This window comes from Arachis ipaensis, chromosome B3, assembly GCF_059453495.1.
Source record: "Arachis ipaensis isolate K30076 ecotype BB chromosome B3, ASM5945349v1, whole genome shotgun sequence".
NCBI lineage: Eukaryota > Viridiplantae > Streptophyta > Magnoliopsida > Fabales > Fabaceae > Arachis > Arachis ipaensis.
This window is the reverse complement of record NC_142438.1, coordinates 25,625,853-25,697,941: the sequence shown is the minus strand read 5'-3', so window position 1 is coordinate 25,697,941 and position 72,089 is coordinate 25,625,853. Positions and strand designations below refer to the sequence as shown.

The 72,089-nt window shown below is 39.9% G+C and overlaps 3 non-coding genes across 3 annotated transcripts; all 3 read right to left on the bottom strand.

The window, feature by feature from the left end:
• Window positions 1-632: 632 nt before the first annotated feature.
• LOC148570105 (small nucleolar RNA R71) lies at window positions 633-736 on the bottom strand. Its single transcript, XR_015908390.1, has one exon. It is a non-coding gene; the product is annotated as a small nucleolar RNA R71 (small nucleolar RNA).
• Window positions 737-32,786: 32,050 nt separating this feature from the next.
• On the bottom strand, window positions 32,787-32,894 carry LOC148570104 (small nucleolar RNA R71). The gene has a single exon (XR_015908983.1). It is a non-coding gene; the product is annotated as a small nucleolar RNA R71 (small nucleolar RNA).
• Window positions 32,895-54,743: 21,849 nt separating this feature from the next.
• Window positions 54,744-54,851, bottom strand: LOC148570103 (small nucleolar RNA R71). The gene has a single exon (XR_015907997.1). It is a non-coding gene; the product is annotated as a small nucleolar RNA R71 (small nucleolar RNA).
• Window positions 54,852-72,089: the final 17,238 nt, after the last annotated feature.

The window sequence follows — 72,089 nt, the reverse complement described above, 5'->3', positions numbered from 1 at the left end:
GATTCTCCTTCTTCTATTCATATCTTCTTCCACTCACATAAAGGAATCTCTATACTATGACATAGAGGATTCCATATTTTCTATTTTCTTCTTTTTCATATGAGCAGGAACAAGGACAAGAACATTCTTGTTGAAGCTGATCCTAAACCTGAAAGAACTCTAAAGAGGAAGCTGAGGGAAGCTAAAGCACAACTCTCTGGAGAAAATCTGACAGGAATTTTTGAAAAAGAAGGAGACATGGCCGAAAATAACAACAATGCGAGGAAGATGCTTGGTGACTTTACTGCACCTAATTCCAATTTACATAGAAGAAGCATCTCAATCCCTGCCATTGGAGCAAACAATTTTGAGCTGAAACCTCAATTAGTTTCTCTGATGCAACAGAAAATTACAAGTTTTATGGACTTCCATCCGAAGATCCTTTTCAGTTCTTAACTGAATTCTTGCAGATCTGTGATACTGCTAAGACCAATGGGGTTGATCCCGAGGTCTACAGACTTATGCTTTTCCCGTTTGCTGTAAGAGACAGAGCTAGAATATGGTTAGACTCTCAACCTAAGGATAGCCTGAACTCTTGGGATAAGCTGGTCACGGCTTTCTTAGCCAAGTTTTTTCCTCCTCAAAAGCTTAGTAAGCTTAGAGTGAATGTTCAAACCTTCAGATAAAAAGAAGGTGAATCCCTCTATGAAGCTTGGGAGAGATACAAGGAACTGACCAAAAAGTGTCCTTCTGACATGTTTTCAGAATGGACCATCCTGGATATATTCTATGATGGTCTGTCTGAATTATCTAAAATGTCATTGGACCATTCTATAGGTGGATCCATTCACCTAAAGAAAATGCCTGTAGAAGCTCAGGAACTCATTGACATGGTTGCAAATAACCAGTTCATGTACACTTCTGAAAGGAATCCTGTGAGTAATGGGACGCCTCAGAGGAAGGGAGTTCTTGAAATTGATACTCTGAATGCCATATTGGCTCAGAATAAAATATTGACTCAGCAAGTCAATATGATCTCTCAGAGTCTGAATGGATTGAAGGAATCATCCAACAGTACTAAAGAGGCATCTTCTGAAGAAGAAGCTTATGATCCTGAGAACCCTGCAATAGCAGAGGTGAATTACATGGGTGAACTCTATGGAAACACCTATAATCCCTCATGGAAAAATCATCCAAATTTCTCATGGAAGGATCAACAAAAGCCTCAACAAGGCTTTAATAATGGTGGAAGAAATAGGTTTAGCAATAGCAAACCTTTTCCATCATCCACTCAACAACAGACAGAGAATTCTGAGCAGAACCCATCTAGCTTAGCAAATATAGTCTCTGATCTATCTAAGGCCACTGTGAGTTTCATGAATGAAATAAGGTCCTCCATTAGAAATTTGGAGGCACAAATGGGCCAGTTGAGTAAAAGGGTCACTGAAACTCCTCCTAGTACTTTCCCAAGCAATACAGAAGAAAATCTAAAGAGAGAGTGCAAGGCCATTGATTTGACCATCATGGCCAAACCTACAAGGGAGGAGGAGGACGTGAATCCTAGTGAGGAACACCTCCTGGGACGTTCAGTGACCAATAAGGAGTTTCTCTTTGAGGAACCAAAGGAATCTGAGGCTCAATTAGAGACCATAGAGATTCCATTGAACCTCCTTCTGCCCTTCATGAGCTCTAATGAGTATTCTTCCTCTGAAGAGGATGAAGACATTACTGAAGAGCAAGTTGCTAAATACCTTTGTGCAATCATGAAGCTGAATGCCAAATTATTTGCTAATGAGACTTGGGAAGATGAACCTCCCTTGCTCACCAATGAACTGAATGCATTGGATAGGCAGAAATTACCTCAAAAGAAATAGGATCCTGGCAAATTCTTAATACCCTGTACCATAGGCACCATGACCTTTGAGAAGGCTCTGTATGACCTGGGGTCAGGAATAAACTTAATGCCACTCTCTGTAATGGAGAAACTTGGGATCTTGGAGGTGCAAGCTGCCAGAATCTCATTAGAGATGGCAGACAACTCAAGAAAACAGGCTTATAGACAAGTAGAGGATGTATTAGTAAAGGTTGAAGGCCTTTACATCCCTGCTGATTTCATAATCCTGGACACTAGGAAGGAAGAGGATGAATCCATCATCCTTGGAAGACCCTTCCTAGCCACAGCAAGAGCTGTGATTGATGTGGACAGAGGAGAGTTGATCCTTCAACTGAAAGAGGACAACCTTGTGTTTAAAACTCAAGGATCTCCTTTTGTAACCATGGAGAGGAAGCATGAAAAGCTTCTCTCACTGCAGAGTCAACTAAAGTCCCCACAGTCAAACTCTAAGTTTGGTGTTGAACCCCCACATTCAAACTCTAAGTTTGGTGTTGGGAGGTTCCAACCTTGCTCTGATTATCTGTGAGGCTCCATGAAAGCTCATTGTCAAGCTATTGACATTAAAGAAGTGCTTGTTGGGAGGCAACCCAATGTTATTTAATCATATCTATTTTATTTTCTTTTTGTTATTTCATGTTTTATTAGGTTGATGATCATGTGAAGTCACAAAAACTACTAAAAAATCAAAAACAGAATGAAAAACAGCATTAAAAATAGCACACCCTGGAGGAGAGCAGTCTGGCGTTTAAACGCCAGAAACAAGCATCTGTCTGGCGTTTAACGCCAGAAATAGGCACCAAGCTGGCGTTTAACGCTAGAAACAAGCATCTGCCTGGCGTTAAACGCCAGAAACAAGCTACATTTGGCCGTTTAACACCAGAAACAGGCAGCAGTCTGGCGTTAAACGCCAGGATTACACAGCAAGGGCGTTTTACACGCCTAATTAGAGCAGGGATGTTAAGTCCTTGATCCCACTTGATCTGTGGACCCCATAGGATCCCCACATCTTCTTTTCTCCTCTTCACACCTTTTCATAACTCTTCCCCAAATACCCTTCACCAATCATCTCAATCACTCTTTCCCATCACTTCTTCACCACTCACATCCATCCTCTCTTCCCCATAAACCCCACCTACCTTCAAAATTCAAACTAATTTACCTCCCAAACCCAACCCTAATGGCCAAACCCTACACCCTCCCTTACTCCTATATATACCCCTCACTCCTTCTTCATTTTCACAACACAACCCTCTCTTCTTCTCCTTGACCGAATACATCTTCTTCCCCCATCTCCTCCATTTTCTTCTTCTTCTACTATCTTCTTTCTTCTTTTGCTCAGGAACGAGCAAACATTTTAAGTTTGGTGTGGTAAAAGCATAGCTTTTTGTTTTTTCATAACCATTTATGGCACCGAAGGCCAGAGAAACCTCTAGAAAGAAGAAAGGGAAGGCAATTACTTCCACCTCTGAGTCATGGGAGATGGAGAGATTCATCTCAAAGGTCCATCAAGACCACTTCTATGAAGTTGTGGCCAAGAAGAAAGTGATCCCTGAGGTTCCTTTCAAGCTAAAAAAGAATGAGTATCCGGAGATCCGACTTGAGATCCAAAGAAGAGGTTGGAAAGTTCTCACCAACCCCATTCAACAAGTCGGGATCCTAATGGTTCAAGAGTTCTATGCAAATGCATGGATCACTAGGAACCATGATCAAAGTGTGAACCCGAATCCAAAGCATTGGCTTACCATGGTTCGGGGGAAATACTTAGATTTCAGTCCGAAAAATGTAAGGCTGGCGTTCAACTTGCCAATGATGGAAGAGAATGCACGCCCCTACACAAGAAGGGTCAACTTTGATCAAAGGTTGGACCAAGTCCTCATAGACATATGTGAGGAAGGAGCTCAATGGAAAATTGACTCAAGAGGCAAGCTGGTTCAACTAAGAAGGCATGACCTCAAACCAGTGGCTAGGGGATGGCTAGAGTTCATTCAACGCTCAATCATTCCTACTAGTAACTGGTCTAAAGTTATTATAGACTGGGCCATCATGATCCATAGTATCATGATTGGAGAGGAGGTGGAAGTTCATGAAATTATACTTCAAGAACTTTACAAGGTGGCTGACAAGTCCTCCACTTGGGCAAGGTTAGCTTTTTCTCACCTCATATGCCACCTCTGCAATTCGGCTGGAATTGACATAGAGGGAGACATCTTCATTGAAGAGGACAAGCCCATCACTAAGAAAAGGATGGAGCAAATAAGAGATCATGGACCTCAACATGAGCATGAGGAAATTCCTCACCATGAAATCCCTGAGATGCCTCAAGGGATGCACTTTCCTCCACAGAATTATTGGGAGCAAATCAATACTTTCCTAGGAGAATTAAATTCCAACATGGGACAACTAAGGGTGGAGCACCAAGAGCACTCCATCATCCTCCATAAGATTAGAGAAGATCAAAGAGCCATGAGGGAGGAGCAACAAAGGCAAGGAAGAGACATAGAGGAGCTCAAAAGCACCATTGGTTCTTCAAGAAGAGGAAGACGTCACCCTCACTAAGGTGGACTCATTCCTTAATCTCCTTGTCTATTTATTTTACTATTTTTTCGATTTTTGAGCTTTATGTTTTATTTATGTTTGTGTCTTTACTATATGATCACTAGTGTCTAAGTGTCTATGCCTTAAAGTTATGAATGTCCTATGAATACATCACCTTTCTTAAATGAAAAATGTTTTAATTACAAAAGAACAAGAAGTACATGATTTCGAATTCATCCTTGAAACTAGTTTAATTATTTTGATGTGGTGACAATACTTTTTGTTTTCTGAATGAATGCTTGAATAGTGCATATGTCTTTTGAATTTGATGTTTATGAATTTTAAATATGTTAGCTCTTGAAGAACAAGGAAAAAGGAGAAATGTTATTTGATAATCTGAAAAATCATAAAAATGATTCTTGAAGCAAGAAAAAGCAGTGAATACAAAAGCTTGCAAAAAAAAGAAAATATATATATATATATAGCGAAAAAAAAAGAGAAAGAGAAAGAAAAAGCAAGCAGAAAAAGCCAAAAGCTCTTTAAACCAAAAGGCAAGAGCAAAAAGCCAATAGCCCTTAAAACCAAAAGGCAAGGGTAAATAAAAAGGATCCAAGGCTTTGAGCATCAGTGGATAGGAGGGCCTAAAGGAATAAAATCCTGGCCTAAGCGGTTAAACCAAGCTGTCCCTAACCATGTGCTTGTGGTGTAAAGGTGTCAAGTGAAAACTTGAGACTGAGCGGTTAAGGTCAAGGTCCAAAGAAAAAAAAGAGTGTGCTTAAGAATCCTGGGCACCTCTAATTGGGGACTTTAGCAAAGCTGAGTCACAATCTGAAAAGGTTCACCCAGTTATGTGTCTGTGGCATTTATGTATCCAGTGGTAATACTGGAAAACAAAGTGCTTAGGGCCACGGCCAAGACTCATAAAGTAGCTGTGTTCAAGAATCAACATACTGAACTAGGAAAATCAATAACACCATCTGAACTCTGAGTTCCTATAGATGCCAATCATTATGAACTTCAATGGATAAAGTGAGATGCCAAAACTATTCAAGAGGCAAAAAGCTACAAGTCCCGCTCATCTGATTGGAACTAAGTTTCATTGATATTTTGGAATTTATAGTATATTCTCTTTTTTATATTCTATTTGATTTTCAGTTGCTTGGGGACAAGCAACAATTTAAGTTCGGTGTTGTGATGAGCGAATAATTTATACGCTTTTTGGCATTGTTTTTACATAGTTTTCAGTATAATTCAGTTAGTTTTTAGTATATTTTTATTAGTTTTTAAATAAAAATAACATTTCTGGATTTTACTATGAGTTTGTATGTTTTTCTGTGATTTCAGGTATTTTCTGGCTGAAATTGAGGGACTTGAGCAAAAATCAGATTCAGAGGTTGAAGAAGGACTGCAGATGCTGTTGGATTCTGACCTCCCTGCACTCAAAGTAGATTTTCTGGAGGTACAGAACTCCAAATGGCGCGCTCTCAATTGCGTTGGAAGGTAGACTGACGTTAGGATTTTTGCTAGTAAAGAATGTCATAAAAATAGTCGCGTTGCAGATATAGTCTCTAAACCAACAAAAATCCCTTCGTGCAAACGTTTTTGGTTGTCACAAGTAACAAACCCCTTTGAAATTGATAACCGAGTATTCAAACCTCGGGTCGTCTTCTCAAGGAATTGCAGGGAGGTATGTTCTTATTATTGGTTATGGAGATTGTAAATTTGGGGGTTTGAGAAATTTGGAGCTTGGGCAATGTGCATAGGTATATTTAAATGACAAGTAAAATAAATTAACAATAATAAAATCTCTTGGCAAGGTATGGAGAACTGGAGGTCCTATCCTAGTTATCCTTATCAATTGTGATGAGAATTGGATTCTTCCCCCACCTTATTAACCTCTAACTATGAAGGTAAGTTAAGTGGACAAATTAATTCCAATTTTCAATCAACAATGAGTTTGATAACTCAAGAGTTACCAAGGTCTCAACCAAAGCCAAAAGAGAAAATGTGTAAGTTAAATTGAAAGCACTTATAAATAAAGCAAAGCAAAATTAAATCTAAAATTACCTCGAATTGCATTAATAATAGAAGATCAATCTAAATATAAAGAGTTCATAAATTAAATTGAGAAAAGAAATAAAAATAAAGAACCTGGGATTGAGAGTCACTCCTAAAACTAAGAGAAATCCTAAATCCTAATACTAAGAGAGAGGAGAGAACCTCTCTCTCTAAAAACTAAATCTACTCCTAAAATTGTGAATGTGAGAGCCTCCTTCTGAATGGATGCAATCCCCCACTTTATAGCCTCTAATCTGTGTTTTCTGGGCCGCAAACTGGGTCAAAAACAGTCCAGAATTCGCTGGTTTCGAATTCAACTGCGCTGATTTTCGTCACTGCGACGCGGCCGCATGGATCACGCGGTCGCGTTGCCTAGCATCAGGGGAACTATAGCATATTATATACCAAATCAAAGTCCCGGACGTTAGCTTTCCAACGCAACTGAAACTGCGTCGTTTGGACCTCTGTAGCTAAAGTTATAGCCGTTTGAGTGCGAAGAGGTCAGGCTGGACAGCTTAGCAATTTCTCCAACTTCTTGTATTCCTTCCACTTTTGCATGCTTCTTTTCCATTCTCCAAGCCATTCCTGCCCTGTAATCTCTGAAATCACTCAACACACATATCAAGGCATCTAATGGTGATAAGAGAGGATTAATAATAAGCAAAGATAAGATCAAAGAAGCATGTTTTCAATCAAAGCACATAATTAGGAAGGTAAATGTAAAACCATGCAAATAGTATGAATAAGTGGGTAAAGAGTAGATAAAAACCACTCAATTGAGCACAAGATAAACCATGAAATAGTGGTTTATCATAGACATCCAGGGCTTTCCAGAAATATATAATAGTTCATACTTTGCTCGAGTTTAGATGACGCAAACTGGCATTCAACGCCAGTTCCATGCTGCATTCTGGAGTTAAACGCCAGAAACAGGTTGCAAAGTGGAGTTAAACGCCAGAAATAGGTTACAAACTGGCGTTCAACTCCAAGATAAGCCTCTACACGTGTAAAGTTCAATGCTCAGCTCAAGCACACACTAAGTGGGCCCCGGAAGTGGATTTCTGCATCATTTACTTATCTCTGTAAACCCTAGTAACTAGTTTAGCATAAATAAGACTTTTTACTATTGTATTTACATCTTTGGATCATCTTTAGTTTCATCTTTAGATCATGTTTGGGGCTGGCCTCTTGGCCATGCCTGGACCTTCATCACTTATGTATTTTCAATGGTAGAGTTTCTACACACCATAGATTAAGGTGTGGAGCTCTGCTGTTCCTCATGAATTAATACAAAGTAATATTGTTTTTCTATTCAATTCAAGCTTATTCCAATTCTAAGATATTCATTCGCACCTCAATATGAATGTGATGATCGTGACAGTCATCATCATTCCCAACTATGAACGCGTGCCTGACAACCACTTCCGTTCTACCTTAGATTGAATGAGTATCTCTGGAATTCCTTAATCAGAATCTTCGTGGTATAAGTTAGAATCCATGGACGGCCATTCTTGAGATCTGGAAAGTCTAAACCTTGTCTGTGGTATTCCGAGTAGGATCTGGGAAGGGATGGCTGCGACGAGCTTCAAACTCGCGAGTGCTGGGCGCAGTGACAGACGCAAAAGGATCAATGGATCCTATTCCAGTATGATCGAGAACTGACAGATGATTAGCCATGCAATGACAGCGCATTGGACCATTTTCACTAAGAGGGCAGAATGTAGCCATTGACAACGATGATGCCTAACATACAGCTTGTTGATGGGAAATTTTGTGGAAAAACGAATTTTCCAAAACACCCAAATCTAACCGGCAAGTATACTGGGTCGCATCAAGTAATAAAACTCACGGGAGTGAGGTCGATCCCACAGGGATTGATGGATCAAGCAACTTTAGTGGGTGATTAGTTTAGTCAAGCTAACATTTAAGTGAGATTGGGTGAAATTGTAGCCAACAGAAAGTAAATGACAATGAATTTAAAGTTGCAGAATGTAAATTGGCAAGTAACTTAAAGAGCAAGGAATGTAAATTGCAAGAATCTTAAATTGCAAGAAAAGTAAATTGCATTAAATGTAAAGAGGAGTGGGAGCAGGGAAATTAAATGAAAGCAGTAGATCAAAGCTTAGAACAATTGCAAGGAAATTAAAATTGCATGAAAAGTAAATTCAGATCACAGTGGCTCAAATGTAAAGTGCAGAGGAACACACGTGCAGGAAAGTAAATTGAGAGCAATATGAGCAGAAAGTAAAAATTGCAGAGAAGGAAATTGTAGCAGAAAAGGAAATCAGCAAGAAGACTTAAATCAATTTTGAAATCTCAAAGAGCACTCAACAATTTCAATGAAACAGTAAAAAAACACAGCAAAGCAAAATTGCTTGAGAAAGCTAAACAGAGATAAAATTCAGCTTAATTGCAAAATAAAATTGAAGATCTCAGGGAATCAAAGAGACTAGAAAATAAATCTAGATCTCAAGCCCTTCCTTGATTCAACAGCAGACAGATTGAAGAAGAAATGAAGATGAAAGCAGTGAGAGAACTTTGATTCAAATTGCAATTCACTAAAGTTATGCAGCAAGGCAAACAAAGGGAAATCTCAGAGGGAGAATGAAACAGAACTCCTTCAATTCTCCACCCAAGATTCAAAAACAAAGAAAAGAAAACTAAAGAAAGAGAGCTCTCTAATGCAAATGCTCCCTAGTGGAGCCAACCTCTCTTCTAATCGAGCTCCCTTAATAAAATGAAACAGATGCCTATTTATAGGCATTTTTACAAAATGAAAATGAAATTCAAAACAAATTACAACTAAAATGAAATTTCTATTCTAACTATCTCTTGTGCCTTTGAGTGGTATCAATTGGGCCCTTGCTCTTGATGGAATTGGGTTGACAAAAGCCTCTGTTGATTGCTCTTGGAGTTGGAAAGAAACCCACTTGTGAACCGGGCCATGAACCATTAAAGCTTGAGTAAAAGTTTGAGGCAAACTTTTGCTCAAGCTTTTTATACCAGCCACCCCCTTTTGCTGCTATCCACGTTTGAGCTAAAGTTTGAGGTCAAACTTTAAGCCAAACGTGGATCACCTTGTATGCCTCTTGGGGTGCTACTTTGTCTGCTTGTCAACGTTACAAATTTCATGCCCACTATAGACTATTATATATGGTTGGAAATCTCTGAATGTCAGCTTTCTAACCCAATTGAAATCACCTCAATTGGACATCTACAACTCAAGTTATGCCCCTTTGAAGAGGACAGGGTCGCTGGCTTTGGTGTGCAGTGTTTGAGGTAAAGTTTGCCTCAAATGTGGTCGAAAATGCCAGTTCTGGAGGCTCAAACGTATTGTCCACCCCATACTATTATATATTGTTGGAAAGCCCTGAATGTCTACTTTCCAATGCCGTTTGAATCACATCATTTGGAGCTCTACAGCTTGAGTTATACTCCGTCGAAGGTGCAGAGGTCATTTGGCCTCACTGCAGATTGCCACCATGTTCATTTATGCTCATTGCGGGGCAGTTTTCTCCCTCAATTTTAGTGTCCATCATGCAGTGCCATATATGCTTGGAAAGCTCTCGATTCCTACTTTCCATTGCTTTTTGAATCACCTCATTTGGAGCTCTGTAGCTCAAGTTATTCTTGTTGGAAGTATACCCCTTCAGGCTGTTGTGGTGTGTGGCGCCAACGTTTGCCAAAAAGCTTGAGGCAAATGTTGGCGCAAACTTTTCTTCTCCAGGGTGTGCAAGTGTGGTGCCAACATTTGCTAAAAAGTTTGAGGCAAACGTTGGCGCAAGCTTTTCTCCTCCAGGGTGTTGATTTTGTGATGCCAACGTTTGCCAAAAAGTTTGAGGCAAACGTTGGCTCAAGCTTTTCTCCCAAAAGTTTGAGCTAAAGTTTGAGGCAAACTTTTGCTCAAGCTTTTTTTTCTTTGGAGTGTTTTCAATTCTTCCAAAAGTTTGAGCTAAAGTTTGAGGCAAACTTTGGCTCAAACTTTTTGTTCTCTCTTGCTCCTAGCCATTCCTTCTTCCTTCAACCTTCTTCAAACTCTTTTCACCTATCATCAATCAATCAAAACAATCAAAGCTATGCCCTAAATCATATGATTGTGTTTCTTTCATAATATATGACAATTATAGCACAAAATCTCATGAAAGTGCATTAATTCATCCATGGTTGATTGAATCAAAGGAAACATGAAAATCTACCCAATTGGCTTGCTTATGGCTTAAGAAAGTGCATAAAACCTATTGAAAACAAAGGAAAAAGAATAGAAAAACATGACATGGTGACATGTCATCACAACACCAAACTTAAACCTTGCTTGTCCCCAAGCAAGAAAAGAATCATGCAATAGAGATTGACAATCCAAGGTAAGAAGAATAGCAACTCAATGTTCATGGCAAGCTAGTTTTCTATGCATGCTACAATTACAAAAGAGATGTTAATGATTGATGCTTCTCTCTAGCTCAATTTATGAAATCTTTCTTTTATATTTCTTCCTTGAAACAAGCTTTTGATTTTCTTATTTAGCTTCTCCTTTTGGGTGCTTTGCCCCATGAGTTGATAACAAAGCTACGACTTCTAAATGCTTTGTTTTCAAGTATTACCACTTGATACATAAGCACCACAAGCATTTGATTAGAGGACTTCATTAATCTCATTTTTTTTCTTTTCTTGACTCTCTAATCATTGATGCTCAGAGCCTTGAGCTTTGAGGGAGTGCTTTTGCACTTTGAGCCTAACCTTGACTTCTAAGTGTTTTATTTTCAAGCATTTGGCTTGATACATAAACACCACAAGTACTTAACAAATAAATTGCCATTGGTACTCAGAGCTTTCAGCTTTCTCATTCTTTCCCTTTTTCTTTTCTTGCTTTAATTGTATTTGCTTCTTCAAGGTTTTCATGATTTTCAAAAGATTTCACAAAATGTACTAGATGAAAACTTCAATTAAATAAAATCCAATGCAATTGAGCAACAATTAATCATACTAGCTTTCCAATACTTGTATGCACATGCTAAACTCTTCTTTAATTCCTTGTTTGTTTATGATCATGATGCTTTACTGCTTTTGAATTCACAAAAGTCAAGTTGGTAATCATAATGGCACAGCACCATGTTGCAATTTAGAAATCAAACTATGCCTTTTCATACACACATGCATACAGAGAAGGTAAAGACAATCATGCAGTTTATAGTGCTTGAAACAAATGAGGAGAAAAGGAACTCTACAACCTTGTAGTTCATCTTCATTATTGTTGTCATTTTCCTCCCATTCTCCTCCTTCCCTTGCCAAACTTAGAATGCTTGCTCATCCTCAAGCAACAATTAGAACAATGGCTATGGGGCTAAGATGGATCATGAGTGTCTTATACAATGAAATGTTAGTAGCACATGTGTTTTAAGCAAGAAAAATGACAGATAACATCAAGGCACAAGAGTCAGAGACATTATGATTGCATAGATAAGAAGGTGTGCACAATACATTGCATAAAAGATAAGTGGCACACCAAACTTAGTGTGACACTTTCACTTGGAATCAATGCAAGTATCCAGTAAAGATTGGAAGTAAATTTTGTTGCATAGAAACACCAAACTTAGAATGCAATCCTATGTCCATTTTATTTAAAACAAAACTAAATGAAACTGTTGTATGTTAAATACAATCACCAAGCTAAGAATCTGTCATGAATAAAGCTCTCTTGGTAATGTATTAACAAACACAGTAAATAAAAGAAAGCATTTAAAACAAGGAAATGACTAAAAATAAAGAGAAAACTAAAATTGTCTAACTAAAAGAAAGATAATAGTGCAAAGAACATTATGATTATGCAAACAAGTGGTGTTGCTGAATGATTTGCATAGAAAAATAAGTGGCACACCAAACTTAGAATCTTGGTGTGTCACTTTCATTTTTTTTGATTTGATGCAATCATACAAAAAGATTGAAAACTATTTGTTGCAAGGCAACACCAAACTTAGAATGTAACCATATGCTAATTTATTGAATTTAAACAAAGCAAAGAAAAAGAAAACAAAGCAGAGAAGAAATGTTACCTATGGTTGGGTTACCTCCCAACAAGTGCTCTTTTAGTGTCATTAGCTTGACATGTTGTTCTTCACTTTCTTCCTCTTCTTCCAGTTTGTTAAGAGGAATGACCTCAAAGGAGGGAAAGATTCAGCTAGTGTCCCTTGTCTTGGTCTTTCCTCAGCAAGCTTCCTTTTGCAAATGGCTTGATTGATCTTGCTTGCTGGATTAGGGACATAATTGGTGTTCTTGCTAGTTGCCTTCACTTCTTTGGATTCAAGACTTGGTTGCTGTGTGATTATTGGAGTTTTGTATTCATCCAGAGCCTTTTGAATTGGTGGTTCCATGTACTTCTCTGCTTCACTTGAGTTCGAAATTCTTTGGTTGTCTTTCTCACTTTCTTGCTCTTCCACTTCCTCCCTTTCACTCAACATTTGACTTAATAGCTTTTTCATTGAGGAGGTTTGTTGATCTTCCCAACATTTCTTCATCTCCTCTTTATATTTTTCAATCACAGATTCAATTGTTGAGAGTTTTTGGGTCAGGGACGTTTGTGAGAGTTGTGAGTCTTTATGTTCTCTTGTCATCTCTAGTGCAGTTTCATTTTCAACCACCTCATTCTTTATTGAAAGTTCACTTGATGCAGTAGCCTCCTCATCTTACTCTTCCACTTTATCCTTCACATCCATCAATTGGTCTTCATCCTTACTGTTTGATGGTTCTAAGTTCCCCCTTGTTTGTTCTAAGGGCCCATTCATCTTCTTGAAGACGATTTCTTTCCAGGATGGGGATTTTGTGTATCTTTCCACTAGTTTTCTATGTATTTCAATGGCTTGAAGGTAATCCTCATCTGTTGGTTCAAGAGATGAAGGTTGAGAATAATTTTGGTGACATGGATGTATTGTGGTGAAGTTGTGTTGAGGGGTGTGGAATGAGTTGTGTGATTGATGGGATGACTTGTATGGATTTTGGGGGAAACTTTGTGTTGAGGCATAATCAAGTGATGAAGATCTTTCAAATGAGAAACTGGGACGTGAGGGTGGATGCTCTTCCATTCTTTGGTGATGCTTCCATCCACCATGAGGATAATGATATGAATCATTTTGTGGTGGTGGTTGGTATCCCATATGATTTTCTTGCTCATCTTGTGTCTCTGAAGCAAATCTCCATGAATTGGAGTGCTCAGAATGTGTATTCTCTTGGTGATATTCCCAGCCACCATTAGAGATTGGTGATGGTGGGTAATATCTCATAAAATTTGTTTGATCATAAGATGAGTTGAACTCCATTTGAATTTTGTAAAACACAACACCAAGGAAAATTGAAATTCATATCTCAGAGATGAATTTCTTAGTGAGGCAATAACTCAAACACCTTGGTTTCAGCTTAGAACAGAGAACAAAAATAAAGAAAATGCTTGATCTAGACTTCTCACCCACTTAATCATTGTTGATCTAAATCAATCCCTGGCAACGGCGCCAAAAACTTGATGGGAAATTTTGAGGAAAAACGAATTTTCCAAAACACCCAAATCTAACCGGCAAGTATACCGGGTCGCATCAAGTAATAAAACTCACGGGAGTGAGGTCGATCCCACAGGGATTGATGGATCAAGCAACTTTAGTGGGTGATTAGTTTAGTCAAGCTAACATTTAAGTGAGATTGGGTGAAATTGTAGCCAACAGAAAGTAAATGACAATGAATTTAAAGTTGCAGAATGTAAATTGGCAAGTAACTTAAAGAGCAAGGAATGTAAATTGCAAGAATCTTAAATTGCAAGAAAAGTAAATTGCATTAAATGTAAAGAGGAGTGGGAGCAGGGAAATTAAATGAAAGCAGTAGATCAAAGCTTAGAACAATTGCAAGGAAATTAAAATTGCATGAAAAGTAAATTCAGATCACAGTGGCTCAAATGTAAAGTGCAGAGGAACACACGTGCAGGAAAGTAAATTGAGAGCAATATGAGCAGAAAGTAAAAATTGCAGAGAAGGAAATTGTAGCAGAAAAGGAAATCAGCAAGAAGACTTAAATCAATTTTGAAATCTCAAAGAGCACTCAACAATTTCAATGAAACAGTAAAAAAACACAGCAAAGCAAAATTGCTTGAGAAAGCTAAACAGAGATAAAATTCAGCTTAATTGCAAAATAAAATTGAAGATCTCAGGGAATCAAAGAGACTAGAAAATAAATCTAGATCTCAAGCCCTTCCTTGATTCAACAGCAGACAGATTGAAGAAGAAATGAAGATGAAAGCAGTGAGAGAACTTTGATTCAAATTGCAATTCACTAAAGTTATGCAGCAAGGCAAACAAAGGGAAATCTCAGAGGGAGAATGAAACAGAACTCCTTCAATTCTCCACCCAAGATTCAAAAACAAAGAAAAGAAAACTAAAGAAAGAGAGCTCTCTAATGCAAATGCTCCCTAGTGGAGCCAACCTCTCTTCTAATCGAGCTCCCTTAATAAAATGAAACAGATGCCTATTTATAGGCATTTTTACAAAATGAAAATGAAATTCAAAACAAATTACAACTAAAATGAAATTTCTATTCTAACTATCTCTTGTGCCTTTGAGTGGTATCAATTGGGCCCTTGCTCTTGATGGAATTGGGTTGACAAAAGCCTCTGTTGATTGCTCTTGGAGTTGGAAAGAAACCCACTTGTGAACCGGGCCATGAACCATTAAAGCTTGAGTAAAAGTTTGAGGCAAACTTTTGCTCAAGCTTTTTATACCAGCCACCCCCTTTTGCTGCTATCCACGTTTGAGCTAAAGTTTGAGGTCAAACTTTAAGCCAAACGTGGATCACCTTGTATGCCTCTTGGGGTGCTACTTTGTCTGCTTGTCAACGTTACAAATTTCATGCCCACTATAGACTATTATATATGGTTGGAAAGCTCTGAATGTCAGCTTTCTAATCCAATTGGAATAATCTCAATTGGACATCTACAACTCAAGTTATGCTCCTTTGAAGAGGACAGGGTGGGGTCGCTGGCTTTGGTGTGCAGCGTTTGAGGTAAAGTTTGCCTCAAACGTGGTCGAAAACGCCAGTTCTGGAGGCTCAAACGTATTGTCCACCCCATACTATTATATATTGTTAGAAAGCCCTGAATGTCTACTTTCCAATGCCGTTGGAAGCACATCATTTGAAGCTCTACAGCTTGAGTTATACTCCGTCGAAGGTGCAGAGGTCATTTGGCCTCACTGCAGGTTGCCACCATGTTCATTTATGCTCATTGCGGGGCAGTTTTCTCCCTTAATTTTAGTGTCCACCATGCAGTGCCATATATGCTTGGAAAGCTCTCGATTCTTACTTTCCATTGCTTTTTAAATTACCTCATTTGGAGCTCTGTAGCTCAAGTTATTCTTGTTGGAAGTATACCCCTTCAGGCTGTTGTGGTGTGTGGCGCCAACGTTTGCCAAAAGGCTTGAGGCAAACGTTGGCGTAAACTTTTCTTCTCCAGGGTGTGCAAGTGTGGCGCTAACGTTTGCCAAAAAGTTTGAGGCAAACGTTAGTGCAAGCTTTTCTCCTCCAGGGTGTTGATTTTGTGATGCCAACGTTTGCCAAAAAGTTTGAGCTAAAGTTTGAGGCAAACTTTTGCTCAAGCTTTTTTTTCTCTGGAGTGTTTTCAATTCTTCCAAAAGTTTGAGCTAAAGTTTGAGGCAAACTTTGGCTCAAACTTTTTGTTCTCTCTTGCTCCTAGCCATTCCTTCTTCCTTCAACCTTCTTCAAAACTCTTTTCAACTATCATCAATCAATCAAAACAATCAAAGCTATGCCCCAAATCATAAGATTGTGTTTCTTTCATAATATATGAAAATTATAGCACAAAATCTCATGAAAGTGCATTAATTCATCCATGGTTGATTGAATCAAAGGAAACATGGAAATCTACCCAATTGGCTTGCTTATGGCTTAAGAAAATGCATAAAACCTATTGAAAACAAAGGAAAAAGCATAGAAAAACATGACATGGCGACATGTCATCACTTGTCATAGAAGGGAGTATGAATGATTGGATGAAGATAATAGGAAAGCAGAGGTTCAGGAGGAACGATCGCATCTCTATACGCTTAGCTGAAATTCTCACCAATGAATTACATAAGTATCACTATCTTTATTTTATATTTATCTTTTAATTATTAAATCTCTATAATCAATTGAATCCGCCTGACTGAGATTTACAAGGTGACCATAGCTTCCTTCAAGCCGACAATCTCCGTGGGATCGACCCTTACTCACGTAAGGCTTATTACTTGGACGACCCAGTGCACTTGCTGGTTAGTTGTGCGAAGTTGTGACAAAGAACTAAGATTATGAACGTGCGTATTGAGTTTTTAGCGCCGTTACCAAGGAATGGAACCGTCACAATTTCTGCGCACCAACCGACTACACTGATCTCAACAAAGCCTGCCCAAAAGATCCCTATCCACTCCCAAGTATCGACGCTCTTGCAGATGCCTCCTCCGGATATAAATACGTCTCGTTTATGGACGCATATTCGGGATACAATCAAATTCCAATGTATCCACCCGACCAAGAAAAAACTGCATTCTTAACCCCAAAAGCAAACTACTGCTATATCGTCATGCCTTTTGGCCTTAAAAATGCGGGAGTCTATGTGGACGACATGTTAATAAAGACACAAAGTGAAGAGACGTTATTGTTCGATCTGACCCAAGTATTCGACACTATAAGAAGGCATGGCATGCGTCTCAACCCTGCCAAATGCACCTTCGCAGTAGAAGCTGGAAAATTCTTGGGTTTTATGCTCACACAAAGAGGAATCAAGGCAAATTCGGATAAATGCCGGGCCATACTCGACATGAAGAGCCCAACTTGTGTCAAAGAGGTACAACAACTCAACGGAAGGTTGGCAGCCTTGTCCAAATTTCTAGCTGGATCGGCAATAAGATCTCTCCCCTTCTACGCCACTCTAAGGAAGGGAAAGAGGTTTGAATGGACAACAGAGTGCGAGCAGGCCTTCCAAGATTTCAAAAGATTCCTAGGACAGCCACCTATCCTAACTCGGCCACGGGAGGGGGAACCACTCATATTGTACTTCGCGGTAGGAAGTCGGGGAGTAGCCTCAGCACTAGTTCGAGAAGACGATAGTAGGCAACAACCCGTATACTTCATCAGTAAAGCATTACAAGGATCCGAGCTGAACTACCAAAAAATAGAAAAATTTGCCTATGCTCTCATACTAACATCTCGACGACTTCGTCCATACCTCCAAGCTCACACCATTAGGGTTCGGACCGACCAGCCCATAAAAGAGATTTTGTAGAAAACAGACCTAGCAGGCAGAATCTTGCAATGGGCAGTCGAGTTGTCCGAATTCGACCTTCAGTACGAAGCTCGAACATCCATCAAATCGCAATATCTGGTCGACTTCATTTCAGAATTTACAAGACACCCCGAAAATCCCCACATAATGGAATCTCTATGTGGACGGTTCCTCAAATAAAACTGGAAGCGGTGCGGGTGTGATAATTGAAAGCGACCAAGGAACCCAAATCGAACTCTCCCTCAAATTCGGGTTCTCTGCCTCAAACAACCAAGCTGAATATGAGGCACTACTAGCTGGTTTAAAGCTGGCTAGGGAGGTTGGAGCTCAAAAGCTTATCATCTTCAGCGACTCACAAGTAGTCACTTCACAAATAGCAGGGAGCTACCAAGCCAAAGATCCCACCATGAAAAAGTACTCGGACAAAACCAGGGAACAGCTCAGACAAATCGGAGAATATGAGGTCAGTCACATACCCCGAGAACAAAATGCCCGAGCTGATGCACTCTCAAAACTAGTCAGCACCAAACCAGGGGGCAACAATAGAAGCCTCATCCAAGAAATGCTGCAGAACCCGTCAATCCCGGAAAAGAAAAAGTCTTAGCCATAACAGGTCAGGATCAAGGATGGATGACTCCCATAATTAACTACCTCAAAACAAAAACACTCCCCACAGATGAAAAGGAGGCAAAGAGGTTAAAACGAGAGGCACAATACTACACCATCATAAACAACACTCTATACAAAAGAGGGATTTCAATACCATTATTAAAATGCGTACCGACTTCCAACACAAAGGAAGTTTTAGAGGAAGTACACAGCGGCATCTGTGGCAATCATCTCGGAGCACAGACACTTACCAAAAAGGTACTCCGGGCAGGATTTTATTGGCCAACTCTACAAAAGGAAGCCATAGAATTCGTAAAGACATGTCTACCATGCCAAAAATATGCCAACTTTCACATTGCCCCACCAGAGGAACTCATCAGCGTAACCTCACCTTGGCCATTCGCAAAGTGGGGACTCGACCTTCTCGGACCTTTCCCTCAGGGATCGGGACAAGTCAAATTCCTCATAGTAGGGGTAGACTATTTCACAAAGTGGATCGAGGCAGAACCCCTAGCTAACACCACTGCTCAAAGAAGTCGAAAATTTCTATATAGAAACATTGTCACAAGGTTTGGGTTTCCATACTCCATCACCACGGACAATGGCACTCAATTTACAGATACAGGCTTCAGAAAATTGGTGGCTGACCTAAACATAAAACACCAATTTACATCCGTAGAACACCCCCAGGCCAACGGACAAGCGGAAGCTGCTAACAAAGTCATATTGGCTGAGCTAAAATGGAAATTACAGGACGCAAAGAGAGCCTGGGATGAAGAGCTCCCACAAGTCCTATGGGCATATCGAACAACGCCACATTCCACCACAAAGGAATCACCCTTCCGATTAGCGTACGGAATGGAGGCAATGATCCCAGTGGAGATTGAAGAAGGGTCGCCTAGAGTGATCCACTATAATAAAGAAGCCAACTCCTAACTTCAAAGGGAAGAACTCGACCTACTTCCAGAAGTCCAAGAAAGAGCTCAGATCAGGAAAGAGGCATTAAAACGTCGAATGGCTTCGAGATACAATCAAAAGGTAGTGCTGCGAGGTTTTGTTGAGAACGACCTCATCCTAATCTGAAATGATATCGGAACAACCTGACCTAGAGAAGGAAAGCTGGCAGCGAACTGGAAAAGACCCTACCGAGTCATAGAAATACTTGGAAATGGCTACTACAGACTGTCCGAACTCGATGGGCGAGAGCTTCCTAGGTCATGGCGCGCCTGCAACCTAAGAAGGTATTATAGTTAGGGGTGATAAAGGATCTTAGGACAAGGCACACTCTTTTTTCTGAAAAGGTTTTTTAATGAGGTGCCAAACCAAGGATCTACAAGTTGCCCGACTTAGAGGGATAAAACCCCAACATGTATATGTCTGCATTTTCTCTTGAATAAAGTTTTTTAGATTTCCTACAAATTATCAAGACGCATTAATCTGAAACACTAAAAATTCATCGCCCGATTATAAAGCTACAGATCGGCAAAAAGTGAAAATTAAATTTACTGCACGATCACGACAAAGACCAGCAAAGATGAAAACCAAATTCATCAAAGGTCAACCAAACGAGGATTAAGCGCAATCGCTACAAAAACGGCAAGATAGAAAACAAAATAATAAAAGAAGTTATCGAAAGTGATCCATAGAAAGGACCTAATGAGGTCTTAAATAAATGGATTGCTAAAAAAATAACTTAAAGACTGGCCGATGTAAAAAGTCGGATCAGTCACAAAACCAAAGTTGTAAAAGTAAATCCCTGGAAAGAGGTCTGGCCAACCCTATAAAAGAGGATTGCTATAACTTAGAAGGGCCCGACATGATGAAGTCGGCCCAAAGCATAAAGGTTATAGAAGTAATCCCTGAAAGAGACCTGAACAAGGTCCAAGAAAGAAGATTACAAAAATAACTTAGAAGGGCTCGACATGATGAAGTCGGCCCAAAAACATAAAAGTTATAGAAGTAATCCTGAAAGAGACCTGAACAAGGTCCAAGAAAGAGGATTACAAAAATAACTTAGAAGGGCTCAACATGATGAAGTCGGCCCAAAAATATAAAAGTTATAGAAGTAATCCCTGAAAGAGACCTGAACAAGGTCCAAGAAAGAGGATTACAAAAATAACTTAGAAGGGCCCGACATGATGAAGTCGGCCCAAAAACATAAAAGTTATAGAAGTAATCCTTGAAAGAAACCTGAACAAGGTCCAAGAAAGATGATTACAAAAATAACTTAGAAGGGCCCGACATGATGAAGTCGGCCCAAAACATAAAAGTTATAAAAGTAATCCCTGAAAGAGACCTGAACAAGGTCCAAGAAAGAGGATTACTAACAACAATCCGGACGAAACCGACATGACGAAATTGGCCTCTCAAAAACCTTAACGTTATGTAAAGTAATTCTTAATAGAGACCTGAACAAGGTCCAAACAAAACGAATTACTAGAAATAACTTCAGGCCAAGGCTCAAAGGAATCAAGCCACAAGTATGAAATACAAAGGCAATCCAAAGAGGTCGAGCAACAAGGCCCCAACACTACCAAAAAACCTAAAAAAGGTACCAAGACAGATGAAAACAGATATGATATGAAAAACATAAAGTTATAATAATAACAAGCTCAAGAAGGCTACCAAAACCAGCCCCAAAAGCTTGGAAACCATTTGTTTTTCAAAATTAAGTTGCTAAACAAGCAAATAAGAAAGTGTCAAGGGCCAATAACCACCATTTACAAAATAAAGAGTTCAAAAGCCCACAAGCTGGGCTATTTACACAAACATTCAGAAAATTCATTTAAGATCCGAAGGCTTCTCGGCAGCATCAGCACGGGGTGAAGGAGGACGAGTCTGAATAGGCACTGCATCCACTGTCCCGTCATCCCTGTTTAAGATCTGGCAATCAGGTTCCGATTCGGGATGACCAACCTCAGATGAAGAAGCTGAAGAAGTCGGCACAATAGAAGCTTTGGCGGCAGGCACAGAAGGGGGGCGCAACATCATCCTCATCAAGGTCATCAGGGACAATCTGGCCATCCTTTACAACATTGTCCAGGCTGAAGAGAGTAAGGTTAAGCTCGGGGGCAAGAACCCAAACCTGCTCCTTCAGGTTCTCATAAGCAGCAGTAATGCTGTCTACAAGGTGACCTTAGAGCTCGAGAAAATCAGCTCGGGCAGACTCCAACTCCTCCCTAAGACGCATCACTTCCCTGTAGGTCGTGACGTAGCTATCCTTGTGCCTCAACGCCGTGTCTTCAGCCAACCTCACAGAAGCCGCCAAGGCAATAGAGCTAGCCTTTTCGCCCTCCAACTCCTTCTCCAGCTTAGTCACTTTCACTTGGAGCTCCTCCTTCAAACCCTTCATTCTGTCGAACTCCCGCTTAGCCTCCTCTATAAAGGCCTTGGTAGCATGAAGGGGAAGATCCTGGGTAGTTCGGTACATGGCAGCTCCCATATGCGCCATCTTGATGCTGCTCCGAGTAATAAAGTCCAAATGGCGAAGGAGAGAGACATCGTCAGTAGGGATAGTACCATAAGGTCCAATTTGCTGATCGACAAACTCAACCGCGTCAAAGTCAGGGGCGTCAAGGTTAAAAGGCTCAGTTGTCTTTTGTTTTTTGTTTGGAGGAGCGCCAGAAGTAGCAACAGAAGCTTGCGAAGGATCAACCAAACGAACCCGGGGAGTAGGGATTATCCTCCTCGCCCCCGGTGAGCTCGGTACGGCCGGCTTCGACTGAACCTGAGACGACCCCTCCCCAGCCACCTTGGCCGAGACGTTTTGAGCTGCAGTAGCCTTTCTTGCCCTTTTAAAGGCCTTCATGGATTCATTATTTTTAATTATCTTTGAAAACAAACATCACAGTGGGAAACCAAGTTATAAATCAAGAAAAGATCTTATAAGAGATAAACTCGACCAAATAAGCAAAAAAGAAAAGAGAAATCGACCACTACCCAGCTCAGCTTGGAGGAGAGAGGGATTTCCAAGAAATTTCTTTGTATCAAGATGGGGAGGCTGCCCCCAATTTTCTTCCAGCACAGTAAAAAAGGCTTGTTCAGCCTCTTCCAACATTTCCCACGTGTATTTAGACACCATTACATTCTTTTGCCATTCCAAAGGAAAGGCGGGCTCATCATTCTCATCCAGAAAAAGAGCCGAGCTCCTTCAACAGCTCGGACCCTGAAAAAGTAATTTTTGAATTTGCGGAAAGATTCATCAAACATGGAGAAAACCTTTTTCCCCTAGGAAGCTTGGAAAGAAACCCAACCGCTTCTTTTTAACCACCCCAGGCTTTGTCAAAACAAAGAGATAAAAGAAGAGGGATTGTGAAGCAGGGATACCCAGTTCATGACACAACAACTGAAAGATTTTTATAAAACCCTAGGAATTAGGGTGAAGTTGGGATGGAGCTACATTATAAGACCACAATAGGTTGGTCTCAAAAGGGGTAAAAGGAAGAGTAATATTCATTTGACTAAAAAAGAAGTCATATGCATAGAAAAAGGGGTGCTCTCCAGCAATTCGAGTAGAAAAACAAACCATTTCCTCAGAATTTGGAGATACAAGCTCAGAGTTCTTTTCATCACTACCATTACCACAAATCCTATGAAATTGTCTAAGTTGCTGACAAAACTTAGAGTCAACCAATGAAACACACAGAAGAACCATAGAATCCACCCAATCAGCCATGCCCTCAGGAACTTGGGAAGATGTCTCAACAGTATTTTTGCGAGAAGACATGAGGTCAACTAGTCCTACAACAAGAAAAGAAGAGTGGATTACTAAAAAACATCTCGGACGAAAGCAAAACAACTCAGCCAACATAATCCAGCGCAGTACAAGCAACAAAAGGAAACCCTAGGACCCACACCAAAAATCCAGGGGCATCCTTTGGAGGCAGTCATAGAACAAGGACTCAGGAAAACCTACAAGTCTACACCTCAATAACGACCCCTATCAACTATAACGACACTCTGAATAGAAAGCCACGAGCCACAGGTGAAACCATCAAAATAACCACCCTCCAGACCCACAGTCTCAGTTTAATCAACAAACGAAGCAACCAAATAACAAAACAGCTCAAGAAGAAGTCACCAAAGACACAACCTTTTTCAGAGAAATAAAAAATATAAGTTACAAAATTCATCAGCAAAGAAAACTATCAACACGACGAAAGACATCAAAGGAGCAATCTTTCGAGAAAGCAAGTGGGTTCATGCAGATCGCAAAAGAAGAAAAATAAACGACATAAACCCTAGAGTACAGAAGGTCCATTTCAAAAGCAAGAAATACCCCCACAGCAATAAACAAGAAGATGCACGGCAATACAAAAGGTTCAAACTTTCTTCAAAATAGCATAATGCAAGCAACGAAGAAAGTAAGAAAGAACCAACCTAGAAAAAGGGAGAAAACTCTGGAGAAAGCTGAAAGCTGAAGCAACAAGGATCAGAACCACCCTTCGAGCAAAAAAGCGTCACAGAGAAAAAAATGCAAACTTCAGGCAAACGGAAAGGAAGAGAGAAAAAAGGGGGAAGTTATGGAGAAGAAGAAACCATTTTTTCTGAGTGCCAAATTCAAAATTAAGAGGCAAGGGAAACGGGGCATTAAAAACAATTAATGAGGGCATTAAACCCTCGTGCATTCCCAAGACCAGAGCACTAATGCAAAGCGCGCGCTTTTCAGAATAAAGAAAAGGTTCTACATTCAAAAGAAGACTTTACAAAGGGGAAATCGACAGATGCTCGAGTTTGGCTTTTACCAGAAAAGGATCGAAGTCCTAAAAATTAAGACCCGACCTCAAAAAAGAAAGAATGAGCTCGAGCAGGGGCACTGTTCATACCCTGGGTCGAGCTGTACGACCCGAGATGTTTAGCGACAAAGCGACCGACCTCTTCAGGTCATACTATCCGACCTCTTCTCAAAGAAGTCGGCCAAATTATTAGGAAAGCCCAATAAAGGGCCCAAATAGAGGAACACGACCCAAATCCAAAGGCCGCCCAGGCCTACAGAGAGAAGGGCGGTTCCCTTGAAAATAAGCTGACCTCACCCAAAGATAAGATAAGATAAGATAACTAACTTATCTTATCTAAAAAGGTCACTTCTCACCATTATAAATATACTGGAGCACCCAGGTATAACTCATACTCTGATTCTACAAAAAACCTGCTTAATACCCTTGCTAACTTAAGCATCGGAGTCCCTTGCAGGTACCACCACCCTCCGGTGACCAAGGATTGGCGGCACTGTCAGCCCAACAAGTCAGACGCGGCAGCTCCGGCCACCACCTACACGCCAGATATGTCATCTCCGACCAGCACAGAAGATCTCGTCCGAGATCGACCTACAGTTTCAGGCAACCCTCGGAACAGAGTTGTTTTCGAATGTAATAGTCCTATCTTACTGCACACTCGTCGATTAGGTTCTTTGTCTGAGTTGAAAAGCATAATATTGATGAGTTTTGGTGCTAATGGGACAACAAAGGTTGGAAGAGTTGGGTATACATTGTTAGTACCAATGAAAAATAGAGTATTTCGGTTTCATATTTTTTGGTTGGAGGGCGATGAGCATGTGCACTTGATGTTTGATGTCCACGGAAGAATCATGACCCAACAAGTTATGGAGTTTTTTTGCAAAGGTAGGTGATTTAGATGGTGGTGGTTCTGGACACTCGAATTTTGTCCAGGATGACCCACCTCTTGCTCCACCACCTTTGTATTGTGCTAGTCCAGTGGATCACATAGAGGTGGATAATGAGGAGTTGGGTGAAGAATATGTCGCTAACTGGTGCACGAAACTGTGATCATCAACAATGGCGCCAAAGACATGGAGCTCTCAAACGTGAATCACACTTTGTCATAATTCCGCACAACTAACCAGCAAGTGCACTGGGTCGTCCAAGTAATACCTTACGTGAGTAAGGGTCGATCCCACGAAGATTGTTGGCTTGAAGCAAGCTATGGTCATCTTGTAAATCTCAGTCAGGCGGATTCAAATGGTTATAGAGGATTGATAATTAAAAGATGAATAAAACATAAAATAAGATAAAGATAGAGATACTTATGTAATTCATTGGTAGGAATTTCAGATAAGCGTATGAAGATGCTTTGTTCCTCTTGAACCTCTGCTTTCCTATTGCCTTCTTCCAATCATTCATACTCCCTTCCATGGCAAGCTTTATGTTGGGTATCACCGTTGTCAATGGCTACTTCCTGTCCTCTCAGTGAAAATGTTCTACGCACGCTGTCACCGCACGGCTAATCATCTGTCGGTTCTTGATCATGTTGGAATAGGATCCATTGATCCTTTTGCGTTTGTCACACGCCCAAAAATCGCGAGTTTGAAGCTCGTCACAGTCATCCCTTCCCAGATCCTACTCAGAATACCATAGACAAGGTTTAGACGTTCCGGATCTCAGGAATAGCCGCCAATAATTCTAGCCTATACCACGAAGGTTCTAATCTTATATTAGAAACCCAAGAGATACGCATTCAAGCTTGTTTGCATGTAGAACGGAAGTGGTTGTCAGTCACGCGTTCATAGGTGAGAATGGTGATGAGTGTCACATAATCATCACATTCATCATGTTCTTGGGTGCGAATGAATATCTTGGAGAAGAAATAGACTTGAGTTGAATAGAAAAACAATAGTACTTTGCATTAATTCATGAAGAACAGCAGAGTTCCACACCTTAATCTATGGTATGTAGAAACTCCACCATTGAAAATACAAAAGTAATAAAGGTGTTCATTGGCTTCGGCCCCAGAGGGGGAACCAGAAGAACCAAGATGAAAATACAATAGCAAAAGGTCCTATTTATAGAAAACTAGTAGCCTAGGGTTACAGAAATAGGTAATTAATGCAGAAATCTTCTTCTGGGCCCACTTGGTGTGTGCTTGGGTTGAGCATTGAAGCTTCCATGTGTAGAGACTTTTCTTGGAGTTAAACGCCAGCTTTTGTGCCAGTTTGTGCGTTTAACTCCAGCTTTTGTGCCAGTTCTGGCGTTAAACGCCATAATTCTTGAGATGATTTAGAACGCCTGTTTGGGCCATCAAATCTTGGGAAAAGTATGGACTATTATATATTTCTGGAAAGCCCAGGATGTATACTTTCCAACGCAATTAAGAGCGCACCAATTGGGCTTCTGTAGCTCTAGAAAATCCACTTTGAGTGCAGGGAGGTCAGAATCCAACAGCATCTGCAGTCCTTTTTTAGCCTCTGAATCAGATTGTTGCTCAGGTCCTTCAATTTCAGCCAGAAAATACCTGAAATCACAGAAAAACACACAAACTAATAGTAAAGTCCAGAAAAGTGATTTTTATATAAAAACTAATAAAAACATAATAAAAACTAACTAAAATATACTAAAAACATACTAAAAACAATGCCAAAAAGCGTATAAATTATCCGCTCATCACAACACCAAACTTAAATTGTTGCTTGTCCCCAAGCAACTGAAAATCAAATAGGATAAAAAGAAGAGAATATACAATGAATTCCAAAAATATCTATGAAGATCAGTATTAATTAGATGAGCGGGGCTTTTAGCTTTTTGCTTCTGAACAGTTTTGGCATCTCACTTTATCCTTTGAAGTTCAGAATGATTGACTTCTATAAGAACTCAGAATCCAGATAGTGTTATTGATTCTCCTAGTTAAGTATGTTGATTCTTGAACACAGCTACTTTATGAGTCTTGGCCGTGACCCAAAGCATTTTGTTTTCCAGTATTACCACCGGATACATAAATGCCACAGACACATAACTGGGTGAACCTCTTCAGATTGTGACTCAGCTTTGCTAGAGTCCCCAATTAGAGGTGTCCAGAGCTCTTAAGCAGACTCTTTTTGTTTTGGACCACGACTTTAACCGCTCAGTCTCAAGCTCTTCACTTGACACCTTCACGCCACAAGCACATGGTTAGGGACAGCTTGGTTTAGCCGCTTAGGCCAGGATTTTATTCCTGTGGGCCCTCCTATCCACTGATACTCAAAGCCTTGGATCCTTTTTATTTTATCCTTGCCTTTTGGTTTTAAGGGTTACTGGCTTTTTCTACTTGCTTTTCTTTCTTTTTCTCTTTTTTTTTTTCTTTTTTCGCATTTTTTTTGCATATATATATTTTTTTCTGCAAGCTTTTCACTGCTTTTTCTTGCTTCAAGAATCAATTTTATGATTTTTCAGATTATCAAATAACATTTTTCCTTTTTCATCATTCTTTCAAGAGCCAACAATTTTAACATTCATGAATCAACAAATTCAAAAAACATGCACTGTTCAAGCATTCATTCAAAAAGACAAAAGTATTGCCACCACATCAAAATAATTAATCTGTTATAAAATTCAAAATTCATGCACTTATTATTCTTTTTCAATTAAAACATTTTTCATTTTAAGAAAGGTGATGGATTCATTTTCATTGCTTTAAGGCATAGACACTTAGACACTAGTGATCATGTAATAAAGACACAAACATAAATAGACATAAGGCATAATTTTCGAAAAAAAAAAACAGAAAAATAAAGAACAAGGAAATAAAAGAACGGGTCCACCTTAGTGATGGCGGCTTGTTCTTCCTCTTGAAGATCTTATGGAGTGCTTGAGCTCCTCAATGTCTCTTCCTTGCCTTTGTTGCTCCTCTCTCATAACTCTTTGGTCTTCTCTAATTTCATGGAGGAGGATAGAATGCTCTTGGTGCTCCACCCTTAGTTGTCCCATATTGGAACTTAATTCTCTTAGGGAGGTGTTGATTTGCTCCCAATAGTTTTATGGAGGAAAATGCACCCCTTGAGGCATCTCAGGAATTTCATGATGAGGAGTTTCCTCATGCTCTTGTCCATGAGTGGAATCTCTTATTTGCTCCATCCTTTTTTTAGTGATGGGCTTATCCTCATTAATGAGAATGTCTCCCTCTATGTCAATTCCAACTGAATTGCAGAGGTGACAAATGAGGTGAGGGAAGGCTAACCTTGCCAAAGTAGAAGACTTATCCACCACCTTGTAGAGTTCTTGGGATATAACCTCATGAACTTCTACTTCCTCTCCAATCATGATGCTATGGATCATGATGGCTCGGTCTATAGTAACTTCAGACCGGTTGCTAGTGGGAATGATTGAGCGTTGGATGAACTCCAACCATCCCCTAGCCACGGGCTTGAGGTCATGCCTTCTTAGTTGAACTGGCTTCCCTCTTGCATCTCTCTTCCATTGGGCGCCCTCTTCACAGATGTCCATGAGGACTTGGTCTAACCTTTGATCAAAGTTGACTCTTCTAGTGTATGGGTGTGCATCTCCTTGCATCATGGGCAAGTTGAATGCCAACCTTATATTCTCCGGACTAAAATCTAAGCATTTCCCTCGAACCATTGTAAGCCAATTCTTTGGGTCCGGGTTCACACTTTGATCATGGTTCTTAGTGATCCATGCATTGGCATAGAACTCTTGAACCATTAAGATTCCGACTTGTTGAATGGGGTTGATGAGAACTTCCCAACCTCTTCTTTGAATCTCATGTCGGATCTCCGGATATTCACCCTTTTTGAGTTTGAAAGGGACCTTGGGGATCACCTTCTTCTTGGCCACGACTTCATAGAAGTGGTCTTGATACACCCTTGAGAGGAATCTCTCCATCTCCCATGACTCGGATGTGGAAGCTTTTGCCTTCCCTTTCCTCTTTCTAGAGGTTTCTCCGGCCTTTGGTGCCATTAATGGTTATGGAAAAACAAAAAGAAATGCTTTTACCACACCAAACTTAGAAAGTTTGCTCGTCCTCGAGCAAAAGAAGAAAGAAGAGAGTAGAAGAAGAAGAAATAAAGGAGATGAAGGGGGCTTAGTGTTTCGGCCAAAGGGGGAGAAGTAGTGTGTATGTTGTGTGAAAATGAAGGAGTGAAGATGGGCTTATATAGGAGTGGAGAGGGGGGGGTATGGTTCGGCCATTATGGGTGGGTTTGGGAGGGAAAGTGGTTTGAATTTGAATGGTGAGGTAGGTGGTGTTTTATGAAGGATGGATGTGAGTGGTGAAGAGAGAGAGAGGTGGGGTAGGTGGGGATCCTGTGGGTCCACAGACCCTGAGGTGTCAATGATTTCTCATCCCTGCACCAAGTGGCGTGCAAAAATGCCCCTTTCTGCCAATCCTGGCGTTAAACGCCAGGCTGCTGCCCATTTCTGGCGTTTAACACCAGCTTCTTGCCCATTTCTGCATCATTTACTCATTTCTGTAAACCCTAGTAACTAGTTTAGTATAAATAGGACTTTTTACTATTGTATTTACATCTTTGGATATCTTTGGATTATCTTTAGTTTCATCTTTAGATCACGTTTGGGGGCTGGTCATTCGGCCATGCCTGAACCTTCATCACTTATGTATTTTCAACGGTAGAGTTTTTACACACCATAGATTAAGGTGTGGAGCTCTGCTGTTTCTTATGAATTAATACAAAGTACTACTGTTTTTCTATTAAATTCAAGCTTATTCCTATTCTAAGATATCCATTCGCACCCAAGAACATGATGAATGTGATGATTATGTGATGCTCATCATCATTCTCACTTATGAACGTGTGCCTGACAAACACTTCCGTTCTACATGCAAACAAGCTAGAATGAATATCTCTTAGATATCTAATACAGGGGACCGAGTCCGAGATATTAGAATCTTCGTGGTATAAGTTAGAACCCATGGATGGCCATTCTTGAGATCTGAAAAGTCTAAACCTTGTCTGTGGTATTCTGAGTAGGATCTGGGAAGGGATGGCTGTGACGAGCTTCAAACTCGCGAGTGCTGGGCGTAGTGACAGACGCAAAAGGATAATAAATCCTATTCCAGTATGATCAAGAATCGACAGATGATTAGCCATGCAGTGACAGCACATTGGACCATTTTCACAGAGAGGATGGGATGTAGCCATTGACAACGGTGATGCCCTACATAAAGCTAGCCATGGAAAGGAGTAGGAATGGTTGGATGAAGACAGCAGGAAAGCAGAGGTTCAGAGGAACGAAAGCATCGCTATACGCTTATCTGAAATTCTCACTAATGAATTACATAAGTATCTCTATCCTAGTTTATGTTTTATTTATCTTTTAATTATTAAAACTCTATATCCATTTGAATCCGCCTGACTGAGATTTACAAGGTGACCATAACTTGCTTCAAGCCGATAATCTCCGTGGGATCAACCCTTACTCACGTAAGGTTTATTACTTGGACGACCCAGTGCACTTGCTGGTCAGTTGTGCGAAGTTGTGACAAAGAATTAAGATTATGAACGTGCGTATAAAGTTTTCAGCGCCGTTACCAAGGAATGGAACCGTCACGATTTCTGCGCACCAAGTTTTTGGCGCCGTTGCCGGGATTGTTCGAGTTTGGACAACTGACGGTTCATGTTGTTGCTCAGATTAGGTAATTTTATTTTAATTTTAAGCTTTTTATTTCTTATTTTTGAAAAATACAAAAAAAATATTTTCCTCTTTTTCGTTTTTCCCAATTAATTTTCGAAAAAAAAGTTTAATAAAATAATAAAACCAAAAATATTTTGTGTTTCTTGTTTGAGTCTAGAGTCAAGTTTTAAGTTTGGTGTCCATTGCATCTTTTTAATTTTCTAAAAATTATTTTCAAAAATTTCATGCATTGCATTCTTCATGATCTTCAAGTTGTTCTTGGTCAGTCTTCTTGTTTGATCTTCATATTTTCTTGTTTTGTGTCTTTTCTTGTTTTTCACATGCATTTTCAATTTGTTAGTGTCTAAAGTTTGATAATTTCTAAGTTTGGTGTCTTGTATTTTTTTTTCTTGAAAAATTATCAAAAATAAGTCTTGATGTTCATCTTGATCTTCAAAGTGTTCTTGGTGTTCATCTTTGCATTCATAGTGTTCTTGCATGCATCACATGTTTTGATCCAAAATTTTCATGCATTGAGTCTTTTTGATGTTTTTCTCTTTCATCATTAAAAATTCAAAAAATTAAAAAAATATCTTTCCCTTATTCTATCATAAAATTTCGAAAATTTGGGTTGACTTTTTCAAAAATTTTTCAAAATTAGTTGTTTCTTATGAGTCAAATCAAATTTTCATTTTAAAAACTCTATCTTTTTCAAATCTTTTTTAAAAATCAAATCTTTCTCATTTTTCCTTTCATAATTTTCGAAAATTCCAAAATTAATTTTCAAAATCTTTTTCTTATTTCTATTTCAAATTTTCAAAATTAATGCTAACAATTAATGTGATTGATTCAAAAATTTTAAGTTTGTTACTTGCCTAGTAAGAAAGGTTCAACCTTTAAACTCTAGAACCATATCTTTTTAGTTTCTTGTTAGTCAAGTAATCAACTTTGATTTCAAAATCAAATCTTTTTAAATTTCTTTTTCAAATCTTTCTCAAAATAAATTTCAATCACACATTTTTCAAAATCAATTTCAAAATCTTTTCTAACTTCTTTTCTAATCTCTTATCTTTTTTAAATTGATTTTCAAATCTTTTTTTCAATCAATCTTACCTTTTTGTTTCAATCATATCTTTTTCAAAACTACCTAACTAATTCTCTCTCTAATTTTCGAAAATCCCTTCCCTCTTTTTCAAAAAAAAAAATTCCTTTTTAATTAATTAATTATTTTAAAAATTTAATTTAATTTGATTTCAATTTTAATTTTCAAAATTTAACTTTAAATTTTAATTTTGATTTAATTAATTTTCGAAATTCCCTCTCTCTCATCTCCTTCTAATTATTTATTTATTTATTTATTTACTAACACTTCTCTTCATCTCAAAATTCAAACCCTCTCTTCCTCTTGGTGTTCGAATTTCTCTTCTTTTATTCTTATCTTATTCTACTCACATAAAGAAATCTCTATACTGTGACATAGAGGATTCCATATTTTCTTTTCTGTTTTCTTCTTTTTCATATGAGCAGGAACAAGGATAAGAACATTCTTGTTGAGGCTGATCCTGAACCTGAAAGGACTCTAAAGAGGAAGCTAAGGGAAGCTAAAGCACAACTCTCTGGAGAAAATCTGACTGAAAATTTCGAAAAAGAAGGAAGCATGGCCGAAAATAATAACAATGCAAGGAAGATGCTTGGTGACTTTACTGCACCAAATTCCAATTTACATGGAAGAAGCATCTCAATTCCTGCCATTGGGGCAAACAACTTTGAGCTTAAACCTCAATTAGTTTCTCTGATGCAACAGAACTGCAAGTTTCATGGACTTCCATCTGAAGATCCTTTTCAGTTCTTAACTGAATTCTTGCAGATCTGTAATACTGTTAAGACCAATGGGGTTGATCCCGAGGTCTACAGGCTTATGCTTTTCCCGTTTGCTGTAAGAGACAGAGCTAGAGTATGGTTGGACTCTCAACCTAAAGATAGCCTGAACTCTTGGGATAAGCTAGTCACGGCTTTCTTAGCCAAGTTCTTTCCTTCTCAAAAGCTTAGTAAGCTTAGAGTGGATGTTCAGACCTTCAAACAGAAGGAAGGTGAATCCCTCTATGAAGCTTGGGAGAGATACAAGGAACTGACCAAAAAGTGTCCTTCTGACATGCTTTTAGAATGGACCATCCTGGATATATTCTATGATGGTCTTTCTGAATTATCTAAAATGTCATTGGACCATTCTACAGGTGGATCCATCCACCTAAAGAAAACGCCTGCAGAAGCTCAAGAACTCATAGACATGGTTGCAAATAACTAATTTATGTACACTTCTGAAAGGAATCCTGTGAGTAATGGGACGCCTATGAGGAAGAGAGTTCTTGAAATTGATACTCTGAATGCCATATTGGCTCAGAATAAACTATTGACTCAGCAAGTCAATATGATCTCTCAGAGTCTGAATGGATTGAAGGAATCATCCAACAGTACTAAAGAGGCATCTTCTGAAGAAGAAGCTTATGATCCTGAGAACCCTGCAATAGCAGAGGTGAATTACATGGGTGAACCCTATGGAAACACCTATAATCCCTCATGGAGGAATCATCTAAATTTCTCATGGAAGGATCAACAAAAGCCTCAACAAGGCTTTAATAATGGTGGAAGAAACAGGTTTAGCAATAGCAAGCCTTTTCCATCTTCCACTCAGCAACAGACAGAGAATTCTGAGCAGAATCCATCTAGCTTAGTAAATATAGTCTCTGATCTATCTCAGGCCACTTTAAGTTTCATGAATGAAACAAGGTCCTTCATTAAAAATTTAGAGGCACAAGTAGGCCAGCTGAGTAAAAGGGTCACTGAAACCCCTCCTAGTACTCTCCCAAGCAATATAGAAGAGAATCCAAAAAGAGAGTGCAAGGCCATTGATTTAACCAACATGGCCGAACTTACAAGGGAGGGAGAGGACGTGAATCCCAGTGAGGAAGACCTCCTGGGACGTCCAGTGATCAATAAGGAGTTTCCCTCTGAGGAACCAAAGGAATCTGAGACTCATCTAGAGACCATAGAGATTCCATTGAACCTCCTTATGCCATTCATGAGCTCTGATGAGTATTCTTCTTCTGAAGAGAATGAAGATGTTACTGAAGAGCAAGTTGCCAAGTACCTTGGTGCAATCATAAAGCTGAATGCCAAATTATTTGGTAATGAGACTTGGGAAGATGAACCCCCCTTGCTCACCAATGAACTGAGTGATCTAGATCAACTGAAATTGCCTCAGAAGAAACAGGATCCTGGAAAGTTCTTAATACCTTGTACCATAGGCACCATGACCTTTGAGAAGGCTCTATGTAACCTCAGATCAGGGATAAACCTCATGCCACTCTCTGTAATGGAGAAATTGGGAATCTTTGAGGTGCAAGCTGCCAGAATCTCATTAGAGATGGCAGACAACTCCAAAAAACAGGCTTATGGACAAGTAGAGGATGTGCTAGTAAAGGTTGAAGGTCTTTACATCCCTGCTGATTTCATAATCCTGGACACTGGGAAGGATAAAGATGAATCCATCATCCTTGGAAGACCCTTCCTAGCCACGCAAGAGCTGTGATTGATGTGGACAGAGAAGAATTGATCCTTCAGCTGAATGAGGACAACCTTGTGTTTAAAACTCAAGGATCTCCTTCTGTAACCGTGGAGAGGAAGCATGAAAAGCTTCTCTCACTGCAGAGTCAACCAAAGCCCCCACAGTCAAACTCTAAGTTTGGTGTTGAACCCCCACATTCAAACTCTAAGTTTGGTGTTGGGAGGTTCCAACCTTGCTCTGATTATCTGTGAGGCTCCATGAGAGCTCACTGTCAAGCTATTGACATTAAAGAAGCGCTTGTTGGGAGGCAACCCAATGTTATCTAAATTATATTTATTTATTTTCTATTGTTATTTTATGTTTTCTTTAGGTTGATGATCATGTGGAGTCACAAAAACTACTGAAAAATAAAAAACAAAATGAAAAACAGCATTAAGAATAGCACAACCTGGAGGAGAGCAGTCTGGCATTTAACGCCAGAAACAGGCACCAAGCTGGTGTTTAACGCCAGAAACAAGCATCTACCTGGCGTTAAACGGCAGAAACAAGCTATATTTGGGCGTTTAACGCCAGAAACAGGCAGCAGTCTGGTGTTAAACGCCAGGATTGCACAGCAAGGGCGTTTTACACGCCTAATTGGAGCAGAGATGTTAAGTCCTTGACCCCACTTGATTTGTGGACCCCACAGGATCCACTCAGGATCTGTAGACCCCACAGGATCCCCACATATTCTTCTCTCTTCTTCACACCTTTTCATAATCCTCTTCCCCAAATACCCTTCACCAATCACCTCCATACCTCTTCCAAAACCATCATACAACCCATCTACACCCACCCACTCATATTCTAAACATCACTCCTTCCTTCTCACACATCACACCCCCTTGGCCGAATTCACATATCTCCCTCCATCTCCTCCATTTTCTTCTTCTTCTACTCACTTCTTTCTTCTTTTGCTCGGGGACGAGCAAACATTTTAAGTTTGGTGTGGTAAAAGTATAGCTTTTTATTTTTCCATAACCATTAATGGCATCTAAGGCCAGAGAAACCTCTAGAAAGAGGAAAGGGAAGGCAATTGCTTCCACCTCTGAGTCATGGGAGATGGAGAGATTCATCTCAATAGTCCATCAAGACCACTTCTATGAAGTTGTGGCCAAGAAGAAAGTGATCCCTGAGGTTCTTTTCAAGCTCAAAAGGAATGAGTATCCGGAGATCCGACTTGAGATTCAAAGAAGAGGTTGGGAAGTTCTCACCAACCCCATTCAACAAGTCGGGATCCTAATGGTTCAAGAGTTCTATGCAAACGCATGGATCACAAGGAACCATGATCAAAATGTGAACCCGAATCCAAAGCATTGGCTTACCATGGTTTGGGGGAAATATTTAGATTTCAGTCCGGAAAATGTAAGGCTGGCGTTCAACTTGCCAATGACAGAAGAGAACGCACACCCCTACACAAGAAGGGTCAACTTTGATCAAAGGTTGGACCAAGTCCTCATAGACATATGTGAGGAAGGAGCTCAATGGAAAATTGACTCAAGAGGCAAGCCGGTTCAATTAAGAAGGCACGACCTCAAACCAATGGCTAGGGGATGGCTAGAGTTCATTCAATGCTCAATCATTCCTACTAGTAACCGGTCTGAAGTTACTATAGACCGGGCCATCATGATCCATAGTATCATGATTGGAGAGGAGGTGGAAGTTCATGAGATTATACCTTAAGAACTTTACAAGGTGGCTGACAAGTCCTTCACTTGGGCAAGGTTAGCCTTTCCTCACCTCATATGCCACCTCTGCAATTCAGCTGGAATTGACATAGAGGGAGATATCCTCATTGAAGAGGACAGGCCCATCACTAAGAAAAGGATGGAGCAAACAAGAGATCATGGACCTCAACATGATAATGAGGAGATTCCTCACCATGAAATCCTTGAGATGCCTCAAGGGATGCACTTCCCTCCACAAAACTATTGGGAACAAATCAACACTGCCCTAGGAGAATTAAGCTCCAACATGGGACAACTAAGGGTGGAGCATCAAAAGCACTCCATCATCCTCCATGAAATTAGAGAAGATCAAAGAGCTATGAGGGAGGAGCAAGAAAGACAAGGAAGAGACATAGAGGAGCTCAAGAGCACCATTGGTTCTTCAAGAAGAGGAAGATGCCACCCTCACTAAGGTGGACTCATTTCTTAATCTCCTTGTTTATTTATTTTCCTGTTTTTCGATTTTTGAGCTTTATGTTTATTTATATTTGTGTCTTATTACATGATCATTAGTGTCTAAGTGTCTATGCCTTAAAGTTATGAATATGAATCCATCACCTCTCTTAAATGAAAAATGTTCTAAAAATAAAAGAACAAGAAGTACATGGTTTCGAATTCATCCTTGAAACTAGTTTAATTATTTTGTGTGGTGGCAATACTTTTTGTTTTCTGAATGAATGCTTGAACAGTGCATATGTCTTTTGAAGTTGTTGTTCATGAATGTTAAATATATTGGCTCTTGAAGAATAAGGAAAAAGGAGAAATGTTATTTGATAATCTGAAAAATCATAAAAATGATTCTTGAAGCAAGAAAAAGTAGTGAATACAAAAGCTTGCAGAAAAAAAAAAGAAAATAAAGGCGAAAAAAAATAGAAAAAGAAAAAGCAAGCAGAAAAAGCCAAAAGCTCTTTAAACCAAAAGGCAAGAGCAAAAAGCCAATAGCCCTTAAAACCAAAAGGCAAGGGTAATAAAAAGGATCCAAGGCTTTGAGCATCAGTGGATAGGAGGATCTAAAGGAATAAAATCCTGGCCTAAGCGGGTAAACCAAGCTGTCCCTAACCATGTGCTTGTGGCGTGAAGGTGTCAAGTGGAAACTTGAGACTGAGCGGTTAAAGTCATGGTCCAAAGCAAAAACAGAGTGTGCTTAAGAACCCTGGACACCTCTAATTGGGGACTTTAGCAAAGCTGAGTCACAATCTGAAAAGGTTCACCCAGTTATGTGTCTATGGCATTTATATATCCAGTGGTAATACTGGAAAACAAAGTGCTTAGGGCCATGGCCAAGACTCATAAAGTAGCTGTGTTCAAGAATCAACATACTGAATTAGGAGAATTAATAACACTATCTGAATTCTAAGTTCCTATAGATGCCAATCATTCTGAACCTCAATGGATAAAGTGAGATGCCAAAACTATTCAAGAGGCAAAAAGCTACAAGTCCCGCTCATCTGATTGGAGCTAAGTTTCATTGATATTTTGGAATTTATAGTATATTCTCTTATTTTTATCCTATTTGATTTTTAGTTGCTTGGGGACAAGCAACAATTTAAGTTTGGTGTTGTGATGAGCGGATAATTTATACGCTTTTTGGCATTGTTTTTACATAGTTTTTAGTATGATTTAGTTAGTTTTTAGTATATTTTTATTAGTTTTTAATTAAAATTCAAATTTCTGGACTTTACTATGAGTTTGTGTGTTTTTCTGTGATTTCAGGTATTTTCTGGCTGAAATTGAGGGACTTGAGCAAAAATCAGATTCAGAGGTTGAAGGACTGTAGATGTTGTTGGATTCTGACCTCCCTGCACTCAAAGTAGATTTTCTGGAGCTACAGAACTCCAAATGGCGCGCTCTCAATTGCGTTGGAAAGTAGACATCCAGGGCTTTCCAGCAATATATAATAGTTCATACTTTGCCCGAGTTTAGATGACGCAAACTGGCGTTCAACATCAGTTCCATGATGCATTCTGGAGTTAAATGCCAGAAACTGGTTGCAAAGTGGAGTTAAACACCAGAAACAGGTTACAAACTGGCGTTCAACTCCAAGAGAAGCCTCTACACGTGTAAAGCTCAATGCTCAGCCCAAGCACATACCAAGTGGGCTCCAGAAGTGGATTTCTGCATCATTTACTCATTTCTGTAAACCCTAGTAACTAGTTTAGTATAAATAGGACTTTTTACTATTGTATTTACATCTTTGGATATCTTTGGATTATCTTTAGTTTCATCTTTAGATCACGTTTGGGGGCTGGCCATTCGGCCATGCCTGAATCTTCATCACTTATGTATTTTCAACGGTAGAGTTTCTACACACCATAGATTAAGGTATGGAGCTCTGCTGTTCCTCATGAATTAATACAAAGTACTACTGTTTTTCTATTCAATTCAAGCTTATTCCTATTCTAAGATATCCATTTGCACCCAAGAACATGATGAATGTGATGATTATGTGACGCTCATCATCATTTTCACTTATGAACGCGTGCCTGACAAACACTTCCGTTCTACATGCAAACAAGCTAGAATGAATATCTCTTAGATATCTAATACAGGGGACCGAGTCTGAGATATTAGAATCTTCGTGGTATAAGTTAGAACCCATGGATGGCCATTCTTGAGATCCGGAAAGTCTAAACCTTGTCTATGGTATTCCGAGTAGGATCTGGGAACGGATGGCTGTGACGAGCTTCAAACTCGCGAGTGCTGGGCGTAGTGACAGACGCAAAAGGATAATAAATCCTATTCCAGTATGGTCGAGAACCGACAGATGATTAGCCATGCAGTGATAGCGCATTGGACCATTTTCACAGAGAGGATGGGATGTAGCCATTGACAACGGTGATGCCCTACATAAAGCTAGCCATGGAAAGGAGTAGGAATGGTTGGATAAAGACAGCAGGAAAGCAGAGGTTCAGAGGAACGAAAGCATCTCTATACGCTTATCTAAAATTCTCACTAATGAATTACATAAGTATCTCTATCCTAGTTTATGTTTTATTTATCTTTTAATTATTAAAATTCTATATCCATTTGAATCCGCCTGACTGAGATTTACAAGGTGACCATAGCTTGCTTCAAGCCGACAATCTTCGTGGGATCGACCCTTACTCATGTAAGGTTTATTACTTGGACGACCCAGTACACTTGCTGGTCAGTTGTGCAAAGTTGTGACAAAGAATTAAGATTATGAACGTGCGTATAAAGTTTTCAGCGCCGTTACCAAGGAATGGAACTGTCACGATTTCTGCGCACCATGGGCTCTCATGGAGCCTCACAGATGTTCAGAGCAATGTTGGAACCTCCCAACATCAAACTTAGAGTTTGAATGTGGGGGTTCAACACCAAACTTAAGGTTTGGTTGTGGCCTCCCAACACCAAACTTAGAGTTTGACTGTGGGGGATCTGTTTGACTCTGTATTGAGAGAAGCTCTTCATGCTTCCTCTCCATGGTTACAGAGGGATATCCTTGAGCTTTAAACACAAGGGAGTCTTCATTCACTTGAATGATCAATTCTCCTCTGTCAACATCAATCACAGCTTTTGCTGTGGCTAGGAAGGGTCTGCCAAGGATGATGAATTCATTCATACACTTCCCAATCTCTAGGATTATGAAATCCGCAGGGATGTAGTAGCCTTCAACCTTTACCAAGACATCCTCTACAAGTCCATAAGCCTATTTCTTTGAATTGTCTACCATCTCCAGTGAGATTCTTGCAGCTTGTACCTCAATGATCCCTAGCTTCTCCATTACAGAGAGAGGCATGAGGTTTATGCTTGATCCTAGGTCACACAGAGCCTTCTCAAAGGTCATGGTGCCTATGGCACAAGGTATTGAGAACTTTCCAGGATCTTGTCTCTTCAGAGGTAATCTCTGCCTAGTCAAGTCATCCAGTTCTTTGATGAGCAAGGGGGATTCATCCTCCCAAGTCTCATTACCAAATAACTTGGCATTTAGCTTCATGATTGCTCCAAGATACTTAGCAACTTGCTCTTTAGTAACATCTTCATCCTCTTCAGAGGAAGAATACTCATCAGAGCTCATGAATGGCAGGAGTAAATTCAATGGAATCTCTATGGTCTCAGTGTGAGCCTTAGATTCCCATGGTTCCTCATTAGGGAACTCCATAGAGGCCAGTGGACGTCCATTGAGGTCTTCCTCAGTGGCGATCACGGCCTCTTCCTCCTCTCCAGGTTCGGCCGTGTGGGCTATGGTGATGGCCTTGCACTCTCCTTTTGGATTCTCTTCTGTATTACTTGGAAGAGTACTAGGAGGGAGTTCAGTAATTTTCTTACTCAGCTGACCCACTTGTGCCTCTAAAGTTCTAATGGAGGACCTTGTTTTAGTCATGAAACTTTGAGTGGTTTTAATTAGATCAGAGACTATAGTTGCTAAGTCAGAGTAGCTCTGCTTAGAATCCTCTGCCTGTTGCTGAGAAGATGATGGAAAAGGCTTGCTATTGCTAAACCTGTTTCTTCCACTATCATTGTTGTTGAAACCTTGTTGAGGTCTCTGTCGATCCTTCCATGAGAGATTTGGATGATTTCTCCATGAAGGATTATAGGTGTTTCCATAGGATTCTCCCATGTAATTCACCTCTTCCATTACAGAGTTCTCAGGGTCATAAGCTTCTTCTTCAGAGGAAGCTTCTTTAGTACTACCTGTTGCTACTTGTATTCCAGACAGACTCTGAGAAATCATATTGACTTGTTGAGTCAATATTTTGTTCTGAGCTAGTATGACATTCAGAGTATCAATTTTAAGAACTCCTTTCTTCTGATTTGTCCCATTATTCACAGGATTCTTTTCAAAAGTGTACATGAATTGGTTGTTTGCAACCATCTCAATGAGTTCCTGAGCTTCTGCAGGCGTCTTCTTCAGATGAAGAGATCCTCCAGCAGAGCTGTCCAATGACATCTTGGACAGTTCAGACAGACCATCATAGAATATACCTATGATGCTCCATTCTGAAAGCATGTCAGAAGGAAACCTTCTGATCAATTGCTTGTATCTTTCTCAAGCTTCATAGAGGGATTCACCTTCCTTCTGCCTGAAGGTTTGGACTTTCACTCTAAGCTTACTCAATTTTTGAGGTGGAAATAACTTTGCCAAGAAGGCATTAACTAGCTTTTCCCAAGAGTTCAGGCTTTCTTTAGGTTGTGAGTCCAACCATGTCCTAGCTCTGTCTCTTACAGCAAAAGGGAAGAGCATAAGTTTGTAGGCCTCAGGATCAACCTCATTGGTCTTGACAGTGTCATAGATTTGTAGGCCTCAGGATCTTCCAATGGAAGTCTATGAAACTTGCAATTCTGTTGCATTAGAGAAACTAATTGAGGCTTAAGCTCAAAGTTATTTGCTCCAATGGCAGGGATTGATGAGGATCTTAGTTGGCATTGTTGTTTTCGGCTGCCATGGCTTTTTCCTCCTTGAAGAGCTCTGTTAGGCCCTCTAGAGAGAGTTGTGCTTTAGCTTCTCTTAGCTTTCTCTTCAAGGTCCTTTCAGGTTCAGGATCAGCTTTAACAAGGATGCCTTTGTCTTTCCTCTTGCTCATATGAAAGAGAAGAGAACAAGAAAGTATGGAATCCTCTATGTTACAGTATAGAGATTCCTTGAGGTGTTAGAGGAAAAGAAGAATAGAAGGAGAAGGTAGAAAGAGAAGAATTAGAACTTATCAAGAGGGATAGAGTTTGAATTGTTGATAGTGGAGGAGTGTTAGTCCTTAAATAGAAGGATGTGAGAAGAGGGGAAGAATTTTCGAAATTAAAGTAAAAGATTTTGAAATAATTAAAAGAAATTTTTAAAATTTGGTAAAGGTTTTTCGAAAATTAAGATTGGGAAAGAAATTAAGTGATTTTTGAAAAAGATTTTGAAATTAGAAATAAAAAAGATATGATTGAAACTTAATTTTGAAAAAGATGTGATTGAAAAGATATGATTGAGAAGATATGATTGAAAATCAAATTAAAAAGAGAAAGTTTTAAAATTAAAGTTGATTACTTGACTAACAAGAAATTAGAAGATATGATTCTAGAATTAAAACTTTTGATTCTTTCTTAATAGGCAAGTAACAACTAGAAAATCTTGAATTAAATTATTAATTGTAGCAATGATTTTCGAAAATAGTAATAAATAAAAAAATTGAAAAGAAATTGATTTTGAAAAGATATGATTGAAAAGATATGATTTGAAAAAGATTTGATTTTGAAAAATTATGAAGATTTGAAAAAAATTTTGGATTAAAAACAAAATCTTCCCTCTAGTGTCATCCTGGCGTTAAACGCCCAGAATGACATCCATTCTGGCGTTTAACGCCCAAAATGCTACCTTTTTGGGCGTTAAACGCCCAGCCAGGTACCCTGGCTGGCGTTTAAACGCCAGTTTTCCTTCTTCACTCGGCGTTTTGAACGCCCAGCTTTTTCTATTTAATTCCTCTGCTGAATGTTCTGAATCTTCAATTCTCTATATTATTGACTTGAAAAGACACAATTTTGAAAATATTTTTGAATTTTAAATGATGAGAAACAATAAAAATGCAACTAAGATCAAATAAACAATGCATGCAAGACACCAAACTTAAAAATTAGACACTAGACTCAAACAAGAGACATAAAAATATTTTCGATTTTATGATTTTATAAATTTTTTTTTGTGATTTTTTGAAAATTATATTGAAAAGAGAATAAAGAGATTCAAAACTTTTAATAAGAATTCCAGGAATCATGCAATGTTAGTCTAAAGCTTCAGTCTAAAAAGATTAGACATGGCTAGCCAAGTTTCAGCAAGACATTACATTCAGCAGCTAAATTGATGAGAATCAATCAGCTTCTGTGGTGATAAGAACATCACCTTGAAACTCTAGAATTCATTCTTAAAAATTCTGAAAAATAAAAAGAAAAGTACCTAATCTAAGCAACAAGATGAACCGTCAGTTGTCCAAACTCGAACAGTCCCCGACAATGGCGCCAAAAACTTGGTGCACGAAACTGTGATCATCAACAATGACGCCAAAGACTTGGAGCTCTCAAACGTAAATCACACTTTGTCACAATTCCGCACAACTAACAAGCAAGTGCACTGGGTCGTCCAAATAATACCTTACGTGAGTAAGGGTCAATCCCACGGAGATTGTCGGCTTGAAGCAAGCTATGGTCATCTTGTAAATATCAGTCAGGTGGATTCAAATGGTTATGGAGGATTGATAATTAAAAGATGAATAAAACATAAAATAAGATAAAGATAGAGATACTTATGTAATTCATTGGTAGGAATTTCAGATAAGTGTATGAAGATGCTTTGTTCCTCTTGAACCTCTGCTTTCCTATTGCCTTCTTCCAATCATTCATACTCCCTTCCATGGCAAGCTTTATGTTGGGTATCACCGTTGTCAATGGCTACTTCCTGTCCTCTCAGTGAAAATGTTCTACGCACGCTGTCACCGCACGGCTAATCATCTGTCGGTTCTCGATCATGTTGGAATAGGATCCATTGATCCTTTTGCGTTTATCACACGCCCAAAAATCGCGAGTTTGAAGCTCGTCACAGTCATCCCTTCCCATATCCTACTCAGAATACCACAGACAAGGTTTAGACGTTCCGGATCTCAGGAATGGCCGCCAATAATTCTAGCCTATACCACGAAGGTTCTAATCTTAGATTAGAAACCCAAGAGATACAAATTCAAGCTTGTTTGCATGTAGAACGGAAGTGGTTGTCAGTCACGCGTTCATAGGTGAGAATGGTGATGAGTGTCACATAATCATCACATTCATCATGTTCTTGGGTGCGAATGAATATCTTGGAGAAGAAATAGACTTGAGTTGAATAGAAAAACAATAGTACTTTGCATTAATTCATGAAGAACAGCAGAGCTCCACACCTTAATCTATGGTGTGTAGAAACTCCACCGTTGAAAATAAAAAAGTAATAAAGGTGTTCATTGGCTTCGGCCCCAGAGGGGGAACCAGAAGAACCAAGATGAAAATACAATAGCAAAAGGTCCTATTTATAGAAAACTAGTAGCCTAGGGTTACAGAAATAGGTAATTAATGCAAAAATCTTCTTCCGGGCCCACTTGGTGTGTGCTTGGGCTGAGCATTGTAGCTTCCATGTGTAGATACTTTTCTTGGAGTTAAATGCCAGCTTTTGTGCCAGTTTGGGCGTTTAACTCCAGCTTTTGTGCCAGTTCTGGCGTTAAACGCCAGAATTCTTAAGCTGACTTGGAACGCCTATTTGGGCCATCAAATCTTGGGCAAAGTATGGATTATTATATATTTCTGAAAAGCCAAGGATGTCTACTTTCCAACGCAATTGAGAGCGCGCTAATTGGGCTTCTGTAGCTCCAGAAAATCCACTTCGAATGCAGGGAGGTCAGAATCCAACAGCATCTGCAGTCCTTTTTCAGCCTCTGAATCAAATTGTTGCTTAGGTCCCTCAATTTCAGCCAGAAAATATCTGAAATCATAGAAAAACACACAAACTCATAGTAAAATCCAGAAAAGTGATTTTTAAATAAAAACTAATAAAAACATAATAAAAACTAACTAAAATATACTAAAAACATACTAAAAACAATGCCAAAAAGCATATAAATTATCCGCTCATCACTAACAGAAACGAAAGTGATTCTTCTGGGGATGATGAGGTGTTTGTACCAGAGACCGTAGTCGGTGGAATAGTTTGATATCTTCTACTTGCCTTGAAGCCAGTTCTGAAGTTGTCTGTTGTAGCTAGTCATTATCACACGTTGAATCTTAACGTGATGCATGAGGATACTTCATTTTTCAATATGGGGGGAGATGATTGCAACACAGATGGCAGTATGGAGTTTCACATTGGACATAAATTCAAGAGAAGGGAGGCTGTCATGCTAGGTGTGAAAAATTACAACATTCGGATGAGTGCTGAGTACAAGGTTGTCGAGTCTGATCGAGCAAAGTACCACATGCATTGTAGGAAAGCCGCAACAGGATGTCATTGGAATCTCCATGTTGCACTCCAACAGAATCATGGATATTGGTAAGCCACTTTATGATGTATAAAGTTGTACCACGCCGAAAACCGATGGTATATCTAAGAGATCAGTAACGACATGCACCCGCAATGTTCGTGGTGTCTTGATATGCCGTAACGCACGACGAATGGTACGTCCAAGTAAGCACTGCAAAACTCTAAGATAAGCTGCGACACCTATCAAAGTTTATCAGCAACAGAAGCCACCTAATATGAGCCAAATTGTTCGACTTATCCGTCATCAGGTAACCCCCAATCATCAGCAATATATAGCACCTCGTGTACTATCGAAGAGTGGTAGATCTGCACTAGCTGGCATATGTTGCATCCTGTCCCTAAGCCACGTGAACTTGATCGAAAAGGACTCCTTCCTTTGCTTCTGAAGCGATTCAAGTGTCCATCTGAGGCTGTTGATACTCAGAAGTCATTCAGTGTGTCTGGAAAAGGCCGGGCAGGAATGCCTCGTGATGTAGGGAATAATAGTCATGGTAGAAATTGCAATGTAGGGAATATTGTCAAGATTATAAAGCCAATAGGCTATTTAGCTTCATTGTCTGGCAACACACAGGATATCTTGGTGACCTTTATTGCTGTGAGGTTAGTCACTCAACTAACTGTCCCATATTTTGTTCCTACACCTTGATATAGAAGATGATAATTATAGTAGTTTTCATGAGTATGTTCATGAAGTCATAATTAAGGACCTTAAATCCAACAAGCAAGTAGAATTAATAGAATTGTGATAGAACCAAGAGCTAGCTGAACGTTAGGACTTTATTGCTGAAAAGGGATTGCAAATCGCACTCCCTATATGGTTCTTAGATAGTTGGAACTACCAACTGAGAGAGAGAGTTTCTTTCCAGCTCTAACATAATTGACAAAACAGAAAAGCATAAAACCAAAACTAACTACAATACACCTATTAATACGTAGTCAAAAGTAAAGCTAACTAACCAACAACCGGTTAAACAGCTAGATTTGCTAACTATCAGGTAATAGAGTAGAGCTACTTATCTCTTCTCTTGTAAAATACCCCAAACCTGTTACTAGAGGCCACTCTATCAATTAACGTACTGAACTTTAGTCGTATACTCATGTACAAAATTTGTTGTTTACATTTGATGCATATTGCAGCTCACCATTATGAGCATTGAATGATGAACTCATAAGTAAAAATATGAATTATCAAAGTTCTGAAGTTTAGCTTGTTCCAATCACTTGTGACCATGGTTATTTGAAAAAGCAAAAAAAAAAAAAAAGGTGCTAAATTACACTCACCCCTCTAGTCCAACTTATACTAATCCTCTCTAAGCTATCTATTATTGACATAAAATACCAAGAATACCTCCACCTTTTTTGTCCCTACCAGATCAAAGTATTACACATTCAGACCATCCAACACTCTTTTCTTTGCTCCATTGTCACCAGTAGTCCACCACCATCACTGCTTGTTGTCAACCTATTTATAATTAATTAGTGATTACATATTAATTAACTCTATGACCGCCTAGTTACGTGTGTTGTATGATTGTAATGTGAAGTACTTTTGTTTTGAACCCTCATGCTGAGATTGAGATTTCATGAGCTTCTATCTACCAAAAGTAGCTGTTTATGGTCCCAAAATATCAATTCCTTCAAGGAAAATAGCCTCCCACTAGCTTAATCTTCATTTTGCAACTAGTTCCCTAACATCCTCTTCAACCACACTAGTTATGAATTTCGTGTTATGGTGGGGGAGGAATGGAAAGAAGAATGTTTGATGATGAATGGAGGGCTTTTTGTGTTTTCCTTTAATATAGTGAAAATGTCACTTGATCAAATTAAACCATACATTTATTGTTTGTTGTAGAAAGAAATATTGATCAAACTTTTGTTGGTAATATTTGCAATGTAATTTATTTCTATTTCATATTGTAGATTTGTAATGGACAAATGTAGAATGAACTCGTATAAATGTAGCTTGCTATTTATTTTGTATAATTGCAACTTGACATTTATATTTATTATGATTGAAACTTACTTTCATTTGGCTCATATTACGTGATTATATGAGGTCTAATTTCCACAAGTAATTTTGTTGTTAAATTTGGTATCATGTCCACTCCTTTTATGAATACTGGAGTGAAGTCAGTTATTTTAAATAATCATAAAGCTTGCTTCTTTGCATAATGGTCCCTTTATTAACTTCATAGGTGCGACGGAGCAGAAGTGTTGGTGGATAACAAATATCTAAAGGAACACAATCCACTCCTGGTAATCTGCTTCCCCAACCGTATTAATGTTTGATTATGTCCTTTGAAGCTTCTCAAAATGTTTATGGTCTGTGGTTCTAACACTTTTTGCTAATGATGTTTCAGCTGATCAATTACTATGAGCAGCATCTTCGGTACATTCCATGATTGAACATGTTTAAGGGACTTGTGCAGTTAGATATTCCAGTCTTTGCTATTCAGTGGTATAGAAAGAATGTATTTATAGAGGCAGTAGCTAGTTAAGGGCCGGTTACTGTATAACAACAGTTAGACTAATTGCTAACGTGCTTGTATGACAAGTGTGTTAACATGAACATGACTAGAAAATCATAGTTTTCTCTTTAGAAACCTATTCCTACATCCTGTTATAACTTATAACCGCTTTGCACATATTGAGTTTTTTGCAACTTAAATTTAATTTTGTTGTGGATGGACTGAAGTTTGTGAAAGTTGATCACCCTTTTTTCCTGTTCTTAATGTGAAACTTCTAACTTTCGTGATAATCGGGCTCATTCTTAGAAATTGTTATGAAAATTAATTAGGTCTATCTACCCAATACTGATCATACAAATGAGAGAAGTATAGAAGTTTTTTTTTTTGGGTCAAGGCTGGTAGCAGAAACCCAACTCTATCCACTACACAGTACCTGTTCCGAGGGTTACCTGAAACTGTAGGTCGATCTCGGTCGAGATCTTCTGTGACGGTCGGAGATGACATGTCTGGCTTGGGTGGTGGCCGGTGCGATCGCGTCCGACTTGTTGAACTGGCAATGCTACTGATCCTTTGTCACCGGAGGGTGGTGGTACCTGCAAGGGACTCCGATGCTTAAGTTAGCAAGGGTATTAAGTAGTTTTTTAGTAGAATCAGAGTATGAGTTATACCTGGGTGCTCCAGTGTATTTATAATAGTGTGGAGTGACCTTTCTGGAGATAAGATAGTTATCTTATCTTATCTTATCTTTGAGTAAAGTCATCTTATCTTTAAGGGAAATCACCTTTATTTTTCTGGGCTTTGGCTGCCTTTAGATTGGGCTGTGTTCCTTCGTTTGGGCCTGCTTGGGCCTCTTATGGCGATTTGGCTGAGCTCTTTGAGAAGAGGTCGGATAGTCCTGACCTGGAGAGGTCGGTCGACTTGTCGTTAAACATCCCGGGTCGGACAGCTTGACCCAGGGTATGAACAGTGCCCCTGCTTGAGCGTGGTCTTCCTTTTAAGGTCGAGTTTTTTCGATCTCTTTTGGAGAAGCCGGACTCGAGCATTCTTTTGTTGGGTCTGTTTGTGGAACTTCATTTAAGTAGCTTTAACTGTGGAACGTTTCTCCTTGTAGCGTGCGTTTTGCACTTTCTTGGGAACGTGCGAGGGTTTTAAAAACCCATTAACTCCCCCCTTCACCGTTTCCTTTTCTTATTTTGAATTTTTTCACAAAAGCCTTTCGCTTCCATTTCCTTTCTCTTTGCTTACTGCAATTTCTCTTTTGCTCACCGTAACTCCACCCTTCTTCCATTTTTCTGTCTTTGCCTGAGCCTTTTTCACGCTTCTCTTCGTGGCGTCATTGGTGGTTACTGGAGCTTCCTCTGTTCGAAAGGCAATTTTTGGATTTTCACCCCTTCATCTTCAATTTTCTCGTCGCTTCTTCTTTCAGGTTGGTTCTTCTTTCTATTTTACTTCTTTCGTTGTTCTTGCATTGTTCTTATCCTTGGCAAAGTTTCAGTTTTGCTTGAATTTATGTTGGAAGGCTTGAACCTTTTCGTATTACCATGCTTGGTTGTCACTGTGATGTGTGTTTTCTGGTTTTCTTTCGACCTTATGTGTACTCTTGGGTGGATTCCTTGACAGTTTTGACACTCTTAGGGCTTTTGCATGTTGTCGCTATTTTTCTTGATCGTACTTCTGATAAACTACTGTTTGCCTTTTAAGAAAGATTGCTCCTTTGATGACTTTCGCCTATGTTGGTGATTTTCTTTTTGATAAACTTGTAGAAGATGACGATTTTTTGGTGTTTTGCTTTTTATTCGTGTTGATGCTTGTTTGGAAGGGGATTTATTTTGCTGAGAGTTTTGTTGGGGTGTAGCTTTGTAGACTCTATCTCTGCCTCCAAAGGATGCCCTTGGACCTTGGTGTGTGTCTTGGAGTTTTCCTTTTACTTCTTTTATTGCTCTGAGTCGTGTTTGTCCGAGATGTTTTGATTCTGCCCGAACTGCTTTGGTTAGTAATCCATTTTCTTTTTCTTGCTGTAGGACTAGTTGGCCATGTCTTCCTGTAAAAATATTGTTGAAACGTATTCCAAGGTTCCTGAGGGTATGTCCGATTGGCTGGACTCCCTTGTTCTAATGTGTGTCTCAGTAGTTAATTCCGAGTATCTTGTGGAACTTAGAAAACGTCATCGTATCTGTAGTCGTAGGGACCAGGAGAAAGATTATGAATTGATAGCGCCAGACTCCGATGAAAGGGTTTGCTTTCCATCTTTAACCCCAGGGGAACGTTCCTTCTTCTATGCCTACGACTATTTTTTCAGCCAGCTGAACATTACCTTTCCTTTTACTTCTTTTGAGACCGACTTGTTGTAGTCGTGTAATGTGGCCCCATCTCAGCTCCATCCGAACTCCTGGGACTTCATCAAGATCTTTCAGTTGCTTTGCCAAGAGTTAGATGTCACACCTTCTCAAACTCTCTTTTTGTATCTTTTTGTTTTGACTAAGCCTGGGACTACCAAGAAGAAAGCTTCTTGGGTTTCTTTCAGGTCTGCCCAAGGGCACAAAGTATTTTCTATGTATGATGACTCTTTTAGGGATTTTAAGAATTACTTCTTTAAGGTCCGAGCTGTGGAGGGAGCTCGACCATTTTTCTTAGAATCAAATGGTGAACCTGCCTTCGCTTTGTGTTGGCAAAAGAAAGTTGTAGCATCTAAATATACGTGAGAAATGCTTGATGAGGTTGAGCAGGATTTTGTCACTTTGTTGGACGGGATTTGGGGACAACCTCCTCATCTTGATACGAAGAAATTTTTAGGAGACCCTTCCCTTGTCCGAGCCGAGCTGGGTAGTGGTCGACTTCTTTTTTGTTTTGATTTACTTGTTTTTTCTATTTCCTCTAGTTTTGTAACTTTGTTTGTTTGTATTTTTCAGAAATGGTTAAAAATAATGACTCTATGAGGGCCTTTAAGAAGGCAAGGAAGGCCACTGCTGCACAGCACATTTCAGGTAAAGTTGCTGGGGAGGGATCTTCCCAGGTTCCTCCCGAGAAGCCTGTTGGGCCGAGGAAGGTGATCCCCACACCTCAGGTCCGTTTAGTTAATCCCCCCGGGACTTCTGCTGCTACCACTTCTCCCACTGGTGCTCCTCCTCTAAAAAAATAGAAAACAGCTGAGCCTTTTAACCTTGATGCCCCCAATTTTAATGCTGTCGAGTTTGTTGATCAGCAAATTGGTCCTTATGGTGCCATTCCTACTGACGATATTTCCCTTCTTTGTCATTTGGATTTTATTACTCGGAGCAGCATCAAGATGGCACATATGGGGGCAGCTTTATATCGGACTGCCCAGGATCTTCCCATTCATGCAACAAAGGCCTTTATGGAGGAGGCCAAGTTGGAGTTCTACCGCATGAAGGGTTTGAAGGAGGAGCTCGAGGTGAAAGTAGACAGATTGGAGAAAGAGTTGGAGGGTGATGAGTGGATAATTTATACGCTTTTTGGCATTATTTTTAGTATGTTTTTAGTATATTTTAATTAGTTTTATTATATTTTTATTAGTTTTTAAATAAAAATCACTCTTCTGGACTTTACTATGAGTTTGTATATTTTTCTGTGATTTCAGGTATTTTCTGGCTGAAATTGAGGGACCTGAGCAAAAATCTGATTCAAAGGCTGAAAAAGGACTGCAGATGCTGTTGGATTCTGACCTCCCTGCATTTGAAGTGAATTTTCTGGAGCTACAGAAGCCCAATTGGCGTGCTCTTAATTGCGTTGGAAAGTAGATATCCTGGGCTTTCCAGCAATATATAATAGTTCATACTTTGTTTGAGATTTGATGGCCCAAACAGGCGTTCCAAGTCAGCTCAAGAATTCTAGCGTTAAACGCCCAAACTGGCACAAAAGCTGGCGTTTAACTCCAAGAAAAGTCTCTACACATGGAAGCGTCAATGCTCAGCCCAAGAACACACCAAGTGGGCTCGGAAGAAGATTTCTGCATTAATTACATATTTCTGTAACCCTAGGCTACTAGTCCTCTATAAATAGGATCTTTTGCTATTGTATTTAGGGATCTTTTGGACGTCTAGTCCCTAGACCTTGGAGGCTGGCCATTCGGCCATGCTTACACCATTATCACTTTTGTATTTTCAACGGTGGAGTTTCTACACACCATAGATTAAGGTGTGGAGCTCTGCTGTTCTTCATGAATTAATACAATTACTATTATTTTTCTATTCAACTCAAGTTTATTTCTTCTCCAAGATATTCATTCGCACCCAAGAACATGATGAATGTGATGATTATGTGACACTCATCACCATTCTCACCTATGAACGCGTGACTGACAACCACTTCCGTTCTACATGCAAACAAGATTGAATGTGTATCTCTTGGGTTTCTAATCTAAGATTGGAACCTTCATGGTATAGGATAGAATTATTGGTGGTCATTCTTGAGATCCGGAATGCCTAAACCTTGTCTGTGGTATTCTGAGTAGGATCTGGGAAGGGATGACTGTGACGAGCTTCAAACTCGCGATTGTTGGGCGTGTGACAGACGCAAAAGGATCAATGGATCCTATTCCAACATGATCGAGAACCGACAGATCATTAGCCGTGCGGTGACAGCGCATTTGGAACGTTTTCACTGAGAGAACGGGAAGTAGCCATTTACAATGGTGATGCCCAACATAAAGCTTGCCATGGAAAGGAGTATGAATGATTGGAAGAAGGCAATAGGAAAGCAGAGGTTCAGGAGGAACAAAGCATCTTCATACGCTTATATGAAATTCCAACCAAAGAATTACATAAGTATCTCTATCTTTATTTTATGTTTTATTTATCTTTTAACTATCAATTCTCCATCATCATCTGAATTCGCCTGACTGAGATTTACAAGGTGACCATAACTTGCTTCAAGCGGACAGTCTCCATGGGATCGACCCTTACTCACGTAAGGTATTACTTGGACGACCCAGTTCACTTGCTGGTTAGTTGTGCGGAATTGTGACAAAGTGTGATTCACGTTTGAGAGCTCCAAGTCCTTTGGCGCCATTGTTGATGATCACAATTTTGTGCACCAAGTTTTTGGCGCCGTTGTTGGGGACTGTTCGAGTTTGGACAACTGACGGTTCATCTTGTTGCTTAGATTAGGTACTTTTCTTTTTATTTTTCAGAATTTTTAAGAATGAATTCTAGAGTTTCAAGGTGATGTTTTTATCATCACAAAAGCTGATTGATTCTCATCAATTTAGCTGCTGAATGTAATGTCCTGCTGATGCTTGGCCAACCATGTCTAATCTTTTTTAGACTGAAGCTTTAGACTAACATTGCATGGTTCCTGGAATTCTTATTAAAAGTTTTGAATCCCTTTATTTTCTTTTCCATATAAGTTTCAAAAAATTACAAAAAAATTTATAAAATCATAAAAATAAAAAATATTTTATGTTTCTTGTTTGAGTCTAGTGTCAATTTTTAAGTTTGGTGTCAATTGCATTCTTCTTGCATTTTTTTTGAAAATATGCAATATGTTCTTCATTAATCTTCAAGTTGTTCTTGATGATTTCATTGCTTTGATCTTTAAATTCTCTTGTTTTGTGTGTTTTATTGTTTCTCATATGCATTCTCAATTTGTTAGTGTCTCTTATATGAAAATTTTTAAGTTTGGTGTCCTGCATGCATTGTTTGTTTGATTTGAGTTTCCTAAGATTAATTATATTTTGATTGTTTCTCATCATTGAAAAAATTCAAAAAAAAAATTTCTCAAAACTATGTCTTTTCAAGTCAATAACACAGAGAATTGAAGATTCAGAACATTCAGCAGAGGAATTAAACAGAAAAAGCTGGGCGTTCAAAACGCCCAGTGAAGAAGGAAAACTGGCGTTTAAACGCCAGTCAGGGTACCTGGCTGGGCGTTTAACGCCCAAAAAGGTAGCATTTTGGGTGTTAAACGCCAGAATGGATGACATTCTGGGCGTTTAACGCCAGGAGGACACTAGAGGGAAGATTTTGTTTTTAATTCAAATTTTTTTCAAATCTTCATAATTTTTCAAAATAAAATCTTTTTCAAATCATATCTTTTCAATCATATCTCTTCAAAATCAATTTCTTTCTATTTTTTTAATTTTCAAAAATCCTTGTTATAATTAATGATTTACTTCAAAATTTTCTAGTTGTTACTTGCCTATTAAGAAAGGATCAAAAGTTTTAATTCTAGGATCATATTTTCTAATTTCTTGTTAGTCAAGTAATCAACTTTAATTTTAAAACTTTCTCTTTTTAGTTTGATTTTCAATCATATCTTCTCAATCATATCTTTTCAATCACATCTTTTTTAAAATTAATTTTCAATCATATCTTTTTAATTTCTAATTTCAAAATCTTTTTTCAAAATCACTTAATTTCTTTCCCAATTTTAGTTTTCGAAAATCATCAATCAAATTTTCAAAATTTCTTTTAATTATTTCAAAATCTTTTTAATTTATTTTCGAAAATTCTTCCCCTCTTCTCACATCCTTCTATTTAAAGGACTAACACTCTTCCTCAAGGTGCAATTCGAACTCCCTCCTTCTTTATATGTTCGAATTCTCTTCTATCTACCTCCTCCTTCTATTCTTCTTTTCCTCTAACACCTCAAGGAATCTCTATACTGTGACATAGAGAATTCAATACTTTCTTGTTCTCTTCTCTTTCATATGAGCAGGAACAAAGATAAAGGCATACTTGTTCAAGCTGATCATGAACCTGAAAGGACCTTGAAGAGAAAGCTAAGAGAAGCTAAAGCATAATTCTCTCTAGAGGGCCTAACAGAGCTTTTCAAAGAAAAAGAAACAATGGCAGCTGAAAACAACAATGCCAACAATGCAAGGAAGGTGCTTGGTGACTTTACTGCACCTACTCCCGACTTCTATGGGAGAAGTATCTCAATCCCTGCCATTGGAGCAAAAAACTTTGAGCTTAAGCCTCAATTAGTTTCTCTAATGCAATAGAATTGCAAGCTTCATGGACTTCCATTGGAAGATCCTCATCAGTTCTTAGCTGAATTCTTGCAAATATGTGACACTATCAAGACCAATGGGGTTGACCCCGAGGTCTACAGACTTATGCTTTTTCCTTTTGCTGTAAGAGACAGAGCTAGGACATGGTTGGATTCACAACCCAAAGAAAGTCTGAACTCTTGGGAAAAGCTAGTCAATGCCTTCTTGGCAAAGTTCTTTCCACCTCAAAAATTGAGCAAGCTTAGAGTGGAAGTCCAAACCTTCAGACAGAAGGAAGGAGAATCCCTCTATGAAGCATGGGAAAGATATAAGCAATTGATCAGAAGATGTCCTTCTGACATGCTTTCTGAATGGAGCATCATAGGTATTTTCTATGATGGTCTGTCTGAACTATCCAAGATGTCATTGGACAGCTCTACTGGAGGATCTCTTCATCTGAAGAAGACGCCTGCAGAAGCTCAGGAACTCATTGAAATGGTTGCAAATAACCAATTCATGTACAATTCTGAAAGGAACCCTGTGAATAATGGGACAAGTCAGAAGAAAGGAGTTCTTGAGATTGATACTCTGAATGCCATATTGGCTCAGAACAAAATATTGACTCAACAAGTCAATATGATTTCTCAAAGACTGTCTGGAATGCAAGCAGCAACAGGCAGTACCAAAGAAGCTTCATCTGAAGAAGAAACTTATGATCCTGAGAACCCAGTAATGGAAGAGGTGAATTACATGGGAGAACCCTATGGAAACACCTATAATCCTTCATGGAGAAATCATCCAAATCTCTCATGGAAGGATCAACAGAGACTTCAACAAGGTTTCAACAACAATAATGGTGGAAAAAACAGGTTTAGCAATAGCAAGCCTTTTCCATCATCTTCTCAGCAACAGACAGAGAATTCTAAGCAAAACCACTCTGACTTAGCAACCATTGTCTCTGATCTAATCAAAACCACTCAAAGTTTCATGACTGAAACAAGGTCCTCCATTAGAAATTTGGAGGCACAAGTGGGTCAGCTGAGTAAGAAAATTACGGAATTCACTCCTAGTACTCTCCCAAGCAATATAGAAGAGAATCCAAAGAGAGAGTGCAAGGCCATAAACACGTCTCACATGGCCGGACCTGGAGAGGAGGAAGAGGCAGTGATCTCTACTGAGGAAGACCTCAATGGACGTCCATTGACCTCCATGGAGTTCCCTGATGAGGAACCATGGGAATCTGAGGCTCACGTAGAGACCATAGAGATTTCATTGAATTTACTTCTGCCATTCATGAGCTCTGATGAGTATTCTTCCTCTGAAGAAGATGAAGATGTTACTAAAGAGCAAGTTTCTAAGTACCTTGGAGCAATCATAAAGCTAAATGCCGAGTTATTTGGTAATGAGACTTGGGAGGATGAACCTCCATTGCTCATCAAAGAACTGGATGACTTGACTAGGCAGAGATTACCTCTGAAGAGACAATATCTTGGAAAGTTCTCAATACCTTGTACCATAGGCACCATGACCTTTGAGAGGGCTCTGTGTGACCTAGGGTCAAGCATAAACCTCATGCATCTCTCTGTAATGGAGAAGCTAGGGATCATTGAGGTACAAGCTACAAGAATCTCACTAGAGATGGCAGACAATTCAAAGAAACAGGCTTATGGACTTGTAGAGGATGTCTTGGTAAAGGTTGAAGGCCACTACATCCCTGCTGACTTCATAATCCTAGAGACTGGGAAGTGTATGGATGAATCCATCATCCTTGGCAGACCCTTCCTAGCCACAGCGAAAGCTGTGATTGATATTGACAGAGGAGAATTGATCATTCAAGTGAATAAAGACTCCCTTGTGGTTAAAGCTCAAGGATATACCTCTGTAACCATGGAGAGGAAGCATGAAGAGCTTCTCTCAATACAGAGTTAAACAGAGCCCCCACAGTCAAACTATAAGTTTGGTGTTGGGAGGCCACAACCAAACTTTAAGTTTGGTGTTGAACCCCCACATTCAAACTCTAAGTTTGGTGTTGGGAGGTTCCAACATTGCTCTGAACATTTGTGAAGCTCCATGAGAGTCACTGTCAAGCTATTGACATTAAAGAAGCGCTTGTTGGGAGGCAACCCAATTTTTACTTATCTATGTTAAATTTCTATTTTCTTTTGTTATTTTATGTTTTCTTTGGGTTGATGATCATGTGAAGTCACAAAAACAATTGAAAAAGCAAAAACAGAAGGAAAAACATAATGAAAAATAGAACACCTTGGAGGAGAAACTTACTGGCGTTTAAACGCCAGTAAGGGTAGCAGAATGGGCGTTAAACACCCAGTCTGGCACCATTCTGGGCATTTAACGCCAGAAATGGGCACCAGACTGGCGTTTAACGCCAGGAATGGGCAAGAAGCTGTCGTTAAACGCCAGAAATGGGCAGCATCCTGGCGTTTAATGCCAGGATTGGCAGCAAGGGGCATTTTGCACGCCACATGGTGCAGGGATGAGAAATCCTTGACATCTCAGGATCTGTAGACCCCACAGGATCTCCACCTACCCCATCTCTCTCTCTCTCTCTCTTCTTCACCCATTCACCAATCACCTCAATACCTCTTCCCCAAAAACCCCTCACTTATCAAATCCCACCATTCTCTTCACCACTCACATCCATCCTTCATAAAACCCCACCTACCTCACCATTCAAATTCAAACCACTTTCCCACCCAAACCCACCCATAATGGCCGAACCATACCCCCCTCTCCACTCCTATATAAACCCATCTTCACTCCTTCATTTTCACACAACATACACACTACCTCTCCCCCTTGGCCGAAACACAAAGCCCACTCCATCTCCTCTATTTCTTCTTCTTCTACTCTCTTCTTTCTTCTTTTGCTTGAGGACGAGCAACCTTCTAAGTTTGGTGTGGTAAAAGCTAAAGCTTTTTTTGTTTTTCCATAACCATTAATGGCACCAAAGGCCGGAGAAACCTCTAGAAAGAGAAAAGGGAAGGCAAAAGCTTCCACCTCTGAGTCATGAGAGATGGAGAGATTCCTCTCAAGGGTGCATCAAGACCACTTCTATGAAGTTGTGGCCAAGAAGAAGGTGATCCCCGATGTCCTTTTTAAGCTCAAAAAGGGCGAATATCCAGAGATCCGACATGAGATCCGAAGAAGATGTTGGAAAGTTCTCACCAACCTCATTCAACAAGTCGGAATCTTAATGGTTCAAGAGTTCTATGCCAATGCATGGATCACCAAGAACCATGATCAAAGTTTGAACCCGGACCCTAAGAATTGGCTTACAATGGTCCGAGGGAAATACTTAGACTTTAGTCCGAAAAATGTAAGGTTGTCATTCAATTTGCCTATGATGCAAGGAGATGCACACCCATACACTAGAAGGGTCAACATTGATCAAAGGTTGGACCAAGTCCTCATGGACATCTGTGAAGAGGGTGCTCAATGGAAGAGAGATTTAAGAGGGAAGTCGGTTCAACTAAGAAGGCATGACCTCAAGCCCGTGGCTAGGGGATGGTTGGAGTTCATCCAACGCTCAATCATTCCTACTAGCAACCGGTCTGAAGTTACTATAGACCGGGCAATCATGATTCATAGCATCATGATTAGAGAGGAAGTAGAAGTTCATGAGGTTATATCCCAAGAACTCTACAAGGTGGCGGACGAGTCCTCTACTGTGGCAAGATTAGCCTTCCCTCATCTCATTTGTCACATCTGCAATTCAGCTGGAATTATCATAAAGGAAGACATCCTCATTGATGAGGACAAGCCCATCACTAAGAAAAGGATGGAGCAAATGAGAGAACCTCACCAAGAGCATGAGGAAACTCCTCATCATGAAATCCCTGAGATGCCTCAAGGGATGCATTTTCCTCCACAAAACTATTGGGAGCAAATCAACACCTCCCTAGGAGAATTAAGTTCCAACATGGGACAACTAAGGATGGAGCACCAAGAGCATTCCATCCTCCTCCATGAAATTAGAGAAGACCAAAGAACCATGAGAGAAGAGCAACAAAGGCAAGGAAGAGACATTGAGGAGCTCAAACACTCCATAAGATCTTCAAGAGGAAGAACAAGCCGCCATCACTAAGGTGGACCCGTTCTTTAATTTCCTTGCTTTTTATTTTCTGTTTTTCGAAAATTGTGCTTTATGTTTATGTCTTTATTACATGATCATTAGTGTCTTAGTGTCTATGCCTTAAAGCAATAAAAATGAAAAATGTTTTTAATTGAAAAAGAAAAAGAAGTTCATGAATTTCAAATTTTAAAACAGTTTAATTGCTTTGATGTGGTGGCAATACTATTGTTTTTCTGAATGAATGCTTGAACAGTGCATATTTTGAATTTGATTGTTTATGAGTGTTAAAATTGTTGGCTCTTGAAAGAATGATGGGAAAAGGAGAAATGTTATCTGATGATCTGAAAAATCATAAAATTGATTCTTGAAGCAAGAAAAAGCAGTGAAAAGCTTGCAGAAAAAAAGAGAGAGAAAAGAAAAAAAAAAGAAAAGAAAAAGAAAAGAAAGCAGAAAAAGCCAATACCCCTTTAAACCAAAAGGCAAGGGTGATAAAAAGGATCCAAGGCTTTGAGCATCAGTGGATAGGAGGGCCCACAGGAATAAAATCCTGGCCTAAGCGGCTAAACCAAGCTGTCCCTAACCATGTGCTTGTGGCGTGAAGGTGTCAAGTGAAAACTTGAGACTGAGCGGTTAAATTCGTGGTCCAAAAGCAAAAAGAGTGTGCTTAAGAGCTCTGGACACCTCTAATTGGGGACTCTAGCAAAGTTGAGTCACAATCTGAAAAGGTTCACCCAGTTATGTGTCTGTGGCATTTATGTATCCGGTGGTAATACTGGAAAACAAAATGCTTAGGGTCACGGCCAAGACTCATAAAGTAGTTGTGTTCAAGAATCAACATACTTAACTAGGAGAATCAATAACACTATCTGGATTCTAAGTTCCTATAGAAGCGAATCATTCTGAACTTCAAAGGATAAAGTGAGATGCCAAAACTGTTCAGAAGCAAAAAGCTAAAAGCCTCGCTCATCTAATTAATACTGATCTTCATAGATGTTTTTGGAATTCATTGTATATTCTCTTCTTTTTATCCTATTTGATTTTCAGTTGCTTGGGGACAAGCAACAATTTAAGTTTGGTGTTGTGATGAGCAGATAATTTATACGCTTTTTGGCATTGTTTTTAGTATGTTTTTAGTATATTTTAATTAGTTTTTATTAGTTTTTAAATAAAAATCACTCTTCTGGACTTTACTATGAGTTTGTATGTTTTTCTGTGATTTCAGGTATTTTCTGGCTGAAATTGAGGGACCTGAGCAAAAATCTGATTCAGAGGCTGAAAAAGGACTGCAGATGCTGTTAGATTCTGACCTCCCTGCATTCGAAGTGGATTTTCTGGAGCTACAGAAGCTCAATTGGTGCGCTCTCAATTGCGTTGGAAAGTAGACATCCTGGGCTTTCCCGCAATATATAATAGTTCATACTTTGCCTGAGATTTGATGGCCCAAATAGGCGTTCCAATTCAGCTCAAGAATTCTGGCGTTAAACGCCCAAATTGGCACAAAAGCTGGCGTTTAACTCCAAGAAAAGTCTCTACACATGGAAGCATCAATGCTCAGCCGAAGAACACACCAAGTGGGCTCGGAAGAAGATTTTTGCATTAATTACATATTTCTGTAACCCTAGGCTTCTAGTCCTCTATAAATAGGACCTTTTGCTATTGTATTTAGGGATCTTTTGGACGTCTAGTCCCTAGACCTTGGAGGCTGGCCATTCGGCCATGCTTACACCATTATCACTTTTGTATTTTCAACGGTGGAGTTTCTACACACCATAGATTAAGGTGTGGAGCTCTGCTGTTCTTCATGAATTAATACAATTACTATTGTTTTTCTATTCAACTCAAGTCTATTTCTTCTCCAAGATATTCATTCGCACCCAAGAACATGATGAATGTGATGATTATGTGACACTTATCACCATTCTCACCTATGAACGCGTGACTGACAACCACTTTCGTTCTACATGCAAACAAGCTTGAATGTGTATCTCTTGGGTTTCTAATATAAGATTGGGACCTTCGTGGTATAGGCTTGAATTATTGGCGGTCATTCCTGAGATCCGGAACGTCTAAACCTTGTCTGTGGTATTCTGAGTAGGATCTGGGAAGGGATTACTGTGACGAGCTTCAAACTCGCGATTGTTGGGCGTGTGACAGACGCAAAAGGATCAATGGATCCTATTCTAACATGATCGAGAACCGACAGATGATTAGCCGTGCGGTGACAGCGCATTTGGAACGTTTTCATTGAGAGGACGGGAAGTAGCCATTGACAATAGTGATGCCCAACATAAAGCTTGCTATGGAAAGGAGTATGAATGATTGGAAGAAGGCAATAGAAAAGCAGAGGTTCAGGAGGAACAAAGCATCTTCATACGCTTATATGAAATTCCAACCAAAGAATTACATAAGTATCTCTATCTTTATTTTATGTTTTATTTATCTTTTAACTATCAATTCTCCATCATCATCTGAATTCGCCTGACTGAGATTTACAAGGTGACCATAGCTTGCTTCAAGCCAACAGTCTCCGTGGGATCGACCCTTACTCACGTAAGGTATTACTTGGACGACCCAGTGCACTTGCTGGTTAGTTGTGCGGAATTGTGACAAAGTGTGATTCACGTTTAAGAGCTCCAAGTCCTTTGGCGCCATTGTTGATGATCACAATTTTGTGCACCAAGTTTTTGGCGCCGTTGCCGGGGACTATTCGAGTTTGGACAACTGACGGTTCATCTTGTTGCTTAGATTAGGTACTTTTCTTTTTATTTTTCAGAAATTTTAAGAATGAATTCTAGAGTTTCAAGGTGATGTTCTTATCATCACAAAAGCTGATTGATTTTCATCAATTTAGCTTCTGAATGTAATGTCCTGCTGAAGCTTGGCCAACCATGTCTAATCTTTTTAGACTGAAGCTTTAGACTAATATTGCATGATTCTTGGAATTCTTATTAAAAGTTTTGAATCCCTTTATTTTCTTTTCCATATAAGTTTCGAAAAATTACAAAAAAATTTATAAAATCATAAAAATAAAAAATATTTTATGTTTCTTGTTTGAGTCTAGTGTCAATTTTTAAGTTTGGTGTCAATTGCATTCTTCTTGCATTTTTTTTCGAAAATATGCAATATGTTCTTCATTAATCTTCAAGTTGTTCTTGATGAGAATTTGAAGAATATGAGAATTTGAAGGATCAAGTTTGAAGGATCAAGTTTTTCGAAAATAGGCAGTGTAAATGCTGCTTATGAGAATTTGAAGGATCAAGTTTGAATTCTTGTGCTCGAGCTTGACCTTACTCTTTTCAGCTTGGACAACATTGTAAAAGATGGTAAGATTGTCCCGGATGACCCTGATGATGATGATGATGATGTCGACCCTCCTCCTGTTCCTTCTACCAAAGTCTCCGTTGCCCCGTCTTCTTCAACTCTGGCAGCTGAAGTCAATCAGCCTGAGTCTGATCCTGATGTCCAGATCCTGAACCGGGATGATGGGACGGTAGATGCGGTGCCTCTTCAGACTCGTCCTCCTTCACCTTGGAATGCATCTACTGGGAGTCTTTGGATTCTCTTTGATTATTTCTGATGTATTTGTGTATAGCCCGGCTTGTAGGCTTTGAACTCTTTTATTTTGTAGTTTATTGTCTTAATTTCTGGATACTTTTAGTTGCTTTTTCAGCAACCTTATTTTGAAAAAACAAAGGTAGTTTTTCAAGCCTTTTGGGGGTCGACCTCAGGTGGCCTCTTGAGTCTTATTATGATAACAACCTTGTTTCTTTTTGTGATATACTTGTCTGGATCTTTCTGAAAACTTAGGAAATCTTGAGAGTGTTGGAGCCTTGTTGTCCAATCTCTTTTGATTACCTTTTCTGTTTGGGTTGAAGCTAGCTTTGTGCAACTAGTCTTCTTTGCATTCTCTGATATGGTGCCGGTAGTTTGATTTTCTTGAAGTCATGGCTTTCTGGGTCTGACGTGGGTCCCTTATAGTGCCTGCATGCTATTGTCCGACCTCTTTTGAAGCTATTTCTAGCAATCCCTTCTGCTTGGACCTTGGCAGGTCTCTTCCTATGGATTATAACTTTTGGTAGCTTTGCCGAGTCGACTTTGTTGTGTCGGTCTCTTCTGAGTTATTTCTAGTAATCCATTTTTCTTGGACCTTGGTCAGGTCTCTTTCGTGGATTACTTTTTCATAACTTTTAGTTTGGGCCGACTTCATCATGTCGGTCCCTTCTAAGTTATTTCTAGTAATCTATTTCTTGGACCTCGGTCAGGTCTTTTTTATAGATTACTTTTTCATAACTTTTAGTTTGGGCCGACTTCATCATGTCGGTCCCTTCTAAGTTATTTCTAGTAATCCATTTCTTGGACCTTGGTCAGGTCTCTTTTATGGATTACTTTTTCATAACTTTTAGTTTGGGCCGACTTTATCATGTCGGTCCCTTCTAAGTTATTTCTAGTAATCCATTTCTTGGACCTTTGGTCAGGTCTCTTTTATAGATTACTTTTTCATAACTTTTAGTTTGGACCGACTTTATCATATCGGTCCCTTCTAAGTTATTTCTAGTAATCCTCTTTTTTAGGGCTGGCCAGGCCTCTTTCCAGGGATTTACTTTTTATAACTTTAGCTATTGTGGTCGACTGGTCTGAGTTCTTTTACATCGGTCTGTCTTTAAGTTATTTTTAGCAACCCATTTTGTTAAGACCTCGTCAGGTCCTTTCTATGGATCACTTTCGATAACTTCTTGCATTATTCTGTTTTGCGCCTTTTCATCTTTGATAATTTTTTAGAAATTGGGTTTGACCCCTGTTTGGTCGACCTTTTGATGAATTTGGTTTTCATCTTCGTTGGTCTTTTATCGTGATCAAGCAGTGAATTTGATTTTCACTTTCTGCCGATCTGTAGCTTTATAATCGAGCGATGAATTTTTTGCGTTTCAGATTAATGCGTCTTGATAAGAGGATTTGTAGAAAATCTAAAAAACTTTATTCAAAATGAAGAAAATGCAAATATATACATGTGAGCGTTTTATCCCTCTTAGTCAGGTAGTTCATGGATCTTGGCTCGGTGCCTCGTTAAAAAACTTTTTTCAGGAAAAAGAGTGCACCTCATCCTAAGATCTTTATTACCTCCTAACTGTAATACCTTCTTAAGTTGTAGGCGTGCCATGACCTTAGAAGTTCTCGCCCTTCGAGTTTGGTCAGCTTGTAGTAACCTCTTCTGAGTATTTCTATGACTCGGTAGGGTCCTTTCCAGTTCGCTGCCAGCTTTCCTTCTCCAGGTCGACTTGTTCCGATATCATTTCGGATTAGGACGAGGTCGTTCTCGACAAAACCTCGTTGTATTACCTTTCGGTTGTATCTTGAGGCCATTCGATGTTTTAATGCTTCTTCCTTGATCCGAGCTCTTTCTCGGATTTCTGGAAGTAGGTCGAGTTCTTCCTTTTGTAGTTGGGAGTTGGCCTCTTCATTGTAATGGATCACTCTAGGTGATCCTTCTTCGATCTCCACTGGGATCATTTCCTCCATTCCATAGGCTAATCGGAAAGGTGATTCCTTTGTGGTGGAGTGTGGAGTTGTCCGATATGCCCATAGGACTTGTAGGAGCTCTTCAGCACAGGCCCCTTTTGCGTCCTGTAATCTCCATTTTAGCCCGGCTAATATGACTTTGTTAGCAACTTCTGCTTGTCCATTAGCCTGGGGGTGTTCTACAGAGGTGAATTGGTGTTTTATGTTCAGGTCGGCCACTAACTTTCTAAAGCTTGCGTCTGTGAATTGAGTGCCATTATCTGTGGTAATGGAGTATGGAACCCCAAACCTTGTAACAATGTTCCTATATAGGAATTTCCGACTTCTTTGAGCAGTGGTGTTAGCTAAGGGCTCTGCCTCAATCCATTTTGTGAAATAGTCTACCCCTACGATGAGGAACTTGACTTGTTCCGATCCTTGAGAGAAAGGACCGAGAAGATCGAGTCCCCATTTTGCGAATGGCCAGGGTGAGGTTATGCTGATGAGCTCCTCTGGTGGGGCGATGTGAAAGTTGGCATGTTTCTGATATGGTGGACATGTCTTTACGAATTCTATTGCTTCTTTTTGTAAAGTTGGCCAATAGAATCCGGCCCAGAGTACTTTTTTGGTGAGAGCTTGCACTCCGAGATGGTTGCCACAGATGCCACTGTGTATTCTTCTAAAACTTCCTTTGTGTTAGAAGTCAGTACACATTTCAACATGGGTGTTGAAATCCCTCTTTTATATATAGTATTGTTTATGATGGTGTAATATTGTGCCTCCCATTTTAACCTCTTTGCCTCCTTTTTATCTGTAGGGAGTGTTTCTATTTTGAGATAGTTAATTATGGGAGTCATCCATCCTTGATCCAGACCTGTTATGGCTAGGACCTTTTCTTCTTCCGAGATTAACGGGTTCTGCAGTATTTCCTGGATGAGACTTCTATTGTTGCCCCCTGATTTGGTGCTGGCTAGTTTTGAGAGTGCATCGGCTCGAGCATTCTGTTCCCGAGGTATGTGGCGGACCTCATATTTCCCGAGTTGTCCGAGCTCTTCCTTGGTTTTGTCCAAGTACTTTTTCATGGTGGGATCTTTGGCTTGGTAGCTCCCTGCTATTTGTGAGGTGACTACTTGTGAGTCGCTGAAAATGATAAGCTTTTGAGCTCCCACCTCCTTAGCCAGCTTTAAATCGGCTAGTAGTGCCTCATATTCGGCCTGGTTGTTTGAAGTAGGGAACCCGAATTTGAGGAAAAGTTCGATTTGAGTTCCCTGATCACTTTCTATTATCACGCCTGTGCCACTTCCAGTATTGTTTGAGGAACTGTTCATACCCTGGGTCGAGCTGTCCGACCCGGGTTGCTTAACGACAAGTCGACCGACCTCTTCAGGTCAGGACTATCCGACCTCTTCACAAAGAACTCGGCCAAAACACCAGGAAAAGCCCAAAAGGGCCCAACAGAGGAACACAACCCAAATCCAAAGGCAGTCCAAGCCTATAGAGATAAGGGCGGTTCCCTTGAAGATAAGATGACTTCACTCAAAGATAAGATAAAGATAAAGATAAAGATAACTATCTTATCTCCAGAAAGGTCACTCCACACTACTATAAATACACTGGAGCACCCAGGTATAACTCATACTCTGATTCTACACAATACCTGCTCAATACCCTTGCTAATTTAAGAATCGGAGTCCCTTGCAGGTACCACCACCCTCCGATGACAAAGGATTAGCAGCATTACCAGTCCAACAAGTCGGACACGACTGCTCCGGCCTCCACCGACACGCCGAACACGTTATCACTGATCAGAACAGAAGATCTCGTCCGAGATCGACCTACAGTTTCAGATAACCCTCGAAACATTGGCGCCGTTGCCGGGGAACCTGGAAGTCATCCCACCACCATGGTGGACAACCTGGACAATGACCACAACTCCGATTTGGAAGACCGAACGCCACACAAGAACGCAGAGGTTACACTGGATGATACTTCTCAACCTAACAAAGACAAGAACTCCCCAAGCACGGGAGCCATGGAGGCACTTCAGGATCGCCTGAAACAACTCAAAAAAGAGGTTGAATATCAAAGGGAAACCGAGAGAGATTTACGAAGAGAAGCTAGGTGACGACACGAACTGAAGGACAAGTTCCTAAAGATCGAAGCCGATCTCAAAGCTAAAAATACCAGATCGAGCCACGAAGATGGCTCCCGCAAAGACCAAGATCCGTTCACCAAGGAGATCATGAAGGCCAAAATCCCAAAAGACTTCAAACCTCCTGACATGACTCTATACGATGGCACATCCGATCCCATCCGTGATCTCAATAACTTCAGAAGTAGAATGTATCTCACCGACGCCTCAGATGCAACTCGGTGTAAAGCCTTCCGACTACCTTGACGAAAACAGCAATTAAATGGTTCGACAATCTACCCCCCAGGTCCATCTTAAGCTTTGACGACCTAGCCAAAAAGTTTCTAGCCAGATTCTCCATCGAGAGGGATAAAGCTAAACACGCCCCAAGTCTACTAGGGATCAAGCAAGGAGATCAGGAAAGTCTTCGTAGCTACATGGAAAGATTCAACAAGGCATGTTTGGACATACAAAATCTTCCAACAGAAGCAGCCATTATGGGCCTCATCAATGGCCTACGAGAGGGACCCTTTAGTCACTTCATATCGAAAAAACATCCCACGTCTCTGAATGAAGTCCAAGAACGAGCAGAAAAATACATCAACATGGAGGAAAACTCCCGATTAGGAGAGACCTCAAAATCCAGATTCTCCTATAAAGATAAAGAGACCAAGAAAAAAGAAGATCAGCACGGGGAGAAGATCAAAAAATACCACAATTACACCCCACTTCGGGTGTCTCTTGTAGATATCTATCGAGAAGTATGCCACACTGAAAAGATACCCCCACCTCGCCCACTCAAAAGCAAGAAAGGAGGAGGAAGTCAGACGGAATACTATGAATACCATTAAATCTATGGACATCCCACCAACGAGTGCTTCGATTTGAAGAACATCATTGAAAAATTGGTAAGAGAGGGGAGGCTAGATCGGTTCTTAGCTAACAAAACAGATGAGCCAAGAAAGAGAAGAAGGGACGAGGAGGTCGGACGAACTGAACAACCACCTTGTACCCCGGAAAGACATGTTCACATGATACATGGAGGATTTACAGGAGGAGGAGTATCCAAATCATCTCGCAAAAGACATCTGAAAAAGATATATCATGTCGAAGGAGGAGAAGGGGCACCCGAACTCCCCACTATCACCTTCACTAAAGAAGATGCAGCTGGCATCATCTTAGGGCATGATGATCCCATGGTCATTACTATCATATTAGCCAACGCAAATCTACACCGCACATTGATAGACCAGGGAAGCTCGGTGGACATTCTGTTCAAAACGGCCTTCGACAAACTTGGCCTAGATGAAAAAGAGCTCAAAGCATATCCAAACAGCCTGTTCGGGCTGGGAGATACCCCAATCCAACCACTTGGATATATCTCCTTTCACACCATCTTTGGAAAAGAAAATTGGTCAAGGACACTCAGCATAGACTACATAGTGATCGATGTAGGTACAACCTACAATGCCCTGATAGGTCGGACCACGCTCAATCAGCTCGACGCAGTAGTCTCGACTCCACATCTGTGCATGAAGTTCCCGACCATAAAAGGAAGCGCAACAATAAGAGTAGACCAGAAAACAGCGCACCGCTGCTATAACGAAAGTCTGAATCTCAGAGACAAAAGAGAAGAAATCCACACCATTGAGCTCGGGAGAGTTCGAGGACGAGAAGAATTTTGTCCACAACCTGAAGGTAAAACAGAAAAAGTTTAAATCAGAGATACTCCAGATAAAACGACCAGTATTGGCACAATCTTGAAAGGGGACAAAAAGGAGTTCCTCATACAGCTCTTGCGAAACAATGTCGACCTCTTTGCATGGAAGGCCGCAGACATGCCAGGCATAGACCCGAAGTTAATGTGCCATAAGCTGGCAGTTTACTCAGGATCTCGGCCAGTACAACAAAGACGTAAAAAGCTCAGACCAGAACGATCCCAAGCTGTGGAAGAGCAGGTACAAGCTCTACTGGAGGCAGGATTCATAAGAGAAGTCAAATACCCACTATGGCTAGCTAACGTCGTCTTGGTGAAAAAATCAAATGGAAAGTGGCGGATGTGTACCGACTACACTGATCTCAACAAAGCCTGTCCAAAAGATCCTTATCCACTCCCAAGTATCGACGCCCTGGTGGATGCCTCCTCCAGATACAAATACCTCTCGTTTATGGATGCCTACTCGGGATACAATCAAATCCCAATGTACCCTCCTGACCAAGAAAAAACCTTGTTGTTAACCTCGAAAGCAAACTACTGCTACATCATGCCATTTGGACTCAAAAACGCAGGAGCCACTTATCAAAGATTAATGAATAAGGTCTTCACAGACCACATCGAAAAAGTCATGGAAGTTTACGTGGACGACATGTTAATAAAGACACCAAGTGAAGAGTCGTTGTTGTCTGACCTCACTCAAGTGTTCAACGCCATAAGAAGGCATGGGATACGACTTAACCCGGCAAAATGCACCTTCACAGTAGAAACTGGTAAATTCTTGGGTTTTATGCTCACACAAAGAGGAATCGAGGCAAATCCGGATAAATGTCGGGCTATACTCGACATGAAAAGTCCGACCTGTGTCAAAGAGGTACGATAACTCAATAGAAGATTGCAGTCTTGTCCAGATTCCTAGCCGAGTCGGCAATAAGATCTCTACCCTTCTACGCCACTTTATGAAAGGGAAAGAGGTTCGAATGGACAAGGGAGTGCGAGCAGGCCTTCCAGGACTTTAAAAGGTTCTTGGGACAACCACCTATCCTAACTCGGCAACAGGAAGGAGAACCACTTGTATTATACCTTGCAGTAGGAAACCGGGCAGTAGCCTCGGCACTGGTCCGAGAAGACAACAACGGACAACAACCTATATATTTCATTAGCAAAGCGCTACAAGGGTCCGAACTGAACTACCAAAAATAGAAAAGTTTGCCTGTGCTCTCATACTAACATCTCGACGACTTCGCCCATATTTCCAAGCCCACATCATCAGGGTTCGGACCAACCAGCCCATAAAAGGCATCTTGTAGAAAACAGACTTAGCAGGAAGGATCCTGCAATGGGCAGTCGAGTTGTCCGAATTCGACCTTCAATATGAAGCTCGGACAGCCATTAAATCACAGTATCTGGCTGACTTCATTGCTGAGTTTACAGACACTCCGGAAATCCCTACATAATGGAATCTATACGTAGACGGTTCTTTAAACAAAACGGGAAGTGGTGCAGGCGTGATACTAGAAAGCGGTCAGGGAACCCAAATCGAAATTTTCCTCAAATTCGGATTCCCTGTGTTAAACAATCAAGCCGAATATGAAGCACTACTTGCTGGTTTGAAGCTGGCTAGGGATGTTGAAGCTCAAAAGCTTACCATCTTTAGCGATTCACAAGTAGTCACCTCACAAATAGTAGGGAGCTACCAAGCCAAGGATCCCACCATGAAAAAGTACATGGAAAAAACTAGGGAACAGCTCAGACAACTCGGGGAACATGAGGTCCATCACATACCTCGAGAACAGAATGCTCGAGCTGATGCACTCTTAAAACTAGCCAGCACCAAACCAGGGGGCAACAATAGAAGCCTCATACAGGAAATGCTACAGAACCCGTCAATCTCGAAAGAAAAGGTCTTAGCCATAACAGGTTTGGATCAAGGATGGATGACTCTCATAATCAACTACCTCAAAACAGAAGCACTCCCTGCAGATAAAAAGGAGGCAAAAAGGTTAAAACGGGAGGCACAGTACTACATTATCATAAACAATACTCTATACAAGAGAGGGACTTTAACACATTATTAAAATACGTGTCGACTTCCAACACAAAGGAAGTTTTAGAAGTACACAGTGGCATCTGTGGCAATCACCTCAGAGCACAGGCACTTACCAAAAAAGTACTCCGAGCTGGATTTTATTGGCCGACTTTACAAAAGAAGCAATAGAGTTCGTAAAAACATGCCCACCATGTCAGAAACATGCCAACTTCCACATCGCCCCACCAGAGGAGCTTATCAGCGTAACCTCACCCTGGCCATTGGCAAAATGGGGACTCAATCTTCTCGGTCCCTTCCCTCAAGGATCGGGACAAGTCAAATTCCTCATAGTGAGGGTAGACTATTTTACAAAATGGATCGATACGGAACCCCTAGCTAACACCACTGCTCAAAGAAGTCAAAAATTTCTATATAGAAACATTGTCACAAGGTTTGGGGTTCTATACTTCATAACCACAGACAATGGCACTCAATTTACAGATGCAGGCTTCAGAAATTTAGTGGCCGATCTGAACATAAAACACCAATTCACATCCGTAGAACACCCCCAGGCCAATGGACAAGCGGAAGCTGCTAAATAAAGTCATATTAGCCGGGTTAAAACGGAGATTACAGGACGCAAAGGGAGCTTGGGCTGAAGAGCTCCCACAAGTCCTATGGGCATATCGGACAACTCCACATTCCACCACAAAGGAGTCACCTTTCCGATTAGCTTACGGAATGGAGGCAATGATCCCAGTGGAAATCGAAGAAGGGTCGCCCAGAGTGATCCACTATAGTGAAGAGGCCAACTCCCAACTTCAAAGGGAAGAACTCGACCTACTTCCAGAAATCTGAGAAGGAGCTCGGATCAGGGAAGAGGCATTAAAACGTCGAATGGCTTTAAGATACAATCAAAAAGTAGTGCCACGAGGTTTTGCTGAGAACGACCTCATCCTAATCCAAAATGATATCGGAATAACTCAACCTAGAGAAGGAAAGCTGGCAGCAAACTGGAAAGGACCCTACCGAGTTATAGAAGTACTTGGAAATGGCTACTACAGGCTGTCCGAACTCGAAGGACGAGAGCTTCCAAGGTCATGGCACGCCTGCAACCTAAGAAGGTATTATAGTTAGAGGTAATAAAAGATCTTAGGATAAGGTGCACTCTTTTTCCTGAAAAGATTTTTTAATGAGGCGCCAAGCCAAGATCTACAAACTACCCGACTTAGAGGGAAATACACCCACATGTATATATTTGCATATTTTCTATCTTGAATAAAGTTTTTTCATATTTTCTACAAATCCCTTATCAAGACGCATTAATTTGAAACGCAAAAAATTCATCGCCCGATTATAAAGCTACAGATCGGAAAAAGTGAAAACCAAATTCACTGTCCAATCACGATAAAGATCAACTAAGATGAAAAATGAATTCATCAAAGGTCGACCTAGCGAGGATCAAACCCAATTCTACAAAATCGGCAAAGATGAAAAGCGACAAAAACAGATTAAATGCAAGAAGTTATCGAAAGTGACCCATAGGAAAGGACCTGACGAGGTCTTAATAAAAATGGGTTGCTAAAAAATAACTTAAAAGATGGACCGACATGAAGAAGTCGGACCAGTCGAACACAACAACAAAGTTATAAAAAGTAAATCCCTAGAAAGAGGCCTGGCCAGCCCTAAAAAAGAGGATTACTAGAAATAACTTAGAAGGGACTGATGCGTGGCAGAAGTTAACCAATTTAGAGATTTCAATTAATTGAACAGCATTGCATGTATAGCTCTTAACCGGCTAAGATCTGCCTCACCAATTTAAAAAGGGTTGTCACAAACTTTTAGAAATAAAAATACTGGGAGTATGAGTCCCAGGTCGTCTCCCAACAAGTTGCAGGAAAGAGTGCTATTTTATTAACTAGGGGTTTTCAGAAAAATTGAGTTTTGATAATGAGTAATTAAAATAATTAAAAATTAAAACAATAAAAAGATAAACTGAGAATGATTATTGGTACTCTAAATAAAAGGCCTTGACTGGGGGAATAATTAAGTGGAACTTCTATCCTTGTTGGGATCTTCTCAAGTGTGGTGTAAAAAGGTTGTTGTTCTCACTCGATTACCCCTTACTAAATAAGGAAAAG